The 72089-nt window shown below is 42.3% G+C and overlaps 1 protein-coding gene across 1 annotated transcript; it reads right to left on the bottom strand.

Moving 5' to 3' along the window:
- Window positions 1-11859: 11859 nt before the first annotated feature.
- On the bottom strand, window positions 11860-35692 carry Pou2af1 (POU class 2 associating factor 1). The gene is made up of 5 exons (XM_004626119.2): window positions 35585-35692; window positions 17556-17686; window positions 17012-17054; window positions 16662-16927; window positions 11860-13897 (listed from the first exon to the last, which is right to left on the bottom strand). The coding sequence occupies exons 1-5, from the start codon at window positions 35598-35600 to the stop codon at window positions 13583-13585; spliced, it is 771 nt and encodes a 256-aa protein (XP_004626176.1). The 5' UTR covers window positions 35601-35692; the 3' UTR covers window positions 11860-13582.
- Window positions 35693-72089: the final 36397 nt, after the last annotated feature.

Raw genomic sequence — 72089 nt, 5'->3', positions numbered from 1 at the left:
ATAGCTCAGCAGTCTAAGTGCCTGCTTGGTAAGAGCAAGCACTCAGACATACTGGTGCACACCTATAATTCCAGTGCTGGGAAGGCTGAGACAGGATGATCACTATGAGTCCAAGCTGCATAGCGAGAATCTGTGCCAAGTTAATTAATTAATTAATTAATTAATTTTTAAAAATAAAAGATCTAAAATTATGCAGGGGTATACCATATTTATGAGTTGGAAGGTGCAATGGTTTAAGATGACTGTTGTCTACAAATTGATATTTAGATTTATTTCAATCCTAATCACAATATTACCAGAATTTTTTATAGGAATTGACAAGGTAATTCTAAAACTTTCATAGCAATGCAAAAGATGAAAATAGTCAAAGTAATCATGAAAAGTAAATGAGAGGACTTACCTCCCATTTATTTTATATGAGCCTAAAACTTATAATAAGCCTATAGCTAGTAAGGCTGTATGCAACTGGCATATGTTATAGAAATATACCAACAGGTCAGAAGGGAGTACAAAAATAGAATCATGTTTATATAAATTAATTTTCAACAAAAGCATCAGAACAATCCAATAAACAAAGAAAAGTTTTTTCAACAAATAGGCTATAAAATTGTATATCTATAAAGGAAAAAAGACATGAACCTTGACTTTTCCTTTATAACACACATGCATGTACACACACACACACACACACACACACAGAGTGAATCATACATTTAAGTGTAAAAACCATCAATCCAGATAAAAGATGGACTTTTACAACTTGTGGGACAGGCAAATATTTCCTAGATAAAGGTAAACATTTTTAAAAAGTGACAAATCTTATTGCATCAAAATTTAAAACTTCCCAAAAGACAGAATTACAGATGGAGCTGAGGTGGCGATGCCTGCAGTTGAATGTGACTACTATAAATACAGTAGACCCTTGTCATTTTGCAGTTTGACTCTCACAGACTCAGCATTTCATGGGTTTTCAAATATATTAATCTCAATTATTTATCATGGATTTTTTGCTACATCATGGAATTTTGCAGTAGTGTACAATACTATACATGTATTTATATGTATAGTATTTATGGTTTTAATGATTTTTGCCTAAAAAGTTAAAAATATATTAAAAAATATTAGTTCTGATGTATTAAAAGAATATTAATGAGGAAAAGGACAAATGAAAGAAAGAAAAATATGTATATAGGTATATATGCAGAATAGTTTGGATAATCGTATTGTTGATTTCTGCTGGTCTTTTGAAAGGAACAGTTAACGATTAAAAATTTTTGTCTTACTCTTGTTTCCTCTTTTGAGTTTCCTATAACTTCTTTGCCATTCTTTTATTTTGTGTTTTTCTTTAAATGAATCTTGCACATTTATATCTGGTAATCTGAACAACTAGTTTGGAGGTAGCATGAAGCAATATGGAAACCACTGTTGAGTTTCTGTTACTTTGTTTGATGAAATTGTGTATCATTTCTAATATTTTTTTCTATCACTATTTCGTATTCTTTAAAAACAAAAAGAGAATATTAAACTGAAGTAAAATACACTATTTACAGTATGTATTTCTTTAGCAGATGGATACATACTGTACCATACAGTATATATATGTGCTTAAAATTATGTAGGTTTATGAGTTTAGAAAATGGTTGAGAAGCATTTTTAAAAATATGGGAAAGGTTTATAAGAATGTGGGAAGGGTTTATAAAGCCTCAAAATATGTATAAATACTAAAATAGATATAACATCATTACTTGGCTGATTTTCACTTATTGTGGGGGTGTCCTAACCTCTTCAATAAGTGAGGGGCCGCTGTATGGATTAACATTAGCAGAGAGGCTGGACCATGCAAAGCACATCATTAAGCGAGTACACGCAGACTCGTATCACAACCCTAGTCGTGAGTGGCAAGTGACGAGCTGCATCTGGTGGCAGGCTTTGTGGTAGCATGTGAGCTGACGTACAGCTGTATCCAGGGCAGGCTTTAAGTCTGACACTTACTTTAATTCTTGTGTGGCCCACTCATTATTTTATTTATACTCATTATTTTATTTATCATTTCCTGCTTCCCACGTTGAACAATTGTCTTGTCACAGTTTCAGTAAACCGCAAGCTAACTTTAGCCAAAATGTATAAAAATCCAACATCACTGGAGAGTTCCTCTCAAAGCAAGGAAAGATCTAATGATCAGACAGCAGAAGACTCTAAGACTGCCAGTAAAAATAAAGCTGCAGTAAAAAGAATTTACTAAGGATCCTGCTTACACTATGGTTCATTGCAAAGATAAGTCATATTCCCCATACCCACTTTGCATATGTGGCAAGTGACTATTTAATAAAGTCAAGAAACCTTCCAAACTGCCTTGCCACATGGAGACCAAGCGTCTCTCATTAGAAGACATGCCTCTGGAGCTTTTCAAAAGGAAAAAACACATGGACATGAAAGCAGAAGCAATTATTGAAGGCCACCACTTCATCAGATGCGTCTGCACTGAGGGCATAATTCTTAGTGGCTAGCCACTCTGAGAGAGCTGAAAAGCCCTTTTCTGTTGGCGAAGAGGTGATCTGTCTGCTGTTAAGGACATTTATCATGTACTTTTGGAAAAGGCTGCTGTTTGAAAGGTGCCCCATGTTCTCTCTTTTGCCTAGATAAATTGATGGGACAGCAGAGAATAAGAAGCCACAATTTTTGGCAAGTAGTTAACACTTAAAATGTTTTTATTATTTTTGTTTCCTTTTAATTTCTTACACCTTTTTTTTTCTTTCTTTCTTTCTTTCTTTCTTTCTTTCTTTCTTTCTTTCTTTCTTTCGGTAACCTAAACAACTAATTTGGTCCAGTCCAAGCCCAGGCCCTGTGTGTGAGTGAGACCATCTGCTCCATGGCGCCAGCCAGACCCCTCCAGATCCAGCTCAGGCCAAGCATGTGAGTGTGAGACCCTCCGCTCCACTGCGCCTGCTGGACCCCTCCAGCCCCAGGCCAGACCCCATGTGTGAGTAGGAGAACATCAACTCTGCTGCAACATTGGACCCCTCCAGAACCAGCCCAGACCCAGTGTGTGAGTGAGACCTTCCACCATGCTATCAGGACCCTTGAGACCCAGCCTAGGCCCAGCAGACAGGCCTGGTGGGAAACTCTCCAGCTGAAGTCCCTGCAGAGAGGCTAGGGACCAGAACCACTCAGCTAATCCAGGAGCAGAACATCTTGTCAGCGGGGCACAACGGGTTCACTTCCATAACTTGCAGGAGGAAGAAGCTGAGCACAGCAGCCAGACCCACGCCAGGAACATCAGGACAAGTTCAAACTTTATAGATCCAGATCCCGTAAGCTGAGACACTTTGCTAGACACAGATCTAAGAGACCATCCTCCCTCTTTCTCTCTTGAGTGAGAGATGGGGAAAAAGGTACCCGGGGTGAAATAGTCTGCCTGCAAGACTGCAGGTACATCAATTGGAGGTCATCAGACAGAACTTAGGGGAACTAACTTAGATACAAGTTCATAATTTAATATCTGCTTAGCTATACAGATATAATAATTGCTCTTACTGTCTAAAATACAAATCCATTAGTTACAAAAGTTTGTCAACTGTTAATATCACTACCCATTATTAGTATTACTAATTGTAATTCTGTAAATACAAAACTATAACCACCTTAACTATATAATCTCTCTTGGGTAAGAATTTCAGTAGGTGCTAAGTTTATAACAGCACCAAAGCTCTACACCAAAGGTCAGAGGACAGTGCTATACGAAGTGACAGTTAAGCAGCAAAATATAATCTCCGGCCCCGAGCCCACCCGGAATAAATGCAGGAAACACTAGCATAGAAGAAATTGGGAATCACATAGCTGAAAACTCTGCATTAATAGCATCTGAAGTAAAGAAACAATTGCAGAATGGTATAGAGGAAATCAGATCAGAAATAACCTCTGAAATAAAAAAGAAATCTCTGATTTAATAGCATCTGAAGTAAAAAAACAACTGCAGAAAAGTATAGAGAAAATTAGACCAAAAACAATCTCTGAGGTAAAAAAAGACAGGATAACTATAATGAAAGAATTAATAACTGCTTCTAAAGAAGACACTGATAAAAAAATTAGAGGAGAATAGAAAATGATGGAATCCTTGAATGAGAAATACAGGAAATAAATAGATCACATGAAACAAATTCAAAGAGTTGTAGAAGAACTTAAAATCTCAATCACAAGCTGGCAAAACCATTTGAATGAAAGTGTAGATACACTTTCACATCTTGAAGACACCATTGCAGTTAGTGAAAAGGTAAGAAAAGATGTCTTAAAAACAACTAGGATACAGGAAAAAATAATTCAACTACTGTAAGATGATGCAAAGATGAACAACATAAGAATAATAGGCATAAATGAGACATAAGAAGTCAATACAAATGATATGAAAAAAATATGGGCAAAAGTAATAGCAGAAAACTTCCCAAATTAGGGAAACAATCTGACATTCAGGTACCAAAAGGATATAGAACTATACATAACATCAACCCAATTACAAACACACCCAGACAAATAATAGTCAAGATACCAGAAATCCCGCACAAGACCAATATACTAAAAGCTGCTAGAGAAAAGAAACAGATTACATTTAAAAGAAAACCCATCAGAATAATGGCAGACTTCTCTTCACAAACCATGAAGGCAAGAAGAGCATGGAGCAGAGTACTTCAAGTCCTCTATGAAAAAAAATTTGAGCCCATACTACTATACCTTGCAAAATTATCTTTGAAGTTTGATGGAGAAGTGAAATATTTAAATGACAAAGAACAACTAAAGAATTTCATGATGTCAAAGCCAACTCTACACAGACTACTAAAAGATTCTAGAAAGGGACAAAAATGACCAAAACTCCATGAATGAGAATGGAAAGAACCCACCAAATAGGGCAAACAATTAAACACAGGAGAAAAGGGGGTAAACAACAGCAGGTAAATAACATGTCAATTGTAAGACAATACATCTCAATTCTAACCATCAATGTAAATGGACTCAATTCACCAATTAAAAGAAATAGACTGGCACAGTGGATTAGGAAACAAAATCCAACAATATGCTGTATACAAGAAGCACACTTAACTCCTAAAGAAATTCATAGGCTGAAAGTCAAAGATGGAAAACAATACTACATGCCCCAGCACCTCAGAAAAAAGCAGGGGTAGCAATTCTGTTCACAGACAGTCTCAAGTTCAAACCAAGAATGATCAAAAGAAATAAAGAAGGCCACTACATACTGGTTAGGGGAAAAATTCAAGAGGAAGAGGTAACACTCATAAATATGCATGCACCAAACACAGGAGAACCCAGCCATTTAAGACAAATGTTAATCAACATGAAAAATCTAATATCTAATACCACAGTCTTAACAAGAGACCTTAACACCCCCTTATTCCAAAAAGATAAGTCAAGCAGACAAAAAAAATAGCAAAGAAGTAGCAGAACTGAACCAGAACTTGGAATAAATGGACTTAGTGGACTTATACAGAGTGCTCCACCCAATCACATCTGAATAAACAATTTTTTTAGCTGCACAGGGGAAATTTTCTAAAATAGACCACATACAAGTCCATAGTTCATGCTTAAGTATATGCAAGAAAATATAAATTATCCCATGCATATTATCTGAACGTAGTTCAATGACACTGGAAACAAATGACAAAATGAACCGCAATAACCCCATAAACACATGGAAATTAAACACCGCCCTCCTCAGCACCAATGGGTTACAGATGAAATTAAACAAGAAAGAAATTGAAACAATATCTAAAATACAATGAAAATTCAAGCACAACTTATTGTGGGAATTTATGGGATGCAATGAAAGCAGTGCTTAGAGGGAAATTTATAGCTATGAACTCACACAATAGGAAAACAGAACAAGAACAAGTAAATACCCTAATGCTGCACCTCAAAAGTCTAGAAAAGGAAGAGCAAACCAAACCCAAAGTCCAAAGACAGGAGGAAATGATAAAGATTAGAGCAGAAATTAATTCAATAGAGATGAAGAAAACAGCACAAAGAATTAATGAATCAAAAATCTGATTATTTGAAAGATTAAATAAAACTGATAAGCTCCTAGCTAACCTCCTCAAAAAAGAGGGGGAAAAACCCTCAAATACAAGCAATAAGGAATGAGGAGGGTCAAGTTACTATAGACCCTGTGGAAATTCAGAAGATCATCAATACCTACTTTGAGAATATTTGCTCTCACAGAATTGAAGGCATAGAAGAAATGGACAAATTCCTAGAAAAGTACAAATTACCAAAACTGAAATAAGAAGATATTACAACTCTCAATAACCCAGTAATAGCCAATGAAATATAAAATGTAATTAAAAACCTACTGACAAAGAAAAGTCCAGGTCCTGATGGATTCAAAGCTGAATTCTACAAGAAATTTACAAAAGACATAAGCCAAATGCTCCTCAAATTCTTCAATGACATTGAATAGGAAACAATCCTCCCAAAATCATTCCTAGAGGTAAGTATTATACTGATACCAAAACCAGGGAAAGACGCAACTAAAAAACAGAACTATAGGCCAATCTCCCTCATGAACATAGATACAAAAAATCCTTAATAAAATCCTAGCAAATAGAATTCAACAAATCATCAAGAAGATCATACACCATGACCAGGTAGGATTCATCCCAGGTATGCAAGGATGGCTCAATATAGGCAAATCTATAAACATAATATACTATATCAATAGAGGCAAATCCAAAAACCACATGATCAACTCAATTGATTCTGAAAAGGCTTTTGACAAAGTCCAACATTCATTCATGTTCAAAGTCCTACAGAATATTCAAATAGTCTCTACTTCAATCTGATAAAAGCCATCTATGACAACTCAATGGCTAACATAATTCTAAAGGAGGAAAAACTGAAATCTTTTACTCTCAGATCTGGTACAAGACAAGGATGTGTTCTATCATCTTTCCTATTCAGTATACTTCTGGATTCATTAGCTAGAGCCATTAGACAAGAAAGAAAACTAAAAAGATTAAGGATACTTAAAGAAGAAGTTAAACTATCATTATTTGCAGATGACATGATACTCTACTTGGAAGACCCAAAAACCTCCACCAAGAAGCTACTAGAATTGATACACAAATTCAGTAGCATAACAGGATACCAAGTTAATACCCAAAAGGCAATAACATTCCTCTATACAGATAACAAACACACTGACTGGGAAATTAGAGAAACAATACCTTTTACAATAGCACAGCAGAAAATGAAATACTAAGAAATTAATCAAACTAAAGAAGTAAAAGAGTTCTTCAGTGAAAATTACAGTATTCTGAAAAAAAAGAGATCGTATAGGATTTCAGAAAATGGAAAGATATTCCATGCTCCTGGATAGAAAGAACCAACATTGTGAACACGGCCATACTCCCAAAATTGTTATACAGATTTAATGCAATCCCTATCAGACTACCACCCACATACCTCACAGAGGTAGAGAAATCATTCCTAAAATTTATCTGGAACCAGAAAAGACCTAGAATAGCAAAGGCAATCCTGGACAACAAAGACAAGGCAGGAGGCATTACAATTCCTGACTTGAAATTATACTACAAAGCTACTATGATAAAGCCAGCATGGTGTTGGCAAAAAAAAAATAGCCCTGAGGATCAGTGGAAAAGATTAGAAGATGCAGAAGCAACTACAAACACACTCAGCCACCTTATCTTCAACAAAGGGGCCAAACATGCTTGGCAGAAGAAAGATAGCCTATTTAAAAATGATGCTGGAAAAACTGACTCTCTACATGACAAAAACTAAAAGTTGACCAGCTCTATCACCATGCACTAAACTAAAGTCAAAATAAATTAAAGAACTAAAGATTCAAATAAGAACACTAAATCTCCTGAAAGTAGGAGGAACTCTTGAAGACAAACAGTTCATGAACAATAATTAAACTGCATGGAAAACACTTGAAAGAATTAAAAACTGGGACCTGCACTAATTGAAAATCTTTTGCACATCAAAAGAAATTACCAACAGAGTGAAAAGACAACCCACAAATTTGGAAAAAATCTTAACTAATAAGCACCTAGACAAAGTCTTCTCTCTAGAATTTACAAAGCACTAAAAACCATAAGGGCCACTAAATTTAAAGACCAAAGGAGAGATCTTGAACACCCTGTAGACCCCTCCCTAAAAACACAAAAAATAAAATAAGATAAATAAAGACCCAATCCAGAAATGTCTATCCAAGTTGAAAACACACTTCTCCAAGGAAGAAATTCTAGAAGCTAATGGATACTTTAAAAAATGCTCCACATCACTGGCCATCCATTAAATGCAAATTAAAACAACACTGAGATACCATCTCACCCCAAAAAGAATGGCTATCATAAAGAATCAACCAACAACAAATGTTGGAGAGGCTGTAGGGAAAAGGAACCCTTCTCCACTGCTGGTAGGAATGTAGACTTGTGCAACCATTATGGAAATCAGTGTGGAGATGCCTTAAAAAACTAGAACTGGAAATCTCATTCAATCCAACTATCTCCTTTCTGGGAATTTTCCCCAAAGAACTGAAAATATCATATCATAGTGATATATGTGCACCTATGTTTATAGCACCACAATTTGCGATAGCCAAATCTTGGAAACAAACAAAATGTCCATCACCTGAGGAATGGATGAGAAAGGTGTGGTGTTGTTATTCAATGGAGTATTACTCAGCTATAAAGAATGGTAAACTTGAAGCCTTCATATATAATTGGATGCAACTTGAAGATATTCTCATAAGTGAAAAAAAACATATACATATGTGTAAATATCATATAGTCTCCCTAGTTTAAGAACTCAAAAGAAAAAATAATAATTGAAAGGTGTAACACAACTAAATGGAAAGCGAGAACTTAAGGATGAAACAATGAAGAGAGGGCAAGGAGAAAAGCTAGGAAACATGGCTGGGGCAAAATCATATATTTATATACACAAGATGGTTAAGTCAATGATCCTGAGAATTCCACCAGTTTTTTGAAACTAGCAGTTAATTGATAGGATTCTCACCCTGACTAACCATATATGCTGATACCTGTGAACTAAGCAATGGCACTGAAGATAGCAATACTTCAGTGCCATTGAAGTGCAATACTAGGGCCATGCTTGGAATGCTTATCATTCTAGTCTTCTAAATACATACTGCTTCTAATGTCATATCAATTATTGATGTACTCTCTCTCAAGTAAATGTTTGGGTTTTTTTTAAAAAAGGTAATAAAAGAAAATAAGAGACCAAAATATAATGTCATAGAACTGTCCTGCTACAATGTTGTGTATGGTTAGATTTCTAAATTTCTGTGTAAAAATGTGTGTTTATTTTTTTTTTCAAAGTTTTATTGACAAAGAGATAGCAATGAGACAGTTTCAAATCAAATCGGAAGGACAGTTTCAACAAATAATACACTGCATATATTCTTCTTAGTGGTTAATTGCTGTACAAGATGCGGACTTGTGATCCTATTCACAAACACCATTAGAACAAATCATTCTATTCATTAAGAGAATGCAACTATATATCTATCCCAACCTCTTTGAATACACAGATACAAAATGGACATTCATCGGTATACCCCATTTTTTCTAAGTTACATTATTGAATATTATAGGTGTGTAAACTCAGCAAAATATTCTAAAAGAGTCCAGTAGCCTATAATAGCATTGGGTCTTATATTTAACTGGCAATGTCAGAAATTATTGACCTGAGTCCCCCACAGCTCAACTTAACAGCATGGCTTTATTTTTTATATTTCGACTTCATACTTTTCTACTGGATGGTTAAGACCAAGGTAAAGCAGGACCTATGCAAGAAGAGTTGTAGCATTTTGGTCTTAGAAGGTCAGTGAAATGCCCTCAGGATTTGTCCTGAGATCCTGTACCTCGTGTGTTTATTTTTATTTTATCATTTTATTTATTTATTTTTCACATTTTAAAAGGATTTAAAATTTAGCATATCAATGATTGTTGGAAAATACCTGTTCCATGGTGTGTCTAAGGTATTTGATAATCAGACAGATAGTGATGTTAAGCTCAACTGCTTATGTTATAGGGTAATAATATCATTAAGCTTCTCTTCTGAAAGGTTAACAACTTAAGTTTGCAGTCCAAAAAATCAGAGAAAAAGAAGGGCTATAAGAATAACCAACATTTTGGCCCTACCCCTTCAAGGTCAGTGAGGACTCAGGAAATAAGAGAACCTGTATTGTAACTTCCTGTAATTCAGTGGTGTCTCAAATTTTCTGATCAAGGAGATTGTAGGGCCACAGATGAAAGCATTCAATGATGTGTAGTGTGCCTAAGGAGAGTCACATGGAAGGAAAACATTCTCTCAGGCTTTCACAGAGAGCAAATAGGTCAAGTAATGGCCGTGACTCATCCAGATGGCTGACGCTGACAAAAGATCTACAAAGTGCTGTACAGGGTTTCCGGGTAAATCCTGAGGGGATTTGACTGACCTTGTCAGATACAAAAGTTACATTTTTTTTCTTATATAGGTCTTGCTTTATCTTGGTCTAACCATCCAGCAGAAAAGTATAAAAAGGTATAAAAAGTAAAGCCATATTAATATGCTGAGCTGTAAAAGGCTCAAGTCAACAACTTCTGACATTGCCAGTGCTACAGATAGCCCACTACTATTATGGTGTACTGGAATATATTGATTGTTTTGCTGAATTCACACACCTACAATATTTGAATGGGATAATGCCAGTTAGCTCAGTTGGTTAGACCATGGGTACAGTCCAATATTTAGAGAACCTGAACCATGTGCTGTGTGGTTTTACTACTTTTTACATGTCTACCTTCATCTTACCACATATTTATCTGCTCCTGGCTCCCCCAGTTCATGCTGGAAGTGTACAACTTGTGGATCACGATTGTCTAAAACACCAACCTTCCCTGACCCACAGCAGACTGTGCTGCTCACACTCCTACCTCAAAACAGAATAGGGTAGACAAAAGGTCTTTTTCGTGGATCTTTCTTTTCCTTTGATCTTCACTAGAACTAGAAGGAAAAATCCTAGTTCTTTCTTCCCAAGTCATTTTTCTAGACTCTGATCTACGTGGATATGAAGAAAGAATAATGATGCCCATCATCTCAAGTGAGCTAAATAAAAGATGTGCTATTGCCCCTCTAAATATGGAAATAAAACATCCAACTGAATACTGTGGATAATCTTAAAAGTCATTACCCCTGAAAGATTAATAATGAAAACAATGAGCTCAGAGGCCCTTTAGTAACTCAACAAATTACCAGGAAAAGGAGAATCCTCCCAAATTGTGACTTGCTCCAAAGATTGGTGTTGCAAGGGACTTACTGGCTTCTCATATTTCTGTTTCATTATGATGTTTGGCCCTAAGAGATGCCTTCCCTGGGGCACGACGTCACATGCTCCTGAGTCCTGACTGATGGCTTTGCAGATCCTGCTATGGAAATGTCCATGACAGGACTTAGTCCTGACATGCAGCATCATGAGCAGCTACTCATGTAACATGAATAACAGGAAGAGCAACACGGTTAGAAGATCTGTCTTCCAGTTCTCAGACCCATGTTCTCTGCAGGGCAAGCAGACTGGTGTCACATACAATCTCCTCAGAGAACAGGTCTAGACGGCAAGCAGAGTTGCACCAGGTTTGTCTCCTCCCGCAACACATCAACTTGCAAGATCAACAAGATTAGTGTAACGCCCTCCTCTCATGACACTGACAGGGGAGTGAAAACTACAGGAGATTAATTTGATTAGCAATAAAACACTTCGGCACAGAAAAGTCTCTATAAAACTTTATTGAAAACATTTCCATCTTTGCAGGATAATTCAAGAAGAAACTTAGATTGACTACTACTACCTAGACATTGGGCTTTAAGAAAGGGAAAAAATACTTTTTCAGTCTCAGCTAACACATAAAGTACTTTATTTCCTTGCTTTTTAACCAAGCTTAACAAATTGTGGAGATTATGTCTGTGTCTTTCCACATCATCAAGTAGTGGAAAACCTTGCATAGTGTTTTTTACAGAAACTAAGGCTTTCATCAAACAGACTGAGCTCCTCTCACTCTTTTGCTTGTTCACCCTCACTACTGAGATGTTCATCTAAAATGACGCATTAAGCTTTTAAATCTAAACATCACATTTGAATAAAAATATCTCAAGACATGTACTGGGATTTTAGGAAGATACTGAGAAATGGGGGCCAAAATCAACCCAAGGCAAAAAAAAAAAGTCCAAAAGTGGCATCTGTTTTTGGAGTTTTTATCCAAAATAGCAAAGAAAATATAACAAAGAAATTATCACCTCCCAGAAAAGTCATTACTCGTGTACAAAGTGTAACAGTGGTGTCATTAGCAGGCAAGGCAGCAGCACAAGGCACACACCCACCCCTAGGAGCTAAGCACTCTGGGAACAACGGTGCTTGACCCCCTAGCAACCTGATGCTTCTATGGGAAAAGGGGGGGAAAAAGATACAGTAAAATTTTAAGTGAAACCTAATGGTCCTTCTGGCTGAGACGCTATACACCCCCTGGAAGGATAATACTCAGATGGAAGAAGTCTTGGCTCCATCCAACTGTGGCTCTGGAGGACTTAAGATGTGTTTTAAAGGCTGCGGAGCAGCGCTGGGCCAAGGATCCCTCAGCACTGGACGCAGGGGTCATGGCAGACCATCCCATCCCGAGCAGGTCAGAAACAGTAAAACATCATTCACCCTGCTGCTCAATGCCCCTCAGCTTTCCTTGAAAGGATCCTCCACAGCCCCAAACCCAACTCTTAATCCAGTGTTTGCCTTAAGTTTATTGCTCTTCTTAGTATCCAAGAAAGCTGGTGCTAAAACATTCTTGCCTTTCCCCTCTTCCCATAAACCCTAACTCCACTCTCTTCCCCCCACCCACCCATCACAGACATGCACAGCTGTGTTCCCATCCCTACTCTGCTCCTTTCTGTCCCTGACTCACCATACCCACCCAGATGTTCCCTTCCCACCCCTCCCTGTCACTACACTGAGCCCTAGCCCTTGAGTCTTTTGCTGCCTAAATCGACCCTAATTCTGGACAAGGCTGAGAACAGCAAACAAAAGAGCAACTGTGGGAACTGACAGCTCGAGGTCTCTGGCATCAGCTCTCCCTTGGCAGCCTCACCTGGGAGGTGCTGGAAGGGCTGGGCTCCCCGCAGGCACCTCATATACCTCAAAATGACAGAATGCATAACTAGCCCTAGGACAGATGCACCGTGCTGCAGCTGCTGCTGCTAGAGGAGTAGGCATGAGAGAGGGGGAAAGAACACTGGACAGAAATGGGACTATGTATGGGGCTGTGTGGACCCCAGATCAGGTGACATGTGGCATAAAATCATATTCCAATATCCCTAAAGAGGAAAAAAGGCAGAGAGGGAGGGAGTGGAAGGAAAAAAAGAAGGGAAAGACACAGGGAGGGCTACAATAAATCTGGGATTAAAAAAAAAAAATGGCTACTCCAAACAGACATGAATCTAGGTTCAAATCCCAGGCTCCTTTTAAATCCCAGTTGCAGGGAGTAGGACCCTCTCATTGGAGCCAGCCCTAGAAGCCTTCCACAGAGAGGGTGTTGTTGAGCTCGTAGGTGTTGCTATCCTCCTCCTCCAGGAGCAGTTTGTCGATGGTCAGGGAACTGATGGCCCTCCTGGGGTCGTCCAGGTCCTGAAGGACTGGCTCCGGGAGAGAGATGGGGAGCTGGACAAACTGGGGTCCAGGCAGGGCTGGGGCCGGAGGCTGGTACTGCAGGGTGGAGGTGGGCAGCGTGGAAAGGGGTTGAGGCCACGGGAAGTAAGTGAGAGGTGCCTGGTGCTCCGGCCCCTCCAGCTGGGACCCCATGGAGGGCGTGGCAGCGCTTCTTGTCTGTGATGGGAAACACAGGGCCGGAGTTAGCAACCAGGCGTGCCCACCCACCCGGCCTTGCCTAAAGGAATCTCCAAATCCCCCTTCAACTCTGCCCCTCCCTGGTTTCCCGCTTCAGGAGGCTCCCCTTCCTCCTGCTCCTCCTCCTCCAAGTCTCCCTTGTAAGGGAGAGCCAGACAAATCTCAAACACATCCCTCGTATCCCTCCGCAGCATGTAGCCTTGCGCACGCTATCTTCTAATCCAGAAGCCTCATCTTTCACCTCGAAGCACTGGGATACAAATAGTAAAGAAGTCACAGGGCTGAGCACATTGGAGAGGATTTTCCGGGTTGCACTGATTTTAAAATGCAACCTGATTTCGGAGATCTTAAAGCGTAAAACATCCATGTCTTAAAATGTATGGAAACACATGTTAAACAATGAGCCTGTCACAGAGCCTAGGTAGCTGTATCTAGACGGTGCCTGCCCTCCTGCCCAGACACACTAGCAGTTCTGGCTCCACACGGCAACGCCGGCCTCCTGTGTCCCCTGCGGGCCAATGCCATTCCATCATCTCCTCCCCATCTGCTGGCACCAATGCGGAGAGGGCCAGCCATCCTTATAGCCTGGGAAGCACTGTCTGCCAGCTAACGTGGCCCTTCTGCCTGCTGCTACCTGGTGACTTCCATGTCCTGTATGCCTCCGTCTCTGAGCTGTCCCCCACGGCCACCTCACCAGGAACCCCCAAGGTTGCCCCAGAGCTCAAAGCCATGATCCCATGTGCTTTAAAAACTACATGGCGGGCCAGCACAGAGACTACCCCAATGAATCTAGGTCCAGCCTGCTAGAGAGGCAGCACCCTGATGCTTACTGGCCTTTCCCAGGGGAGGAAAGCAAGTGGAAGAGGAAGCTCCCTCCACAGACCCATAGGAGGCCACCCTCTCCCCTCCCCACCCTTTACCCCCTTGTCATTCTCTGGTTGTCACTGTGCCTTGAAAGCAAATACTGGAGTCAGCCTCTCCAGGCAGAGCTCTCCTTCAGCTTGCAGGGCATCTTGCTTTAACAGACTCTGGTCTAGGAAGCGGGCTGGGGCTGGAGGGGGGTCTGGGATTCTGCACTTCTTAACAGCTCTCAGGACATGCCAGTGTGACTGACCCAGGGACTGCAGTGTGGGTAACGCGGCTTTGGGGTGTTCATCCATGGGATAATGAAGCAGAAGCTTGCGACACCCAGGCTGCTGGGCACATCTGATTATGCACAGCTACTTCTTTGACACGAACCTGTGGCAAAACCAAGGCTGACCTCCTGAAACCAGGCAGAATCTGGGAAAACCCATGTTACTCCCATATTTCAAAACTCCAAATGAAGTCCTAGGCCATTGCAGGTAATTCTCTGGAATAGAATTACCCCAACCCAACACTCTGCTGATCCTGAAAGCTGACTGGTAGCTCAAACCACCTCTGAAGAGTTCATTTACAAAATCCCAAAGCAAATAATTTATTTCTTAATAAATATAGTTTGATACACAGAGCCATTCAAAGCAAATAATGGGGATAATGAAGGGGTATAAAGAATGAAAAGAATCTTCCACAGTGAAATGGCTACAAACCACTACATCCTCCACCCACCCCCTCACCTCCACCTCAGGCTCAGTGATATGGAAATGAGTCACCTGGGGAACACACTGCATCAACTCCTTCCTACCCACGCTCATTAAGACCCCACAGTTGGTTTGCCAAGTATCCAGGTAGGCTTGTGGGTTGGTTAGCCTCCCACGGGCCTTGGCTAGAAGGTGCTTGGAAGCAGTGAGCAGGTGCATTAGGAAGACCCTGGACTCCGGCGGAAATGGAAGGGACATGGGGAACCAAAGCAATTCCCACCTGCAAGGGTAGGTCTGTAACCACTCCTGAGGCCCTAGCTGCACTTCCCACTCGTGCCTGCAGTGGAGCGGATGTCACTGAAACCACAGCCTTTATAGATTCCCACACTTTGGGTCACATAAAGCTGTATCTCTTTCTTCCTTCGTTCCAAGAGGAGCAGACCCGGCCCTTCCGATCTGGCACCTGAAGATGGTCCTTGGTGAATGCCACTGGCAGATTGGGATGCGAGGATAACCAGCATTTGCTGAGGCTTTCTGAGGGTCAGGAACTGTGTCAAGCTATGCATTAGCTCATGTGATCCTGACAACATCCATCTTGCTAGCATTTCCATTTTATAAGCAAGGACACTAAAAGTCAGAGTGGCCAAATTACTAAGCCCACTAACTAGTAAGTAAAGGGCTAAGGATTTGAACACAACCAACCTGACACTACAGGTGGAACTCCAAAATTACCCTTCAGGTGGGTCCAAGTCAAAAGTACAGTTTCTGGAAAGTTGCTTCAGCTTTCACCCAGCCTAGAAATCTTCTGGCAAATTCCTTTGCTAAGTGAACAATCAAATCACTCTCTAAGTTATTTGAATTGGAAGAAAAGGCTGGCACTGGCACAAGACCCCATGCAGATGCCTTTCACAAAAACTTTGCCTCATAACCAAGACTCACTGCTTGCAAGGTGGCTGGGGAGATTCAGTGCAGAGAAGCAGGGGACCTTTGTAGCCCCAAGGAGCAGAGGCATGACAAGACAGGCACAAGGTCTCTGTAGGGTACTTGGGGTCTATGGGAATAGCATCAGGCTCCCTACATGACCCTGTGGACTGATAACCCTGGAAATCTATAACAAGGAAGATCAGGGATCAAAAGTCGGCCCTATATTTAAAGGGTGCCCCTGGCCTATTTGTATGACATACCGTGACATTAGTGATGAGTGGTGGGGAGGCGTAGGTGAGCATGGACGAGGGCCCCACCACCGTGTAGCTGGGGCACACAGGCTGCACATACATGTCGGCTGAGTAGGGGCAGTTGACGGCTTCATGGGACACATACTCAGTGTAGGGTGTCCAAGGGGTCAAGGGCTGGAGGGTGGCCGGGGCAGGTTGGGAGAGCCAGCTGGCACACAGAGCCCCCTCCTCTGCCACTGTGGAAGCAGAGACTTCCATGTCAAGGCAGGAAGGACCTGTGGGGAAAAGAAAATTGCAGAACTGCAGATGCCAACCAGAGGAGGCACCTGGAGAGGCCCAGGGCTGCAGGGAGCTCTTACCCACTGTGGTGTAGGTCGCCAGGGGCTGGTGGGGCAGCACCACCTACAGGGGAGAAGAAAAGACAAGGACCAGCATTCAGTCATCTCCATCCAGTCCAACCGGGGAACTCGCCAGGGGCTCCCAGGGTAGAGCAGAGAAGAATCTCCACTGTCCAAACAAATCACCCCCATCCCAGGCATCACCACCTACATTTCTGAGGGCTCTGTCCTTCCATTATCCAGGAAGTCTGTGCATGGAAGGAGCTGGCAGCTACCTCTACCTTGAGGAACACCCACTTACAGCGGCAGATGTGCTTCTCAATGGGCCAAGCAAGCCAGTCCCCCACCCCTCACCCACCTCAAGGAACCGCCGACTGTGCCCTGGGCCCATCTCCTACAGTACCACCAGGTAACTTGCTGCCTTCAGGCCCCCATGGACAAGGAAGGGCATTTCTGCCTGACCCCTTCACTCCAACGCATGCGTGCACATGTGCACACACACGCACGTGCACACACACACATGTACGCACATGCACGCATGCAATGGCCACAACTGTCCCCTCACCGCAGTTGGTGCAACAGCTGCCCCGCTGCTGGCGTGGCCGCGCTTCCTCCTCAGCAACTCCTTCACTGGCTCCTTCACGCGGACACCCTGGTACGGCCGAGGTGGGGCCGGGGCTTGCTCTGGAGGAGTGGCTGTGGAAAGCAATGTCGCTGGAGCCCATAGCTCTCCTCAGACAAACCCCAGTCCCCAGTGCCCATATCCCTGAGATCTGCCTGCTTCCAGGTTGTGTTCGGTCACCAACGAAGACGGAAAACTTGCTAGAGTATTCCTCTGGGCATTATCCCTCCTCCTGCCCCCAAACCTTCTGTGACTCCTCCACACCCACAATTAGGGCCCAGCCTCTTGCTCTAGAATTGAAATCCTTCCACTGTGGGATCTGAAGCCACTTTTCTAACCACTTTTCACATTTCCCTCTAGCTCTTGCCAGAAGGTGTGGCCGTACTTCCCCATGCGGTCCATTGTATCTAACCTTCAACTTTTCACTTGAGATTTTCCATGTCCTGATTTCTCTCCTGATTCTTTTGACCTCTGCAGTCCATGGAATCTCTGTATTGTTAATTCTCAAATACATGCCGATCTGATTAGTACTCAGAGGTAGCAGTAGAGAGTGGCAGTAAGAGCAGGGATTCTGACTCAGGTGGCACAAGCCTTAAATCCTGCCCCTGCCACAATCCAGCTGTGTGGTCCCAGGCAAGTTACTAAATCTTCCTGAGCCTCTTAATCTGCAATTTCTTATCAAGGGAATATCTCAAGGAGTCAACGATATACTAAATAAGAAATAAGTCATGGGTTTCATATAAAATCGAATATAGACTAAGCACTCCATAAATTTTTTTTTAATTTTTTTTATTTTGTGTGTGTGTGTGTGTGTGTGTGTGGCCAGCTCAGCCCACCAGGGGGGGCACTGGCTGACATGTGGTGCTGGGGGATTGAACCGTGGTCCCTGTGCTTTGCTAAGCTTGTTCTAAGTAGTTGCTTTAGACCACTGAGCCATCTCACCAGCCCCAACTCCATAAATTTTTATCCTGCTATATATTAGAAATTTATTCTGCTATTATAGAATTAGAAATGGAAAACATTTCTAATGCTCCCAACTGGAAAATTATAAATTTATCAAGGTAAAATAATGCACTTTATTTCTCATAATCTTCCCAAATGATGTGTCCACAGTGAACTCTGTGATTACTTTTGATTAATCGGTTGGGTGATTCTTTAACATGTGCTGTCATTTATCTTCTCTTTAGAATGAAGGGCCTGGAGCAAGTGGTTCCCAGGTTCTTCATGACTAACAGGACTTGGAACCACATCCACCGGTGATCTGTTTGCCCTGGGGTCAGAGAATATCCACTTTGCTGCTCAGAGCTTTCCCTTCCTTTTGTTATCAAAGGCAAGACGCCAAAGCACCAGCCCAAGCAGAAGCCAGAGCAGAGGGTCCTTCCTGGCCAGGAAGAACAGGAAAAGCAAAGCACCCGCGGCTCTACATGACAGCCGGCTCAGACGGCCTGCATGGATGGAAGCTCGAGCCCTCAGAGCTCACCTGGGAGCCCATTATCACTGGATGATAAGGGGCCCCCATGCCCAGGCTCAGAATCAAAGGCCCGGAAGCCTGAGTATCTGTTAAACCCGGATCCACAGTGCTGCTTTGATTGAACTTTGCTCAGTAAATATCCAGCTGATAAGAGCCCATGCCTGACCGGGCACCAGACCTCCCTCCAGGTTCTAGGCAACAGCATGGCCTGGCTTCCAAAGCCCATTAAGCCCAGAAGTGTGGGCACAGGTGGGAAGTTGAGCCCCAGGATGGATGATGGCATCAGAACCACATTTCAAACTGGGCTTCAGACCCATCTGCTGGGATCCCTTGCCTGTGAAATTCAGGCACCCAGGTCCCTGCTCCTAGAGAGTCAGCTTCTCGGGGTTTGGTTAGGCCTGAGAGATCCCTATGAACGTAAATTCCTCTTGTAACCCTGCAGGTGCACTGAGAGCCAAACCACTGATCATTCATCCCTGATTTAAAAAAAGAAGCTCCCAATAAGAGATGAATTACCCTTTTGTGAACTTCTCTGTCACAAATATGAACACTTTCCATTATTCGTGTGTGTTAGGAGTACAGTGCTGAATGAGACAGATATGATCCCTGTCCATGTTGGACTTTGTAGTCTAGTGAGGCAGAGAAACAACACAATGACCCATGGGATAGATATCACAACTTGTAAAACTCAGGCAGATAGAAGAGTGCATAGCAGGCAAGAGCCACACTAAGACCTGTGTCCCTGGAACACCTCGAAAGTTTGGAACACCTGTATTCAAATCTGGCTTCTCACTTATAGCTAGGAAATTCTCAGACTCTGGCCCTCAATTTCTTCAACTATAAAACAGTAATAATAACTCCTCTCTCCCAGAGCAAGGTTAAGAGGAACTGAAATATTGACCAAGGAGCTCCAAGGTCAGGTCCAGCATATGGTAGATGTCTAACATATGTTATTTTTCTTCCCTCTCCTCTGCTTACATCTGTCTCCTTTGGAAAACTATAATTTATGAAACGTTCTTCCTCCTACTGAACCTGCCTCATGGCAACAAGTACTGCATTTCCTTGTGTTATCTTCTAATGGGACAATTCATCTATTTATAGCTTTCTATAAAATAATCAAAGGGGTATGTATATTGGAGGTAAGTCAAGAATGAAATGTAAGGTGCTTAGAACAGAGCTCGGCAGAGGGATCCTCTTAAGCATGTGAGCTAATGTTATTAGAAATGGTAGCAATACTTCTTGCCTAAATGAACTTCTCATTCCCTCAGCCATTTCTCAATGACTTTTTAAACCTTGACCTGCCCTCTGGGTAGATAGACATCTACCATATGCTGGACCTTCCTCCACAAGTTCAACTTGTCATGTCCTGTCTGCTTGGTGATGCCCAGTGCTGCCTCAGACCTCAGGTGTGGCCTGACTTGGCAGAAAGCAGAGCTACCTACGCCTCCCACGTTCTGCTCAGGGTCATTCATGGCCACGTCAGCTTTATTCACAGGCATATCATGCAGTACCTCCAGGTAGGTTGCCTGCTGTTTCTTAGGCTCAAAGTGAAGCCTGAAACAATGTGTACTCAGGAAAAAAAATGGGGCATGGAGTTATTTGGAGGTCCTACTACTGTGGTCACCTATCCTAATTCATCTTGGAAACAAGCTCAATCCCATAAACACACATCTCAACCTAGATCAAAGACAGGCACATGGCTTACTCACTGGGCCCCCTCTAATTTGCATGTGAATTTCTGGGGAAGGGCCCAGAGGCCTGATTAGACTCCCTCCCAGGAAGGCAACACACTGCACACTCGGCTGGAAAGGGACCAGCTGGAAACTTCCAGGATCTTGTCAAGTAAGGGCTTCCTGCCTCCTGTTGTTCTTAAATCAATGAACAAAGAGGGCTTTGGGGAGCTGCTGTGAGCAGATGGCACCACCCTTTAGGGTCTGGGCTTCCTTGGAACCCACAGTATCAACAGATGTTCCCTGGTACCACGGAGCATATGCACAGCAATTTCTAGCCTCCTACGGCAGCTGCAAGGCTTCTACAACCTCCCAGATGCCCTGACCACGCATATGCCAAGGAATCCTACAGTTGGCTCCACCTGATCGAGCAGGAGTGTGGCGCCTTCCAATAGCTTCTTTGCCAAGTGCCTGTGAGGTATCAGAATCCAAAGCCTCAGAACAATTCCCAAGCAATCCCAACAGTCAAGCGTATTTGCAAGTTGAAAACTTGTGGTCTATGCCTATCACCCCAGTCTATATGGAGCATCAATCAACATTTAGAATTCCACAGTAAATACACAAAATTAGAAGAGGAAAAGAAGTTTGCCTGAAATCAAGGATGTGTCACTTTGGGGCTGCTGGGTTCATGAATTGAACTAAATTTAAAACTGAAGTGAAATATTAAAAATGAAATTTTGAAAGATTTTAATTTTAAAAATAAGTAAAAAAGAGTATCCAAAGAAAATAAGAGATTGAAATAATAATATGTCAGCAAAGAACACAAAAGCCCAATTTCCCAAAGTAGCATTAACCAGAGATGTCAATCACCTCCCGGTGGAACTGCAGCTCCAGGCAGCACACCCTTGGAAGTCTGGTTTAGTTGAGTCTTCCATGGGCAGCCAAGTGTTCCTCACTGAGAGTGGTGTGCCCACCTAAACATGAACCTCTTGGCTCTCTTTGGGTATCTCCTTTTGGGAGCTAAGTGCATTCGACTGCCTTTCCATACCGCTGGAAGTCAGTCACCAATGGAGTTGGGGTCAGGGGCTCATTTACAGCAAAACCCACAATTTGTTCAAAGTGAAGGTTTCCATTTTCCAAAACCAGCAATGAACAATCTGAAGACATAAAAATTCAGCAGAAGATATTTCAGTTCCTCCTGTGACACACAAGAGATGCTCCACATGACAAAAATAAGAGTCCTGCAGCTGCTGTGCCCCTGAAGAGTACACAGCATGACAAAGTCTGGCCAACAGGTCACTTCACAGAGCACCCCAGCTGCATGCAGGCATCGGTGCCCACTCTGCACCAAGTGACGGGAACATACGATTCTACTGATTTAAACAAAAACGATGCTCTAGTTCCTTGGTGAAGGTATAATGAAATATCACTGAGAATACATGCAAAATTATAGGTACTTGTTTATTTAATGACTCCCCCCCCCATACTGAATGCAAACCACACTCAAGCCATAGTGCAGAAGCTACTCAGGAGCTAAGGAGACAGGTCACCAGGCACTGGTCCCTTCTAGGGCATTATTAGAGAACTTAGGTCAGGCAGGCATTCATTTCCTAGAACAGCCGCCACCTTTATGAGAAGACTCTTCATCCGTCACTCTCTCATACCACCTGGCCAGGCAGCAGGATCAGCACAGAGGGCTACATGGGGTCCAGGATAAGATATATTTCCATCACATGGGACTCAGAGGCCAGGAATGCTTCCAAACCATTTCGACAATTTTGCCCACTGGGAACTCTCTCCATTCACTGATACCTGCACCTCAAGGATGCAGTCACACAAGGCCATCTTGAAAGAGAAACACTTCCCAGCCCAGAAATTTATACGCCCCACTACCGATTATGACACTCCATGGACCATCCAAGTACGCACTATAAACGTTTTTTTTTTCCCCTGCTAATCTTCAGTATTATTAAAAAGAAAAAAGACTTATTAAGGAAAAACAAATAGTTTTCTCTTTACTTGTAGCAAAACCAAATAACTGAACAATAGGAATTCAAGCCTAGGGATAACAAACTTGCTTCAGCTTCTAACTAAAAACAAAATCTGAAAAGTTGCTGACACTTTTTACTTCAAGATAAAGAACCTTGTTTGTATTTGTGGTCTAAGATAGCTGAGGTCTTCTGGGAAATATTAGTTCTGGTAAGCTAAAGGATTATTCACTGCTTTATTGAAACACTAGTGCAGGTGCTCTTCTTAGGGTAAATGTCTGAGTCAAAGTTTTCAAATTTGTTCTTTCCATTTATAGACAATGGCTGATTTTTCTCCAAACAGGAAGAAAGAGCTTGGGCTTTAGCCAAAAGTTGGACTTGACAAGCTACAGAAAGGCTTTCCCACCCAATTTACACTAGATTGTAATTTCTTTCTTCCCTTTTTAATGTAAGCCAACAAAGAGATCCCAGATACATGTAAATATGAGCTTTCCATTCATTGATGTTTGAACTGAGGGACCTCACAGCCAGGAAATGTAAACATATCACTCACATATTCTAGAACTCTAGATAACACTCAAGACAGAGGAGAAAAAGATGCATGGTGGGAGCAGGGCAGATGGGGGAGGGTCATGGCTCTGAAGAAGGTACAGAAAATGGAAACTGGACCAAACTCAGACTTGATGTTGATTGTCAGGCTGCTAAGACAGCCAAGGATTAAATGGCAATGCTGTGCTCAGTACACTGGGTTGTCTCTGTCAGATGTTAAAATTCGTAGCTACTTCTGGTCTAATCAGAGAAGGGAAGAGTCAGTGACCTTTCCCCACTCCAAGTCCCCAATCTAAGAAACACATTCCTTCCTATGAGCCCCCCAGGGTTTATTCATCAACTATAGATAGGACCACTGGGGGAATCTAAAGGATGCCACAGTCACTTGGAGAAGACAGGAAGCACTTAGAGAGGACCTTGTAAGGGCCTCCTCGCAAAGAGAAGCAGGAAGACTCCTCAAGTACGATGGAGTGGTGTCAAGGGGGTTTTCAGCCTCAGAACCAGAGAGCCCCAGTCAAAGAGGTCTAAGTGCTGAGTGATCATTGTTTAAAGGAAGCAGCAGCCAGCAGAGAATTGACACCCAGGGCAACCCCACCCCCCAGGGATTGCTCTCAAGTTTATGAGGTGAAAGTAGAGAGCTCAAGGACCCACAGCTCACCCTGCCCCACCACGTTCTTGCCTGAACTGCTCCTACTCCAACACCTTGGGACTGCCTAGAGTGTGCCTAACATTCTGATGCCCATCCCCTGGGTTCTGGCAGGGCCAGCCAAAGGCCTCAGGTGCAAGAGCCTTCTGCGTGGAAGTGGTCCTCTGACTCTGTTGACCACCATTCAGGCACCCTTTCCTGAGGCACTCTCCATACCTTACATACTACCTTCCCACTCTCCCTCCAAGCCTCATGTAGCACAAGCAGGAAAGTTGTTGGATCCACCTTTTCTCTACATAGACCCAGGTATGTTGCATGAATGTATGCCAGAGGTCCATATATTTCTTGATCAGTCTTAACTCCCAGTATCTCTGAAATACCCACTTACATTTGCATGCTTCTCTGTGGCTCACCGAGCCTTTGACACAAATGATTTCACATGAAGCCCCACCACACCCCCTTAAATAGGGGAGGTATTCTGCTCTCCCTCCGTTGATTTACTACTAAGGAAAGTGATGCTCAGAGGTGTTTGGTGGCTTGCCCAAGAACTAGACATATGTAACAGTGTCATCAGCCAAACTCAGGACCTGACCCATTTCTCCCTCCTCCCTGCCTAGGCAAGTCCCATTTATTTCCCTGTGTGACCCTGGAGGTCATTCCTGACACTGATTCCTGTAGCTGGAGTCTTGGTTTGGCTCACTCTTGTCATGTCTCCCTTGATGGAGAATTCCCTCAAGAAATGTTACTTCCCAGCTGAGAGTGGTAGAGCAGTTCACAAGAAACTTGCCAGCAGTCTGCTCACACGAGGAGTGATGAGAAGTGAGAGACTCAAACAATTCCCCACAAGGTTTTATTTTTGGTATTTTTTTTTTACTGAAATGACAGCAAATAGGCCCACCTGAGAAACCAGCTGCATCGGCTTGCCTTTTGCAGAAACTAGGGTCAGCAGAGCAGAAAGAGTTCCCATCTCGGATATACCACGTCCCAAGGTAGGGTCCAAGACCAAGAGACTCTGGCAGAGCACTCGTTGAGCAAGTACTTGCTGAACAGAGCAGAGCAGACCTTGGCCCTCGGGGAGCTCACAGTTTGCTCTTGTGGGATATACACATTTTAATCAATAATCACACAAGCAAATCTAGAATTATGCACTGTGATAGAGCTGCATCTGCTTCAGAACTGAAGTAGTTCTGGCTTATTTGGCTGGTTTCCACCTCCCCCTAATTCAGTAGGGCTTAAATGAACAGTGAGCCAAGGTCCCCTGTCATATAGAGACTGTATAAAAGGGCAAGGGCAAGAGGCATGACTGCTCTCTCTCCAACGCAGAGAGACCGGGGTCAGAAGTTCAGGCCATACTAGGAACAAGCCTTACCCAAACACTGGAAGTGGCAGACCCTTGATTAAACCCTCAGGATGTTTCATGAGCTGGCCTCACCGTGTCTTGGCTGATGAGCCCACCAGAAGATCAGCCCAGGAACTCAGATTCTAAGATGGAAATCACCTGCCTTCAGAGGTGCTCTCCTGAGCCTCAAGAGTTACTGTCTGGGATTCAAATTTTCAGTGGCTTTGAGCCAGAGTGGAGCTACCTTTGATAAAGTCATACACTTCACTCTCCTAAGACGTCTATTTCAACTGCAAGGGGAAGCAGGACCCAAGATCCTTGCACTGAACAGTAGTGTAGTATAGTGTGGGACCTACCCAGACCTAATCTGGAAACACTGCTGCTTTATTTATCACTTGTAGGACCCTTAGCAAACCACTCAAGCTATATATGCTTCAGTTTTTCCACCTATAAAGTGAGAATAATATCTACTTCAAGGGGTTATTAGGATTTATGAGATTGATACAGTTAAAGATTAAACACATGAATAAGTGCTCAACAAATGGCTACTTATCTATTAATCTCAGCCAGTAATCCATGGCCTATCTCTCAACAGAGAATTATCCTTAATATAGTGGCAGTAAATTGTCCCCATCTCACAGCATCCTGTTAGTGAATGTCTATCTATCATGCTTCTGGAAGTCATCCCTCAGTAACTGGGTCCAATGACCCCAAGAACAACCCACCCTAAGAGACAAGGAGGCCAATGATGCTGCAGAGGTACTAGCCAGAGATACCACTTATAGACAGAAGTCCTAAATAGGAGACACCAAAACCCTAGCACTGGTCTTTTGTAAAAATGTTAAGAACTAACAGACTTCTTTCTTTGGAAACCACCGGAGAAGTAGGCTTGTGGCCAGTTCAGAATTTTTAAAAGCTTTCCTCCTAGAATAAACATCTAGGATATTTTTGAACAGCAGCAATTAGGTGGCAGAGTAAGATGGCTCACCATGTCCTGACTTGAGGTATGACTCCTTAAAGACACTGTGTGTATGATACAAAGGCCATGCCTGAAGTTTTATTGTAGATTTCATTCAAATGAGCTAGAAATTCAAAGCACATGTTGTTATACCTCCACTAGAAACATGACCATATGTAGGGCATGGCTAGAACACTTAAATATAGTGCTCTGAGAGGGGAGTTTTATCTCTTGTTACTGCTAGGAAGATTCTGGCTGATATTGGACATTACCTCAGCTTTATTGGCAGCAGCAGGCATCAAATGTGGAGAGAAAGGCCCTGACTGGAGAACTGAAGACTTGTTCAGACAGTGAACAAGAAAGCCCGCCCACCTGCATTTGACAAGGCAGCACCATAAGGAAGGATGGAGCAGAAGAGATGGAGGTCTTTCCTTATTGGCATTTTGGAGGTCACAGCTGATTGGAGATGCAAACAAATGCTTCCTACATATTGTTAAGTGTTAACACCTGACCTGCAGCCTCTGCAGGGCTGAGTACTGTAAAAGCCTGAATCTTGAATTATAAGTCTGATCAAGGACAGGAAAAATCTATGGTTAGGCGGATGGACGGGGTCATCGGAAGTATAGCTGTTTGTTCTTTGACTTCAGCAATACCTAATTTTGGGTTTTTAAGACCAAAGAGAGTCTTACAAAAGAAATCATCTTTTCATAAGACCCCCCCAAGTAAGAATGACTCCCTTTCCAGACTCCTTAAATCCAGTAAAAATTGCACACTTAAGGTCAAATCCAAATTCCCAAAGTCCTAAGACTCATGGCGGCCTGGGCTCTGGTCTCCATGCGTGAAAGTAGTCCTGAGCACAAACTCATGATTTGAGCATAACTGCCAGTCACGGTGAGCTTTTTAGGGCAATTTTCAGACTTACTAACCAATATCCCTCGTGATATAAGGGGATTCCCTTATAAAAAGCAATAGACAAGAAGAATGGTTATTACAATATTAAGTTTGGGGGCCGGGGATATAGCTCAGCAGCATAGTGCTTGCCTGGCAAGCACAAGGTCGAGTTTGAGTCTTGGTACCAAACAAAAGAAAATGGAGCATAGCAAGTTTGAAAGATGTAATGAGATTAATTTGTGGGGGATTTACCCCCTCTTTATCTACAAGAACCCCACAAAGCCTAAAAACATGACATGCATGGTTTTAAATTTTCAGGAAGATCAATGCAGCATGCTTCACAGTGACTCATTCTGCAAACCAAGGATCTGTGACCAGCTATCAGGACTTCAATGAAAAAGAATGAAGGGCAGACCAGGTCAGGATATCAACTACCATCTGAAGAACTCTAGATGCAGTTATGGTGCCCACAGGAAACAACAAGGGGAAAGAGGCTGAAAAATCTCAAAGTTGCTCTGTGACCTGGCTTCCGAATATCTCTCTGCAATTGCTCCATTTTTATTTTTCTATTGGCATTCTGCAGTATATTTGGTTTGAATACAGAGGACTGTAATAAAATTTGTATATATGAGCCTAGATATACTGAGATTTTCTTCCCAATGCTAAGAAGCATCTGGATATCCAATATCTAAGCAGCGCCCTTGATTATCACCCATGCTTTCAGGGCCTATATTCAAATCCCTATGTTCCATGGCATCTTCCCTGACTCCATCTTTTCCTACCTTCTGTTTAAGGTAATTTCATTAGTTGATTTCTCTAGCTAGAAATAACTATTACTAGATGGATACATATGGCTACAGGCATGATGAGTAGATGATTGATTTTCCTTCTATAAATTAATGTGACTTTCATCTAACATTAAAATTTGCTTCTATTTTCAACTCTTTTGCCTTTCTTCTTCCCTTTTTTTCCATCTCAACATTTCTCAGTCTAAGAAGATTTTCACAATCTTTATTTCCCCCTCTTCCCATTAAATTGATGGCTCTTTCCAGTGGATTAAATGTAACAGTTTTTATTAAGGATGTTCGTATTCTTTTTGGTCCCAACATCTGGCCTGAGAATGAGCCTCATTTATGATTCTTTGTCTACCAGCTCTTCCCAGAAAGTGCTATTAATGAAACCATTACTAAGAAAAGGAGGCAGCACATTGTTGTTTCGATTTTCGGTATCATTAGTTCTATTTTTGCATATTTCAAGTGTTATTCTCCTCATAACTAGTTTATAAACACACACCAAACCTGTGAATTAAAAAGCAAATACAAGTTTGCCAGTCACTACAAGCTTGCTGCACCCTACTTTCAAGGATTTTAGGAAAATCATGGCCAACATTGTCAAAGAATTATCAGCATTACGCTGCTTACAATCCCCATTACCAATTACAACAATAAAAATATGTGCCATGACATTTCAGGAGAAACGCAAACCCTGAAGCCTTGCAAAATGTAATATATAATTAGCCTGCATGACCTTTGTTCTCGGAAGTACAGTGAGAGACAATGAGAAGCAATAATAGTAACTACTATTTACTGAGTGTTTGCTTAATGGCAAGCACAGTAGTAAACACCTACTACAGCCTATGAAGGAAGAAGTCTACCCTTTGTGCAGGTATAAGGAGATTGCAACTGAAAGAGGCAAAAGGTCTTGCCAGGCTCATACAACCAGCAAGGCACAAATCTAGGACTCAACTTCGAATCTGTGTGCCCCAGAAGGCTAAATGCTCAACTGCTAAAGGCAAAGAACAGAGATGTCCCTAATTCAAAACTCTACTCCCTAAGGTTTGTTCTGTGTGCATCTGCAAGTATGCGTACACACACACACACACACACACACACACACACACACACAGGTGGGGGGAGGCACCCTTCTGTTAGTGCTGCCCAGAAAATACACATACTAGATTATTTGGGGCAAACTCTAGGTCCTTCTTCAAGCCTTCCTTTGGCCAAGATGTTTGCAAAGGGCCCAGTGGAGGAGGTAAATGAGTAAGCAAAAATCTTACTTTCTTCAATGAAATATAAGTTCAACACATCAAAGTGAATGCTGAGGTCTGAACAGCCCTTTGTGGGCTACATTTGGCCACTGGCCATTATCCAGCATTAAAGGCCAGGCTTTCACCGAGAACACCACCGAAGACCTGCGAAGGAAACAGCCTGTGCTACAGGAAAACAGGACAACTTAGCAAGTCAACATTTGAGGTCTGGGTCAGATGAATTCCACTATATGAGTGAGTAACTAACTTAATCTTTAAGGTGCAGTTTCCTCATTTATGAAAAGGACCTTACAACTGAACCTATGCCGTTGATTTTTATGAGAATTAAATGAGATAATGCATTCAAAACATGGCAAAGACTGGTGGTTGTCACACCCAACATCTGCCTTCCTCTTCTTAACAAACCCATGTTATAGAGGGTGGCAGTGTGCCCAGTTAAGCAATTATGTTGGTCTCCTGAGTAGAAGGGAGTGGCCCTTAGATGTCAGAAGAAGTTGTATGTTGGAGAGAAGAGGCATATTTTTCTTTCCCTTTCATCTTCCTTGCCTGAAAATAGATATAACAGAAGTGATAGCTAGAGTGAACAGTGACAACTATGAAGACAAGTCCTGGGACACTGCTGGTAGGATATAGACTTTACACAATCCTGAACAGCCTACTGTGAACTTCTTTCATGTGACAGAATGTACATCACTGCCTTATTTCAATTTCTATTATTTCAGGTCTCTGATATCAACCAAATGGAATCTGAATTGATTCAATAGAAGCTTTGGTATAGTACATGATACTAGGCAAGTACTCAATCCTGTGCAGCTGCTATTTATCACTAAGAAAAGGACTGAACATGTTCCACTTATAGTAAAGTCCAAGGGTAGAAGAGAAGTCATTGATTTCAGCCTCCATGTCAGCACTGCTAAGTCTTGATTATGCATTAGAATCACTCAGGGAAGCATCTGAAAATCCCAATCCCAAAGAAACTAACCAGAAACTCTGGCTTAAGACCCACACAACAGAGTGGTTCTTGTATCTCTTCAGAGCATTCCAGTGTGCCGCCAAGATTGAAATGTGTCACTCCAAGCAGATGCAAGAATCCCTCCTATTAAACTAAGAACACTTAGATTGAAATGTATATTATTAATAATCACATAGAAAAAAAGAATTAGAGCTGGAAGAGAACTTTAATCAAATTTAATCTCCTTGTTCTTGGTTAAGAAAGCACATCTTTTTTTTTAAAGATTTAAAATTTCTGAATTTAGTTCAACTTATAATACCACATTTCCAAGAAAAATGAACCTTTTGCAAAGACATTTAAATAAAATCAAGATGAACAAAAATGAAATTGTCCAAAACCTCTTGTAAAGAAAAAAGTCATTAAAGCATATACATAAAAGTATTAGCTATGGAAGAACAAAATTAAATAGCATCTTATTCCACATTAGAAAGAAAAAAAAAAAGGACCAAGGGTGTAAGAAACTAGATTAATTAAAGGACTGAAAGAAAAGATCTGTTCTCTTTGAATTTTATACTTAGCAAACATACCTTTGAAAACTAAAAGTAAGATTTTCTAGTTATAAAAACTTAAAATATTTTAATGCCTCCAGACGTAGCATATAGGAAATAACAAAGAGCATAATTCAAAAGGCAAGAGAAGTTGTAGCTCCTGGATGAACAATAAAGAGCTCTCAATATGATAGTTATGCAGGACTATATAAAAGATATATTAGATGAACCCTTATTTAAAGGCCATTGCAGATTTCTATAAGAAAGCACATCTTTAATTTCCTATAAGTCTCAAAATGGCTAGGTGTTTTACTGAAGGACCCAAATTTGATTATCTATGAATTTGAAAGTAGACTCCTTATCTCCTGCCTGAAAGAATAATTCTTGAATACAGTATCACTCAGTCAGGATCAGAGGATTTAAGAGACATATCCAGCCAATACAGCCCCATTGTTTTTAAAAATTGAGAAATAGAGTGTGTTAAGTATTCAAAAAGTATTTATAAGAATTCATAAAAGTAAAATTGTGCCGATGGTCATAATCAGCCAACTTTGATTTGCTTGTCTTAGAATGAGTAGACATTCTTGGCTTAGATTCAGTGAACATTTCATTTAGTCAGAAAATAAACTACTCTAGGAAGAAGGGGAAAATACCTGATATACTTATTTTGCAATGGGAAAGTTAAAAGCAAACATTTACAGGACTTCTTAATGAATCAGATGTACACACAAATGTGAAGAAATACAGACAACCTTGATCCTTCTTTATTCCCCACAAAAGAATACGTTTACAGGTGCAAGTAGGAGGAAAACCTTGAAGCCCTCTGACTCAGTAACATCTCAGGAGCAGAGGGGGACAAATTTGTCATTTTTCTTTAGTAAATATAAGATAAAGGAACTAAAATATTCAATATGAAATCATCTGCATTTCCTGTATCTTATAATCTGAGCAACTGCTCTGAAGATAACAATATGCACCAGGCTAACTATTGTTAATTTCCTATCATCTTGTTTTGAAATTCTGTATTATTTTTGTTGTCATTTTTCTTTTCTTCTCCCTTTACAATAAAAAAATCTGCATTTTTACCAATTAAATTTGTGTGCCTGGTAAGTGTGTATCCCATACTTCAACTGCAGCAGGGGCCTGTGGATGTCTCTCTCCTCTGGTGTCTACTTCTCAACAGCAAGAGCCACTGAATCAACAGATAAACTTGGTAAGAAGTAAAGGAGTTTGTTGGACTCATTAAATAAGCAAAAGCTGTAACAAAGAATGGAAATATTAGCAGTTGTCCACCAATTTTAATTTACTTTCTGTTCTAAGTATGTCTGAACTTACGCAGGAAATTTCAAGATTCCAAAAATTATATGTACAGTATACATTTTCTTTCTCTGTAGTGGAATCCTATGGTAAAACCTAAGGACAGAGTTGTTAATAAGAAATTTGAGGCCCTAATTCATGTGTTCACTCAACCTCTGTTGTATTCAAGTTGGCTGAAAGCAAAGGCACACATGCCATCCAACTTGACAGTAACTACATCCTGTTCCTAAGGGGCCTCCTTGGGCCCCATACACAGTGAAGACTATGGGACATGAGATAACCAGCCAGATTCAAGAAAATCAGTCAGCCTGCTCCTCCTTATCATGAAGATCTTTCCCTAACACAAACAACAATAAAATGAAGTTGCCTGACACATTCTCTTTCTGACAAGTGGTGATGAATGTATTACACATACTTTCATTACTTTTCAAGAAGAAGTTTGATCACATCAATTTTTGGCATCGGAAAAATTCTTTAACAACTTGACTGCTATCTCTGTTTTCCACTGCTGATGACACTGTGCAAGCCCAGGGTACTGCATACGCTGAACATGTCTACACACCAACCAGATAACCTAAGACCAGAGTATGGCAAACTTTCTACAACCAGCTAGCTAACAATTATTTTAGGTTTTGTTACCATGTTCTATACAGTCTCTTTCAGAGTTGGCTACTCAACTCTGCCATTGTACTACAAAACACATTCCAAGCACAAGGGCCTAAGTTCAATCCCTGGTTCCGAAAAATAAAATAAATAAAAATAAAAATAAAAAATCCTGTACTACCAAACACAGTCTTACACAATATGCAAATGAACAGACATGGCTCTGTTTCAATAAAACTTTATTTACAAAAACAGGTCATATTTTCAGACCCCTGTTTTAAACAACTGGAAAATCTTGTTAGATCCTCTCCCAAGAATATTTTGATTGGAGATTTTACATTATCCTAATCAAAGTAGAGAAAACACACAGGAGACAATTTGAAATAATCATGATTGCTCAAGGTGGACTTAGGGGAATGTCTAGGAAAGAAGGTAATAACTGACTACTGTAACTACTAATCAGAGAACTTGATATCACTCTACCTACATTCTTCACTTCCCTTTACACAAAAGTTTGTGAGGCTGGCATCAGAATTCCCATTTTTCAGGTTTTTAAAACCATGAGGAGGTTCATTAACTCAGTGGCAAAGCCTACTGTACAACTGAGCCCTGTCTCACTGCAATACTCTTGCTGTTTATACTACACTGGTAACTCACTGGAGTGGATGTTCTCATCTGCACAGGGCAGAAAGGACAGTGCAGAACCAGGGAAGAGAACTTGCAGGTAGAGAAACTTCTGTACTCGCTCAAGAAGATCTCAAATCCATGGTTGGGGCTTGAAGCTTTCTACTTCTCTGTGTGAGCAGTCCTGAGCTTTACCAAGCTATCTTGACCTTAACTAAAGCTCATGTGCACAGTTAGTCCACAAACAAGGGTCATGGGCAAGGTACAAAGGAGGCAAAATTTTAATGTAAATGTTTTCTTAACCCTTTCCAGAACCCCAGGTACAGTCATTTCAGCTCATGCCTTGAGGGTGTTTTCTGAAAAAAGAAAGTGCCTTCTCAGCACTCTTGGTATCTGATTTCAAACCCTTCCCTTCCAGTAGGTGATTCTAAGTGGGCAGAGATGCCACCCTGTTTTTACTGATTTTCCCACAGGGTTGAGTCACCCACACAGTTGGGCCTACAGTGACAGCACAGGTACATGAGGCCTTTCTTAATTTTCATCAAGGTTCCAAAATGGACAGTTAAAGTTTGATTTGAATTCATATGAACACAAAAACATTCACCCCAATTATCCCATTGATGAGCATACACGTAACCTTCTTTACACTACAGTTTTGACCCAATTTAAATAGGAAGCAGGCTCTCTAACATCCTTTTTTAAAAAAACCATAAACTGTCTCTTAGGAAGCAGTAGAGAGGAAAGATACAGTGGTAGTAGAACAAAGAACAAAGAATATGGTATGCAAGTGTATACCACTCAGATTTGGACCCTGAACTAGAGCAGTTAGCATCATTTTGGTAGCACCATAGCTTAGGAGAGGCAGCTCTTCAAAAAAGTTATTATTTTTGCTCCAATTTTAAATTTGAAAAAAAATTTAAAAAGTGAGAAATGAAGGCTCACACAAAACTCAAATGCTTCAGCTCTAAGAGAGATAGTGTATGGATGCTTAGAAGGCCCTAAATGTCTTGGGGAGGCAAAGGCTTCCCCGCCTTCATGTACATAAAGTTTTGGCTGCCATTGCTTCTAGAACCACAGGATCTTTCACCATCCTTCCTCTAACAGTAGTTGCACACAAGCCAACCTAGAATATTCCTAGTTATCTTGGAAGGAATCCATAAGTCTCAAAATAAAAGTCCATGTCTTTTATTGAAAACTATATCTTGCTGCTATCCATGATGGGACTTCACAATCTCAGAAACTTTGAAGTCATTCCGATGTCTCACACATTAACAAGCTCAATTCCAGAAAATTTACACAAGGGACAAGGAAGCAGTGACACTGTGCTTGCAAGTCACATTTTAATTAATGAAGTTATGTTATCAAAACTTTAAAAGATCCAATAGAATCTTGGGAAATAAATATCCCCTAACTTTCGTGTTGCTCTAAATCTGGAGTTCCTTAAGTTTGCTTGAGGTAGGGTATATCTGAATTAATTAAAAGACTTTTAAAGAATTAAGCAAGTTTAATAGGAAGGTAGAACTGCTTTTAGTAATATTTATTGCTTGAGGAAGTATAGTTCAAGCCTCAATTAAGTTTCAACTCTTACGAGACTATTGAGTTAACTTCATTTACTCCATGCAAGGAATGTTGTAGATAATCTCTGTGTGACTTCAGTTATAAATAGCACGAGTTTCTTTGAAGTCTGAATAATGGAAAATAAAGTTCACAGTTGTTCCATCAAACTCCAGGGATAAAAATCAAGGTCAGAGATAAACCTGTTGCCCCTTTGCAGCAGAACATACCAGCCTTGCCACAGAATGAGAAAAAACAACAGGCAAGAGAGTGAAACAGCTAAAAGCAGCCTTCATAGAACCCCGGTTCCATCTCATTTCAAAGCACTCATAGAAACAAATCACCTTTAACAGAAAGCTGAGGAAGCCACTGGAAACGGGCCTGTGGAACTGAACAACAGGCTAAGGAACAGCTAGTCATAAAAATAAAGCCCCTTCAATACAGAGCTGCTCTGCCTTTCCCTCTCAGCCCCAAGCCTGTACCACATCTGGCTTTTGTTTGATGAATCATAAACTACCCTTTCTTCACCACAGTGATTCATGCATAGAAGTTGAGATCCGATGAGCTGTCCCTCCTTGGGACATCAATTCGTTTCTCTCCAGCCTGGAAAATCAGCATCACTTCTGACAGGTTGGTTTCTCCACTAGGCCGTATCTCACCCACTCCACTCCTCCTCACTCCCCAGCATTGGAGCCCAGGCCCTGTGGCCTCACCACCACCACCAGCTACCCAGTTCCAAGCCACCCTGTGACCGACCTCCCAGCCCTTGTCTGTGCTTATTTAGCTCTGACAGTGACAGTCAAAGCACTTACGTTTTTGCCAGAGCATGGCCTGTGACAGGATGTTGCCTTTTCTCTTTGAAGCAGACAGTTTGGCTTCTTTAATGTGAGACCTGGGTGTGCTTTCCTCCAGTGGAACCACTGCTTGCTCTGAGGCCGTTTCCTCAGCTTTTTAAAGGCCTGAGTTCAGCGCTGCGTAGGGGTGCGTCATCACATCCTCCCACCTCAGGCACGGGTGCACTTTTTCTACAGCAGTGCGGCCTGCCACCCCACTGTGTGCATCTTCTGAGGGCCACCGGCTGCAGAGGGCTTCACACACAGAGCCAGCCATCTGAGACTGACAGCCACACAGCGCAGAAAGTCATGGCCATTTGCACACAGCCATAGAGTGTGATGTGGGGTGTGTGTGCACACGCATGTACATGGATGGGTGCGAACAGCATGAATACTTAGTTAAGCCTTGGACCTCCTCACACAATGAGGGGCCAGAAAGGCCCTCTGGAAAATGCTAGGTTGTGTCTGGCACTCATTTGGGCTTCTATACCAGTGGGACGCTCGCAGCACTCAGCCTGCCTTGAGCGCCTGCTCAGCGGAAGTGCGATTCCCAGGGGTCACTGATTCTCAACATAGGAGGAAACACCTGTCCTCCTTTCAAGCTTCACTAAACAACCTCCTCATTCTTTTAATATTGCTTTTCTGTTTATTCCACTTTGAAAGTCAGTGGCCCCGCCCTTTGCCCCAGTGGAGGTCTCCACCAAAAATGGCAAGGCTTCATTTTGTTTCAGAACCCATGGAGGACGCTGGTCTTGATGATTGATAGGCTCATAGAAAGAGAGGCCAACTCACTCAGGGGAGAAAGGAGAAGATGCCCAGCCTTCTCACATGAAGCTGCCTTTTCAAAAGGGACTTATTAGTACCTCAGGGACAGAGACTTTCTCATAGTACTCCCTCCTGATTAGCAGGAAGCTCTCAAAAAGTAAGGGGTTCACCACCAACAGTGTGAGGGGGCAAGGCTAAGGCTGCCTTCTCACCACGTGTGAAGCACACACACTCAGGTTCCAGTGGCCCAATCAGTCTGAGGCCAAGACACCCCTTGGGCAGGTCTGGGCCTTGCTGCTCTGTCCCCCACAAGGCTGTGGCGTGATTGAGCACATCCTACATCTCATCTTATGTTTTCTCTTCTTCTTTTTCGCAGGCCACTAGCTAAAAGTCAAAAGAGGTCCTCACAGTTGAGCCTTTGACAACCTCTCCAGCACATCTCCTACTGTCTTCCTACTACCACCTGACAGGATCTTCTAGGCACTACTGAACAACCTGGCAATTCCCTGCTTTTACCTTGATGTCTTCTTGTGCTGGGCTATCTCCCCATTTTTCTGTCTAAAAATCACCTCCATTTTTCAAGAGCTGGCTCACATCTTACTTTTTATGTGAAAAATGTTCTGACTCATCAAACTTCCTATGCCAGAAAATATCCAATTGTGTTTCCTCTACCATTCAGAATAAACATTAAATGATGGCAGACTGTTGCCTGACACTATAGGTTCCCAAATGAGGTTTCCTCTTCATCTCTGTAGTGCTTCTCACACAGGACCTGGAACATACTGAGAGCCCAGTAAAAGTTCGCCTAATGAAATTATGAATTAAAATCTCTCATGGTTTGTTGGTTTGAGGGCAGGTCTTAAAAAGTAATATTGCTCAAATAAATAGCTCACTCAGAAAACATAGAAAGCTCTCTCTTGCCTGACTTAAAATCCCTCACCCAACAGCCTGTGAACTTCAGGACAATGGAGTAGCTGTGCCTTGGAGACTACACACCATGGCAGGGCCTGAGGACAGCCATGTCATAAGGCCTTGCGCCTGACTGAGAAGATCCCATTGGAAACAGCAGCACATTTATCCAGCCTGGCTCAACCCCAGGGGACATAGGACCCTGTCTAGCCTCTGCCATTAACTCATTTGATCCCCTTAAACAAGTCATATAACTCTTCTAGTCTTAGTTCCCATGTTTATAAAACAAACAAGTGGTCTTCTGGCTGCTTCACAGATTCTTAGGCCATGAACCCCATTGGTTTTCTCTCATGTCACTCAGATTTTTATTATCTTATTCTCTCCAAGTCTATGAAATTCTTTTTATTCACCTCTGTTTCTCTTCATAGGCTTAGCATGATGATTCCATGAAGTAATACTATTAACTACTTACAACGTACCATGCTCCATATTCAGCCTTAAATACATTCTCTCTAATCTAGTTTACACAACAATTTCATGAGGAAACTTTTATCTGTATTATTCCAAGAAACACGTTCTTAGGAAATTTAATTTGCCTTATTTCACAGATATCTTAGGTCATGGTGTAGGGATCAGATTCAAGTTCATATGATGAGATCTAGATTTCTATTTATTAATGTAATTATAATACACATGGATATTCATTAAGTTGGAATGAGTGAAAGCCAGCATGTTTATTCTGCTAATACAGGGTCACTATGATTAAAACCTGGAGCAGATTCACAGAAGTTTATTAAATCCCTGTCCTCTGGAAAAATAGAGAAAAGAAGAGATCCAGAGGAATGCTGATGGATCAGATTTTGTCCATTAGCAGAAGCAGTCAAATGATAGAGGTGAGGAAAAGCTAACACGTGGGCCCTTAATGATGAAATTTTAAAACAACTCACACAATGAGGAAATTCTAAAATCTTACTAATAAAAAGAGATTATTAACAACTGAAGATCAAGAACCATAATGGCAGTTTAGTTCTACACAGCAAAACTAGATGCAAATGACAATCAAGAAATATTGTTAAGGTACAAAGGAAAAAAAAACATTCAACCTATCATTTTAAATCCAGCCAAACTGTCATTCAAATACTGTACCATGACAAAAATATCCTCAGACCTTAAGGGCCTCACATCAAAATTGCTCTTAGAGGAAGTAATCAAATGAAAAGGGCTACCTGTAGGATGTGGCAAAAAAAAAAAATCTAAACTAAAGGTCATCAAATACCTAGGTCAAATTAATTATAAGAATTATAACAAAAAAACTAGAAACAAAAAGACAAAATTCATTCATAACCCAGAATAAAATATCTAAGCATATCAACACACTTACACAAATGTAAGGGACATCATTTATATTACATTTAATTTTGTAACATGTAATTCCAGATAAAATCAAAGGGAAACTTAATTGTGCAAATTTAATTGTACAAACTATAATTAGATTTTGTCACATAAAAAGGAAAACACAAGTTGACACCCCTTATCTGAAATGTTTAAGACCAGAAGTATTTTCAATTTCAGATTTTTTGGAATATTTGTATATACATAAGATATCTTAGGGGTGAGACCCAAGTTCAAAGAGTAAAGTTGTTAATGTTTCATCAACACTTTATGTACATGGACAGAAAGTGATTTGGTACAACATTTTCTTTTTGTTCAATTTTTGTAATTTTATATTGAATAATAAAAACAAAAGCAAAAACAAATAGCAGAAAGAAGGACAGAGACAGGGCAATACACAATAATACATATGTTATAGATTTCCAAAACAAGAATAGCTAACGAACAATGGTTGTTCTATTATCTATTTTTATCATCAAATTTGTTGCTCAGATCAGCAAATGTAGTGTTTTGACTGCAACCTGTCACATGAGATAAAGTCATAATTTCCTACTTGTAGTATCATGTCAAGACTCAAAAACATTTACCATTTTGAAGAATTTTGGATCTTGGCTTTTTAGATTAGTGGTGCCCATCCTGTACAATGATAGATAAATTTAACAAATCTATAACAAAAAAAAGAGGGCCAGCCAAATAGCTCAGCAGACTAAAGTGCCAGCTTAGGCAGATGCAGTGGTCAGGGTTCAATCCCTGGCATGCCGTGCTGGCTGCCCCCAGGATGTGCTGAAAGGGTGACTGAGACTGGGCATGGTGGTGCCCACCTGTAATCCCAGTGCTTGGGAGGCAGATAACTATAAGTCCGATCTACACAGTGAGACCCTGTAGACCCTGTACTAAAATACAAAATAATAATAATAATAATAATAATAATAGTAATTGGAAGTATAAACTTGAAGTAAGGGCCACCACTTTTGTCCAACTATCTAAACAGAAATAGAATGCTTTATTTTTTTAACCAGCTAAATAAAACTAGACCTTCCTATGGAAAACAAGAAAGGAGTACATGAAAAATAAAATGAACCAAAAACAGAAATAGGTGACAAGCTTGAATAGTACAATGATCATAATGAATAGAAAGATCATAATGAGTATAAGCTTGCCAGTAAAAAGACACAGATTTCTGAACTGAATTTAAATACTCTGAAAGAACCAACAATGTGATGTCATAGTTGAAAGGAATCTAGAATGTTTGCAAGGAAAAGGTCAATGTAACTTTGGTTCTAAGGCTAGTTAAGTCAGTATGAGAAAATTATAGGTCATTTAATATAGAAACATAAATTCAAAAATCCTGAAAATTAGTTTGCAGAATTCAATAGCATACTAAGAAATAATATAATCATAAATAACACTATTAAAACACTATAATACATAAGATTCTTGGGTTGAATCTTGAATATTATAGTGTTATAATATGATTATTTATTATTATTTCTTAGTATGCTATTGAATTCTGGAAACTGATTTTCAAGATTTTTGATTTAATAATTTTTTTTTACTCATAGTTCGACAATATGCTGGATTATATTGATGGGTTTTCTTTCTTTCTTTCTAAGATTAGACTAGAAAAATCTATCAATAGGGGCCGGGGAGATGGCTCAGTGGAATAAGCGCTTCCCTGGCAAGTGCAAGGGCCTGAGTTCAATCCCTGGCTCCACCAAAAAAAAAAAAAAAAAGAAGGAAAGAAAACCCATCAATATAATCCAGCATATTGTTGAATTGTGAGTAAAAAAAATTATTAAATTACCTTAATTAATGCCTAAACATTTGATGAGGCCCAAAATCTATTTATAATTTCAGATAAATAACTCCTTAAAAATAGGACTAGAAGGAAACTTCATTAGCTTGACAAAGTATATACCAAAAATCTACACTGGTATTATATAGAATGGAGAAATTATAAAGATTCCCTTAAAGAGCATTATGTGATTAATTTCTGAACATTTTTATCTTCAGAATCATGTGTATTAAACAGACACCAAAAAAAGTATCACTTAGGTCATGTAATTATGCCAAACACTATTTTAGGGCTTAGGGAGATAGCACTAAACAAAACATAAATTATTTGCATCACATAGTCTGATAATTGGCATTGGGCAGACAGGAATTCCATATAACCTTTGGATGAATGATTTGTCATCCTTGCAGAAGAAAGGTTGGAGCAGTGGTGGCCAACCTATGGCACATTTGCAAAGGGGGCACGCGGAAGCCGCTCTGCCGGCTTGTGAGGCAACTGCCCCAGCAGCTGAGCATCACATAACAGTTGCTTGTTTTTAAACTAAAAGCCCAGTATTCAGGTTTAATTTCAGGACTGGAACTTTGTGATAAATAAATAGATTTGGAGTTGCAGTTGGGGCACCAGGTCTCTAAAATTTCACCATCACTGGACTGGAGCACAGAAAACCAGGTAGACTACAGGCTTAACAATAAGGTCAGAAATTACAGCCAGTTTTAAAGTGAGATCCATAAAGAAGGCATTCTTGACCTTGAAGCTGGGAGCAGATGGGAGGACCAGCAGGACTTTAGGGTGGCCGTGAATACAGCATGCCACACATGTAAACGTTTTCTGTGGGAGTCAGTCCATAGCGTTTGTGAGAGTCCCAAAGTTAAGGATCACTATTTGTTCTAGAGAAATACTATGATTTCAAATTTTAAATATATGAAAGAAAAATTGCTTAATTCCACCTAGAACAATAATGGATTCCAAAGTGAAATGGGTCATCCACAGGTAAAACATATCGAACTATGTTGCTGCCTATGAGAAATACAACATTCTTTTACAGACTAAGTTAAATCCATTTCTCATTTCTCTATCAAGTCTATATCATTTTACCCCTTTGCCACAATTTTCCTCTATGGGCAGCAACAGTATAATAAATTATTTAGAGTCAGAGAGTCCAATTTGGAATCTAGTAGCACTGCAAGCCCTGGAGTCTTGTGTAAGTTGTTTAGACTCTCCTTCCAGTTCTATCTCCCTCCTCCAAATTGAAATTAGCAGTCATAATTATTGCAATGATTAAATAACCTAAGGCTTTCTGATCAGCACGGGAGTTTTGATCAGAAACTCTGTTTCCAACCTGGGCCGATTCACCCCTCCTTAGGAAACCTGATGGTCCCCTGCTTCCCGGAGGTCACCATATTGATGCCGAACTTAGTGCAGACACCTGATAGGCATAGTGCACTGCAGCCTAGAACTCCGGGCTCAGGCTCCCGAGTAGCCAGGACTACAGGCATGTGCTGCCATACCTGGCAACCTAGGGTTTTCTATACACACTCATTTTATTATTTGATTCAGCTCAAAAAGCCCTATATCTGAATTTCCTTTGATATTTTTGTTCTCAAAATTCACATGTACTAGAGAGCCCTTCGGATCTTGCAAATTACTACTTTTCCAAAAGGAGCAGTGTCCACCATCCCTACTGAAGGAGTAGCTGGATTCAAACCTTGTCTCGGCTTCTCAAGTTCCCAACCACTATCTGCAAATATAGCTGACAGCTGCATCACAGCTCCTTAGCTAAAAATGACCCCAAGGATTGGGATTTTCAGGTTTATAGCACCTTAAAAAGACTCCATCAAGTGGAGTTTGGACCAAGCTGAGCAGTCTGGCTGGAGGCCAGTGCTCCAAAGCAAAGGCTTCATGGCATGCAATAGCTCATCCTGTGGCCAGCTGGAAAGTGCCCAGCCCTCATCATGGCCATTCTTGAATATCCTGTGGCATGAGAGAGATGGCCTCTAGTCACACTGACTAACTCACATCAACATAGGTGTCTGTTGTGTTTTGTAGGTGAGAAAACCAAGAACTAGTCCAAGACTGCCATGAATTACCTTGAAAGATAGTTTAAAAAGCCTGGTGGCTTTTATGTTTGATGCTACTATCGCCAACAAACTTTGGAAAGTAGCTTTTGTAAAAGAAAAGTTCTCCTAGTCTACCCACCTCATGGTCCTTCCAAGGCAGAATGGCTTCTTTTTGCATTATCATTGTTTATCATCACATGCAGCTGAATAATGGGCTTTGTTGATTGGCTGTTTTTGTTGTATCACCAACAGTGCCTTCCCCTCACTCCTTGCACAATTTTTGGAAACCTTAAGAAATATCTTCCATGATATTTCTACAAATACTTATTAAGCACAAACCCCATGCTGAGAATTGTGCTGGATATAAGGACAAATAAAGTAAGGAAGTCCCTGTGTTTAAGCAAGTTATTACTGAACAAACTAAAGTTCCACAACAATATCTAGAAAATGGTTCCCACTCAAATTACAAGAGATGTTTATTATGGACAGAGATTTATCCTCCAGAGAACCTGATTCAGCAGATCTAAAGTGGTCCATAAGGCTGATGACTGGCTGGGGGGAGGAGGTGTTAAACAAGCATTTCAGGCAACAGCACTTGGATATTTAGGAAGCACTAACCTAGACAACCAAGAACTAGCCCTCCTTTCTTATCCAGAGCCCCTCTTCTATCTATCCTCTTTCAAGTCTTCTTCATTGGAATGCCTCTAGGATGCTTGAATTAAAAGAAAAACAAAAACTTCCAGTTTAAGTGTACCATGGAACACTCCTTTGTCTAGCTGAGCACATAATCATTTCTGCAGGAGGGAGCCTGGCACCATGAATGCTTTGCTCTGAAAATCTTCTGTTCTTCTTCTACCCCATGGACTACTGATCTGGTGACCCACTCAGCCTCTCAGGCCTCTCATCCTCACTGCTTTTCTGGATAGCATTCAAAAGCCAGTAGTCACCGAGATAAGAGACTGGGCGTGATGGCGCACGCTTATAATCTCACTGCTGGGGAGGCTGAAAACAGGAGGATCAGTATGAGTCTGAGCTGCATAGTGAGACCCTGTACCAAATACATAAAATGGGGCTGGCCAGATAGCTCAGCGAACTAATGTACCTACTTAGGCAGAACACAACAGCCAGGGTTAGATCCTGGCATGCCCTGCCAGCCCCACCCCCAAGGTAGGCTGAGGCAGGCAGGGATTGAGACTAGGCATGGTGGCACATACCTGTAATCCCAGCACTTGGGAGGCTGAAAACAGGAGACTCACTATGAGTCTGATCTACGATCTATGTAGTGAGACTTTGTAGACCCTGTAGACCCTTTCTAAATACATTTAAAAAAAAAATCAGTAGTGACAGAATTTCCCCAAGATGCTTTGGGCCTGATTAGCTACAAACCAATGCCCTATTCCCCCTTGAGATATAGCCCCAAAAGGGTGAAGTAAAGTAATCTTGTCCAATGATGGAATATGCTTGTCAGTCACCTTTTCTTCTGAAGATGCAACAAAGGAGCTGCCTCTTCCTCATCCTGAAACACCAGGACCCCAGTGACTCAGGTTTTTACCAGCTGTATTTCATGATTTCTGCCCAGGCACTATGGAAATAGGAATAGCAATAAAGCCGAAGTCCATTTCCTTGTGAATCAAGGGGTGTTTATTACAAAAAGGCAAAGGCTCCAACGTGTGAGCACAAGTCTATTTGCATGCGTGCCGTGCTCCTGGGCGACTTTCGGTCATGGGTGGAGCTGCCCAGCCAACAGCTGCACTGCTGTTTTGTAAACTGCACCTTCTTTAACTTGATGGATGAATAATTGAATGAATGAATGAATGAATGAATGAATGAATCAATCAATCAATCAATCAATCAATGAACTGAGAAGACAGACATGCTATAGAAATAAAAAATACTGGAGGAAGACTAAAACAGAAAGAAAAATGGGTAGAAAAGAGAGGAAGGGTAGAAAATGTGTAGAAAAGAGAGGAAGGCAACTTTTGGACCTTGAAAGTCCAAAAGAAAAAAAAAAAGTCTCCAAATACAGAGCAGTTAATTTAATTGAGGGTCTCTAAATAAGGTATTTGTTGGTCATGCTAATACCAGGCTGACACTAGCAAATAAAGTAAGCTAATCCTAGTCTGTGTAAACACAGAGACAAAGATAGATGCTGATATCTAATCAATACTTGGATGTCTATAGTCCCCTGATCCAGGCAACTCTATGGCCACCAAAGCGTACTATGCCCAGCACATGGTAAAAACTCTAAATGGCAGTCATGATTATTATTACTATTGTTTTTATTAATAATGAATATTATTTTGAGCCCAGTGTCTACCAGTGTATGTGAGCAAAATACCAAAAAAAAAAAAAAAGTAGTAAGTATAACAAGCACAACTAACCATAAAGGTAAGTTGACTGGAAGGAGTAATGTTTTCTAAAAAAAATAAATAAAACACCCTTAATATGACTCACAAATATGCTCATTCACATGACAGGATGGGGCAGTAAAGGGTAGAAGATAAAATAATTCCAGAAATTCTTCATGTGTCTTCCACCTCCAAAGCCAATAGAGATAAGGGTTCTGGAGCACTTCCAAAGTTTTAGATATTTTGCATATATTAGTTCATTTAATCTTAATCAAAATGCATTCAAACATTAGCCTCATTTTACATAAAGAAACTGTATGAGATTAAACTTCTAACAGGCAATCTGACTCCCTGGCACCCAATCAACACATCATACTATCTCTGCCTAAGAGAGCTGGGTCCCAAATAGTCACTTGTTCTCCCATCCATTCATGTATCGTTCATTCTTCATTCATTCTGCAATTGCTTTCTAAATGTCATCTTATTATTATCCAGACTCTCCTGGGAATTGAGGCCATAGCAGTGAACAAAAAGTAAGGTCCCCAATTTCATAGACTTTGCATCCTAGTGGAAGTGGGTAAAAGGTAGAAAATATACTAGTCTCCCACCAGAACAAAGAAAGCAGTAAGTCAGAAGGTATTTCTCAAAAATAACACCTTTAAACACATTCATAAAAGCATTCCGAAAATTCCAGCTGAGAGATACAGGTAAAAAGCAGCAACAGCACTAAGCCCAGATACTCTACATTCAGCAAATTTAACAAATATCTACCAAATGCCACCCACTGCCTTTGTAATGACAAAGTAGAAATTGAACCCAGGGAGACCCAGGTTTAACCAGTTAGATAACCAGAAGGAGGGGCTCAGCTTAAGTTTGGATTCCCAATTCTATTTCATTATGCCAAGCCCTCGATTGCACAAATTTGGTAGTATGCATCTTCTGGTATAAGAAGTATGAGAACATCTTGGGGTTCCATTTTACCCAGAAATTTTGATTTGAATATAATAGTGAATGTGCTCAATAAAGTCTTGATTCATTGATCACCAAAGGATTACTCTTTTCCAAGAAGTGAGACAGCTGCTTACACAGCTCTGACATCAGTGGCTGCACCCGAAGTTGAGGAGTGAATTCCCCAGCCAGTGAAAGTCACAGCAGTGGAGAAACCTATTCAGGATACTGACTGATAAGCCATGGCTCATTGGTGAGAACCATGATGGGTACCACCGTCGCAGCAGGCTTGTTGTCACAACCCATGCTGTTAAGAATCTTGAGTGTTGAGTCAACCTACCTATTTTTCATTATTCCTGTTTTTCATAGGTTTTGAAATATAAGTGGGAACTTTAACCAGGTTTGTCTGATGGGAATGTCCTATGAGTCCCAAAGTAAAAATGGTTTCACCAAATGTTGCAAAGGATTCTACCTTTTCTTCTTCCATGCATTGGATGCAGGTTCTGTGGAATGTAGCACTTCTGCTGGGTAGGCTCTCTCTTTTTCATCATCCTCCCAGCCTGTGTGTCCTGTGCAGAATTATGTCTGAGGTCTACAACACTTCTAAGCACTTAGCCCTTCACTGTGCTCCATGTGGAAAGCACAGGGAAAAGGGAGCCATTGAAGGCTTTTAACTGAGGAGCAATGGGGTCAGAATCACACTTCTTTTAAAAGTAACTTGGTAACAGTGTAAAAATATATAGGAATTGGAAGAAAGGAACGAAAGAAATAGAACTTTTTGAGCAATTGACGTAGCAAGAACTAACTAGAGTTAAGCCTAGACTAACAGCCAAGGGTGATCCCAAGCCATCTTATGTGCATGGTTTTCTATCTTTGTATTCTCAAAATCTGTCACACAGCTGACACTCAATGCATGTTGAAAAATGAATGACTCCTTAATTTTTAAGATGAGGAAACCAGAATCACAGAAAAAAAAAAAATTACGTGTCCATGGTCACTTAGCAGGGCGAGGGCATAAATGGGCCCAGAACCTACACTTTTGATGCTGTTTATCAGTGATTTCCAAACTTTATCTTGTATCAGAATCACCACTCAGAGTTCCTGACTTGGTAAGGTGGGATGGATCAGAGTCTTTGCATTACTAACCAGTTCTTAGGTGATACTGGTACTCCCGGTCCTAGGATGACACTTGAGAACCACTGCCTAGCCAGGTCTTCTTTTATAATATTTGGCTATCTTTTCCAGAAAGCAAGGTCCAGCCTGGCTCTTTCACCCCTTCCTGCTTGGAGGAGATATTTTGAGAACAGGTATTTCATCCTGTGCAATGGTAGCTTAGCTTGATAGTTGAGAGTTCAGCTCCACAAACCAAAAGTCAGGTGCCATCCTGCCTCCACCAACCTTTATCTCTTTTGGGCAGGTATGTTATAAAATTGTGAAAAGATTAAACCACTTAATATATGAAAACAATAGATCGGTGCCTAGCAAATAGCAATAATATAAAGGGATAATTATTATTATCACATTCCCACGGATAGGCATGAGCCTGGCTCCCAAGGGCTATCCTACCTGGACCACAGAGACATGAAAATATGCAAAAGAGTGATGATCCATTATACCATCCAGTCATCTATATTCATAAACATGCATACCAAAACTTCATTCAAATAATGCTAGAAGAGACATTGCTGTGGGCTGGTGCTTTCTGAATGTCCCCTGCTTCCTCCACACTCACTGTTATCACAGAACTCTCACTACTTGGGTTCAAGAAGTCAAGTTACTAAATCACAGCATGTAAATTCCAATGAATCATATAATCTAATCTAGGCAGCCACATGCTCTCATCTGTGCAAGGCTTTGATATCAGCTTAAGCTGAGTATCCAGATCAGAGTGAACAGAGCAGGCCTAAGAACATCTGCCGCTACTCAGCCCACCAACACCCTGACATGGCAGCATTGTCCAGCTGTGAAGCACAGCATGCCTGATGAACATTGGAGTGTGGTAGGTAACTGTGGGTCCTGGGGTACAGGCGATTGAAAGAACTGTATACAGTTGGGCCCCTACTCCCATTTTCACATACTGTATCTGTGGATTTAACAAACCACAGATTGAAAATATTTGGAAAAAAAAAATGTTTGTAAGAAGTCTGAACAGACTTTTTCTTGTTTTTATTTCATAAATAACATAGTATGTAGTAACTATTTACATAACACTTACAAGTAACTTGGGGATGATTTAAAGTACATGGGAAAATGTGTATAGGTTATATAGAAATATTACCCCAATTTTGTATAAGGGACACAAGTGCTCACTGGATCTTGGTGCCCTGGAAGGTGCTAGAACCAATCTCCCATGGATACTGAAAGACAACTTTATTTTGATATTTTCCACTTTAGTACTGTATGTAGGATGCACTATCAGACACCTGAAAGAATTTCCTCATGAGTCCCTCGAAGCTTTGGAGATGGTGGAAAAGAGGCTGCAGGGAGAAACCATAAAGGAAGTCTTTGCAGTTACTAAGTCAAAACCAGTGTCCAAGAAAGGAGATGTGCTAGGAGGAAAGCAACGTTGGCTGACGGTGGCACAAGACCTGGCCTCAAGCACCGCCCGTGCTGCAACTCTGGGAGCTCCACCAGCCTTCGTAAACTGCATTACATTTGAACTCAGCCCTTTCCTAGGAGCACTCAGAATAACACTAAAAGACTCTGTAATCAAATTAACATCCCAGCACCAGAACCTTGAGCAAAGTACTTAATATTTTGTCTCTCAATTTGCCCATCTATAAACTACAGAAACAATAATTCTTCACCCAACTGCTGTGAGGGTCAAATTACATACAGCATGAAAAGACTACCCCACTGGCTTTGGCTATTGTCTTACTAAATACTGAGCCAGACAGCCAAACCAGGAACAGGTCCAGAGAATGCTAAGAATGGGGAAGAAGATAAGGAAACGAAGTTCAGCTCATTCCTGTGATCTGTGAGGCCTGCCTCTCCCACGCATAGCATTAAATTTAATACCAGAAGTCTGGTACACTTCAAGGGCATCCCCATTTCTATTCTACATGGGCCCACTTTAGGCTCTTGGACATTTTTGCTCAGCTCCACATCTGAGCCAAGAGTGATGCCTTCTACCCACATGACTAATGCCAGCAATGGTGTCATCTGGTGATAAAACTACTCCCACTCATCTAGGTATGGGCCTGTCTTTGTGGCCCAACAGTGTTAACATGGTAGAAGAGCCCCAGCCCCCACACAGAGGTGGACATAGATGTGGCATTCTGCCCAATAGATCCCTTTCCCTCAGCACTGCTTCATTACAACTTCTAGTCTTTCATTCAGAAGAACTGGCTACTAGACTGTGAGTCCATGAGGCGAGCAATAAGTCTAAGTGGTCTGAACATAGTGGAGAATTCTTCCTGGAATGCAGAGGGAAGTCCTCAGCCACAGCCAGGAAGTAAAGGAGGAATTGAAGAAGCCAGGTGGGCTGGGACAGCAGCGTCTAGCCACAGCTCCTGCCTTCCTGGAGGTGCCCAGAGGCTCTGCTGAAGGTACTGTCAGGAGAAGTGCCAGGGGAGGCTGGCTCAGGGTCCCAGGTGGCTTCCTGCCTGGACAAACACACCTCCGCAGCCTGCGTGGACTGTCAGCCCCACCGCAGGCCCCCAGGCAGCACTCATACTAGCCTATTGTTCTTCCTCCTATTGGCAGCTCTTTGGCTCTTGTACCCCAACACTATGCCCAGGAACCCCAGCAGAGCCTTGCCTCACTTGCACATTCTGAGCAGGTCCAAGGACTCGGTGCTGTCACCATAGAGTTACCACAGTCTTAACCTCCTCTATTTCAGGGACCTACCTCCAAGCTGGCAGGAGGCACCCAAAGAGCATGTTGTAGAAAGGCAATTCAAATAGCCAAGGTTTTCCACTGATTTCTATCATCAGAATCCTAGTTGTTTAAATGAAAGAAGATCACCAAGTATAAAAACCAGAGAGAAAGAAGAAATCTACCTCCAGTGAAAGCGAACTGTACTGGGCCTTTGGGCTGTCTTCCAGGGATCTCACTACTTTGGCTTTCTTGGCCCTGTCCAGGCAGCCCCACAGGCAACTCCAGAGAGGGTTCAGCCTATACCATATCCTTTTAAATTCAACTTTCAAGCTAATGTTTTCTAGACTGACAGAAAGACATCCTGCATTACTTCCACCTTCTCAGCAAGGTCAACTTGATGGTATGGTATCTCCCAGAAGCCTCCCCAGAGAGATGCCTGTCTTCTCTAGGCCTGCCTGGTCCAGATCTGATGCTGATGTTGAAAACCACAGTTTCAGTGCTTTGGGTCCTTCAGCCTCCTCCCCAGCTCCTATCCAGAATGGTGGCAGAGGACATTAAGTAGCAATTTAAACCTGAGACTTGAAGGCAATTGCATTAACTCCTCACAGAAGGACAAACTACTTCTGTGCTAAGAAGTAGTAAATTGGGGGTTCTTGGAATGGGAATGGATTCTTAGACTGGCCCCTTTCTATTACATGGAATTTCTAAACTGCCTTTGGACTAGGTAATGCTCTAAAGTGTATATCACCATAATTATGAGGTGACCAGTTAATTAAGGAAGGCCCACTGCACTCCCCCAGAGCAGGGCCACAGCTCACTCTGCCCTTCTCAGGATTCTTCCAGGTCAGACCCCCATGCCAAGTCCACCCATTCACCCTATTCTGCTGCAGTGCCAGCTAGTACAGCAGAAAAGTGACCACGTATTAAGATGGAAACATCCTGGGTCTGGAAGATAGCTCAGCAGTCTAAGCACCTGCCTGGCAAGCACAAGGATCTGGGTTCAGTCCCCAGTACCATACACATGCCATGCATTGTGGTGCAGACCTGTAATCCCAGTGCTGGGGAGGCTGACACAGCAAGATCACTATAAGTCCCAGTTGCGTAGCGAGACCCTGTACCAAATAAATAAATAGAAAAAAAAATTAAAGATATAAACATTCATTATTCTGTGATTCTTTATCAAAATCTAATATGATTTCTATATGTCTGAGGTTCCACTGAACTTCTCTGAAAAGCAAGACAAATTAAAACCACAGAGACGCAACCACAATACTCCTGCTCCTGACTGGCCTGGCCTGCAATAAACTCCTATGCACTGGTCTCCTTACTTCACAGCATACTCCAAAGCCTACCCTAAGACACGTACCTTTCAAAACATTATTTCCAATCCTTTTAATGAGCTTATGATTCCATTCTTACTTTTAGATAACTGATCATAATGCTATTTAATCTTCAATGGACACTTAAGTATTTTTGTTCATTTCCATTACTTAATTGGTATCTTGTGGGCATGGCCCATACCTTCTTCAAATCTCTCATTGTGTCCATCACTGTATTTTATATTGTTATTTTCACACTGTTCGTGTTCCATTAGTATTGGTTGACACGTGCAATTGGCTAGGTCTCCATAGCTGTCATAGGTCTACTTCATTCAAAGAAACAAAGCTAGGGCTGAAAAAAGAACATAATAGTTAATACACATTTTAATCTCTTAATTTCTTAGTTCATTTCATATTTTCCCTATGCAAACATTCATAAATTTAATTTGATGACAGAAATCTCTTGTCTCCCAATACCCACAATTCTTTCTCCAACTTACTTCCAAACTGCAGCCAAAAGTCTTATTTTTCATGCAAATCTATCCTCTTCTTCCCCTGCTTTAAACCCGTCAGTGGCTTCCAACTGCCCTTAGGCCCTAGTCCAAATCCATCTAACTTCCTAGGCCCTCCAGGTCTGGACTTGCTGCCTTTTAAACTCCATCTCCTATCACATTCCACCATGCTTTCTAGGATCAGGTATATTCAGCTTGCAGTTCGGAAACTTTCCACACCAGTGTCTCTCTAACTCCAAGTCTTTACACATACCCCACCTTCCCCTACCTTCCTTTCCTGGCTTTCAACTTTTAGTTTTCAGATTTTAAACATTCCTTACTTGGAAAACACTTCCCAGAGCCGCAGACATAAGATCTACCCACTTCTAGATGTCTGCATGGCCTACTGTGTCTCCTCTCCACTGGGAGGCCTCTTGCTTGTTTTCCCTCCTAGATCCTTTGGTCACAGATATCGTCTGTCTAATTCATTTTGGTATCTCCAGTACTAAGAATAATGCTAATTGAACAGAATTGAAATATTACCACATTTCAGCCAAATGTTCAAAAAGTCTTTCCTTTTCATAATGTTTTCAGGCCATAAAGATACTGTATTTCAAGTGAATGCTTTGGATTTATTGTTTCTGAGATAAAATGTAGACTTAATAGTGTCAGAATTCCATGGTCCCTAGTTCAGTATAATTTAGCTTAGCGAAGAACATATTTACTTCCACTACCACAACCTTACTCTCTCCCCTGTCTACAACCTCATTTGTGGTCTGAAGCTTGTGGCGCACAAGAAGGAAGGACAGCAGTCATGACCACAGACATAACCACCTCCAATCATTGCTACAACCCAGTATATTCTTGCCATTTCAGGTAAATCATTCCTACCTTTACTACTGCAAGAAATGTGATTATTGACAAATCTGTGGTGCCTTCAACAAACCCACAGCCACCAAAGATAACCTTATGTGTACACAGTTGGCCAACCAGAGGTAGGACGCGGCCCCAGAGGACAGCGCTGACATCTACCCGCACGACTTCATTCTGAACTAACATGTCTCAAATACACCTTCGCCCTTCAGTTTAAGGCAACGGCTCTCAAATTAGCAGCAGCAGCAAACATCAGGATCATGTGGCGGATTTAAGAAAATGCGAATGGGTTTGTCCCATCTCCAGAATTTCTATTTTGGGATATCTAATGCAGGCCTGGAATGCTGAATTTCTACATGCCCAGAGGAGGCTGAGGCCAGGGGCCCAGGAATTATGGTGAAAACCTCACACTTAAACAGGGAATGGTTTTCAGACCTGGTTATGAATGTGATTCACTTGTGCAGTTTTTTCAACTGTATAGTGTGAGTGGAGCCTGGAGTTGTGTATTTCATAAATGTATCACAAGTGATGCAGACCCATGACAAAGACTGAGAACTTATATAATAAATGTTTATCCCTACTTAAAGGTAATGTTCCCTGTTAGGGGCTGATGCTTTAAATAGTTAAGACAGAGAAACTAAACAGGGAAGTAGGTCTGAGACGCAGGAGGTCTCGGATTCCTCTTACTGGGTGAGTGAACAAGACATAAGATTTGTATGTCATTACATCAAAATTGAATGCCGACAAAAAAAACACTGTATTGCTATGTCTGTTTTCACATTTCCTGAATTAGATTACATTCTCTAAGCGAATGCCCATTGCAGTGTCTTCACTTAACTCAGGACAAGCACTTAGAAGGTATGTACTGAGTGAATGAATGAATGATGCTACTGTGGGTGTTGTACAAGGATAATTGGAAAAACTCAACCTGTGCTTCATTGAAACATAAAATCTAAAATGATATAATCATATATTTTCACTACTATCATACTTATTTATATTTTATTAATTATATACATTTCTTGGATTTATTTATATAATGTAAGAAATTTAAGATTTATCTATGACTCTAAGAAAATAGATTTGTATTTGTATACAGTATACACACACCTAAAGTCAGAATGTATAATAATAATATTAAGCCAAATGAAGAGAAAGGAAATTCTGTGTCAGTAAGAATCGTTGCCCTTTTTTTTTCGGCGCTATATAATCAACACCTACAATAGGTTTGGCACTGGTAGAAATTCTACAAATATTTGCTCAATAGGTGAGTGGATTATGCCTCTTACAGCAGCCAAAGATGAGCTTCCAGATCCTTCCAGGGCTGGTGTGCAGGAAGAGCAGGCTGCCGCAGAGCCTTCCCAGCCTTCCCAGCCCTGGAGCGAGTTGGCCTGTGCTGTGTTTGCACTGAACGTTCCTCTGAGAAGCCTTCAGAACTCTCATTGGCCCCCAGTGGCCTTTCAGAGTCTATGATGTGCACAAGAGGCTGCATTTTAGCCAAAGTAAAAAGAAAAAAAAAAGCAAAGGAAAGAAGTGGATACCACATCACACTCATTGTGCTGTGACGGATACCACCACATGCTCATTTCCACATTACAAATTGTGTTGACGTGATAAAGAAATGCAGTGGAAATGAATACTTCTTTGCAGAGTGGAGCTTGAATTTAATTTAATTTAATTTAATTTAATTTAATTTAATTTAATTTAATAATTTCAGAGTGGAGCTTTAAATGAGAGCCCCCAAGCAAAAATTTCAGGATGAGTTCCTTTACCCTTCTGAATTTTCAAACCAATATCTCTTCAGAGAAAGGCTTCTCTTATGGGGCCCAGGGTACTCATATCACGTTTATCTTCCTCTTCCTATGAGCTCTTATTTAGAACCTGACTCCGGACAGAGCACTGAGAATCTCTCTACTTCAGAAACCCCAGTGTATAGCTGCAGGTTACAGAGACGAACCACTGCTATGTACATAGAAATGCACTGAAGATGTCCAAAGGCCTTCTTATACTTCAGCATACCACCCTAAAACTTTTCTGTTCCCTTCCAGGCACTCCCATTACGCACTACTCACACTGAAATGAAGACTCTCTTCATCTTCACCCTATAATTAATGTGGAAAGACAACTGACTTCGCCAGATAAATGCCTCCTTTACCTGCATCGAGAGAACTCTGCCACATTTTGTCTGAGGGGCAGACCTATGAGTCACAGAGGAAGGGATCTGAGAAGCATCCCAAAGTCCATCCCACCAAAACTAACTTCCTCCCCCAACACAGAGCCCACAACTGTCAGTATTAATTTTCAGCAACCTCTCCCTTGCCTCCTGAATAAAAATATTACCTGAGTGCTGTGACAAACTAAACCACTGTCGCACAGGGGCAATCTCTTATTTGACTAATCAAGTCATATTTAAGTATCCTAAGGAAATGGCCATGGACTGTACTAACTAGATAATGATGATGGTATTAATGATGCTAAAAGTGATACAGGTGATGTTGATTATAATGATAGTGATGGTGATTCAAGAATATTGGTGGGTCTAAATAAGAGAGAAGTATTTTAGGTGTTACTATCAGGGATGCTATGGCCAGTTACTATGGCCATCGCATTATGAAATATTGCTACTTGCCCTCACATTCACTTTTATATATCAGTTTTGGAGACTGGAAAAACTAAAACTCATGGATGTCAAACAACTTGTCCAAAGTCACCCATCAAGGAGAGAAAGGGCTAAAACAAAGATGTAAGATGGTACACTAGACAACACACCTAAAGCATCCAAGATTACAGAGCAGTTTGGGGGCCCTAGGAAAAGTAAGAGCGTAACACAAAAAGAGTAGGCAGGGAATCTTCTGACGTAAGACCTGGCCCCAAGTGGCCCACCTGACTATCTCAGTTATTACTCAAGGAGCAGCAGACCTCAAATGAACTTCTCTACCACCTTTGATGAAGAAATACATAAGAAAGAACAAAGTTGTCTTGGTGAATGAGGCAGAAGCTTCCAAGTAAAGAATGAATTTTTTTCACTTAAAACTGACTCACTTAGAAGAAAGGACAGGTCATTCATTGGGTACAATGTTCCCAAGAAAACAGAACTTTGAGAAAAAGACCAGGAAATGAATGGGAGATGATCAGCTACATGTTCCCCTCATTTCACATTATCATTGTCAACATGGAAGAGTTTCATGTGTCATCACACTATGACTTAATGTGATCATCTTGTCATATTAATCAATTATTTCACCCATCAGATCTTTCCAATTAGTTTGCTAACTCATTGTAGGCTGAGACTACAATTCTGCTTCTGTTCTATATCATCCTCCTCTGCTATGCTGGGCAGATAGTGCTTAATGAATGTGGCAGGGGCTTAATGAGTATTTGTGGCCTGATTTCTTCAGCCATTGCTACTGCAATCAGGGTCAGCTCCTGGGGACAATAGTGGGCACTGAGATATCTCGAGAAATGATAGAGGTAGCTTTCAGGAAATAGGTTCTGAGTGCATAGTGTGGGGTTGCGTTCACTGGAACCCTGTTGCCCCAAATAAGCTGTTTCTTAGTACAGTCTTAGTGACCCTCTGTCTTTATCAGCTGACCATTTGATGGCTCTCTGCCTGTACCCAAGCCACTAGCTCTGCTTCTTCCTCAACAGCAATGCCTCACTGCAAAAAACAGACTCTACTCTTATTCTATATAGCTTCTTAACTATTGTCCCACTGAAGTATGCCTTGTACACTATAGACGCTTTTCTCCAATCTCCTATTGGCAGCCTAAGTAGGATGCTCAGATATAGCTTACTTAATTGATCCAGAAATGAGCATGAAGGCTGGGAAGAGAGCTCAGTGGAATAAGTGCTTGCCTGGCAAGCACAAGGTGCTGAGTTTGATTCCTGGTACCACAAAAGAAAGAAAGAAAGAAAGAAAGAAAGAAAGAAAGAAAGAAAGAAAGAAAGAAAGAAAGAAAGAAAGAATTGGGGGCCAGAGAGATGGCTCAGTAGAATAAGCACTTGCCTGGCAAGCACAAGGGCCTGAGTTCATTTCCCGGTTCAACCAAAAGGGAAAAAAAAAAAAAAAACCAGAAATGAGCACAAGGAAAGAAGAGCTTCGGGAACAGGGCAATAGGCAGCAGGTACCTAGGTGTTGAAAACCAGCATCTCCTTGGTGGAGTTGGCCTAGACATTTGTTTAAGGCATCTCCTTTTTCTAGATGTTCCACAAACAATCACAAACCCAGATCCAGGCACCAGGGAGGTGACAAGGATGAAGCAGATATAGGCAGTACATTTGCAGGACTCATAGCTCAGGGAAGCTGACAAAGCCCACATGCACAAGCTCTAATACTGCAGGCAGCCCATTTCATCTCAAACCATACTCCTGCTCTTACTGAACAGCCACTGGCATGTCACTTAACTTCTCTGTACCTAGTTTGTCTCCTACAAAATTTAGACGACAATCACACATATGTATTATGTGAAGTAACATATATAACAATGTATGTATAGCATATGATAAATATTTAGTAATATTATCACACATCATCATTATATGCTATTAAATAACATGGACTACAAATACTACAGAATATATATCACATATATCATATTGGCATATAGTATATGTATATGTAGTATTAGTGTAAATGGCAAATAGCATATTATCACATATACTATTATTAAAATATTTGTATTTCATTATGACAAAATTCTGTAGTAACACACACCAAAGAAAGGGATTCTTTTCAAGAAGGTAGGTGAAGATGCAGTTCACTATTTAGTCACAGCATAGTCACTACTGGTTGGGGGACATCTGAGGGAGGACATGGTGCACAGGTGAGGCATAGTAGTCAAAATGGAGTAGCTCTGCTTTCGTTCATCTCTGCCTGAGGACAGGAGGTGTCAAGAGGGAGCCTGGGCAGCTTGAGGATGGTTTCTTTGCCAAGAAATTCAGAATCAGGTGAGATTATAACCCAAAAGCTAATGAAATGATTAATGCAATTAAGAATCATGCATTAATTCATGGATACAAAAGTCCTTTACTGTGAACACGTGTTCCAGGTACAAGGTAGGTATAGACGTAAGGAGAATCACTACTTCCTAATGACAGAGGCTTTAAGTAAGCAAATATCACAAGACAGTGCGACTCCTGCTACTATACTAGGGCCACGAGGTGTTACAGGAGGACTGAAGAGGGGTGCACACCCGGCTAACAGAGGTGGCTGAAGGCAGGACGCAGGAACCACCAAGGTACGCTGTGAAGAATTGGGAGGCGGAGCTGACCAAGGAAAGGAGGAGGACACCATCCTTTCAGAAGGAAATGGGTGTTTATGCAGATGTGTGTGGTTGTGAAAAATTGATAGCACACTCATCTTTCTATATTATCTCTGAGAGGGATGGGAGAAGTCCCATCTAAAGAAAGAGTCCTAAAAGCTGCCTCTTTATGTTGGCCTTGACAGAGCGGTTCCGAGTGTCGGGAGCAGGATTTGGGCGCATGGCTTGGTGAGACCCCAGTGACCTGTCAAAGCATTTTTCTTAGTGGAAAGTGCTGCTTGCTCTGTTCTACTGCAGCTGGCACCTGCTCTGAAGTCCAGAAGCAGAGCCCACATCAGAGGGGTCCACAGCAAATAACGGAAGGTGATTCTGGGAGCAGCTTCCAATGAAGCAGGAGACAGTCACGAGCAGGCCTGAGAGACGTCTTACAGGAAGCCAAAACCAGAGCCTTCCAAAGGCATGATCAAGGAGGCTGTGAATCTGCTCAGGAAAGCATGTCCTTCTGCACTTCAACTGCAGACAGATAGATGACGCTCCAGATGCTCCAAGAGCGCTGGGACCCCCTTCCCACCCCGCTTCAACCTGCTGCAGTGGTGTGGTGCCCTTCCATCCACTCCATCCGTTCAGCAGAATGTCAGTGTAGGAGCAACCGGAGAGTAAACATGCATTTCGTTTGCCAGTTAGTCATGTATCTCTTGCAACTGCTCGTGTTTGATTTATGTGTATTACTTGGGTGTGGGTGGGTGTACATGTGTGTGATTTAACTTTTCCTTTTTTCACAGCTGGTGTCCCCACTCAATTTTCAGTAAGTTCCACATGGGCCAGGACTGTCCTGTATTTAACTGGATTCCCTAGAGCACAAGGCAGACCTGCTGCACATGTTCATTAAGCTCTTGTTGCTAGGTTACCTCTTCTGGAGTGTGAAGGCCAAACTCTCTAGTGCCCCTCCAGGGAAGCCATTTTGGACAGTGGGGACAAATCCTGAGAGCTGAGAGTGCCCCTGGCCCATGGAGTGGCCTGAGTGAGTTCAGCTTGGCCTGCTGAACTCTCCCACCTGGGGCTCAGGGAATCCCTGCAGGGCTCCTCCTCTTTCACCTTTATGGGAACTGGCAGTTTTGCCACACATACGTGGGTGTGGGGCGTGAGTGGTGTCAAGTCACTAGGTGGTGTTCTCCGCCTGAGCAGCTGTTTTGCTGTGCTGTTTTCCTGCCTCTTCCTGAGAAGACAAGATCTGAACAGGCCTGTGGTTCTCTCCCACCGACCCTCAAAGGCACCAAGCAAGTCAAGGCTGTCTAGTCAAGGCTGTGTTCATTTCTCAGGTGCCTCCTCAGAATCAAATTCCACTTCAGTATATCTGTAATGAGACCCAGGTTATTGGAAAGCAATGGCAGGAAAACATAGCCTCCCAGGACACAGGGTTAGGTCAGTGCCTCTGATCTTCCCTTGTTTAAGATCTCCAGGCAAAACTGATTCACATGTGCTAAAAGCTACCAGGTTTGGCGGGGCTCTTCCCAGCTGGAGAGGCTGCAGACAGGTGAGTACCTAATGGAGAACTTGGGCCAGTGAGATAGCTCAGTGGACGAAGTGTTCGGTTAGGCAAGCACAGGGGCCAGGGTTTGATCCCTGGCACCACATGCCATGCTGGCCCCATCCCCAGGGCACTCTGAGCCAGCGATGGAGTCCAAGTGCGGTGGCTCACGCCTGTAATCCCAGCACTATGGAGGCTGAAAATAGGAGGCTTACTCTGAGTCCAAGCTGCATAGTGGTATCCTGTGCACACACACACACACACACACACACACACACACCAAACAAACAAACAAACAAACAAACAAAAAACCCTAAAAAAAATTCTAATGGAGAACTCACCATGCAGTCCTGGTGGGACATGGAGAAGGGGGGAGCAGACATCCCAGGAGAGTAAGAGATCTTATGTTCCCTGAAAGAAGGAAACAACTAAAATGAATTAATGGCTGTAGCCAAAACTCTGTTATCTTGCAGTCGCAAGATGCCCTAAGAAATGAAACAACTCTGGAGCCCTAGTTGAAGCCAAGGTGGCAATTGTGCCCATTCTGCCAAGGGCAGGATGCAGAATGAGATGTGTGAGTGGCCAGCTAGTGACAGGTGAGCGCCTCCCCCAAGGGGACGAGGGAAAGCCAGTTTTCACCACTCCTCCTTCCAAAGTTTCTCTTCCATTCTCCTTCAGAAACATTTACTGTAAATGGGAACTACAACTATTCACTTTAAAACCATATTTACTCAGAAGTCAGAGTAGAAAACAAAGCACCATACATAGGGCTCACGAAAATGTACTATAAGAATCAATTTGGAGGAAGTGTAAAAAAAAATTGGACATTTCTCCTTTTCTTTAGAAGTATGATAGCCAGCTGATCTTAGTTCCTAGGGGATCAGGCAGAGAAGAGAGAAGACAGAGAGAGAAACAGAGACAGAGATAGAGACACAGAGAGAGAGACAGAGACAGAGAGACAGAGACAGAGAGAGACAGAGAGACAGAGACAGAGACGGAAAGAGAACAGAGAGAGACAGAGATAGAGACAGAGACAGAGAGAGAGACAGAGAGACAGAGAGACAGAGAGACAGAGACAGAGAGAGATTCCCAACATATCTCCATGCGAAAAATGGCGGGCAGAGGCAGCACGGCTGGGGCACTAGGACCAGCCTTTCCCAGTGGTGGGCCAGCAGCTTCCCAGACAATGTTTACAGACATTTTACAGAGTGGGAGGTTCAGCAGGCAGAAGGGAAAGTCCTCCTGGTCATAGAGCCAGAAGGGGAGGCAGCGCCATCCCTAGGGGCTGGAGATGGGGATATGGGGGCGCTGGATACCCAGAGTTTAGAAACACAGTGGGATGGTAGAACCTTCATTTTTACATTTCAGGATATTTTTCATACTAGATAGCCTAAGATGTCTTTAGATGACAGGGAGAAGAGTTTGTAGGGTATGAAAAGGTAGGGCTGGACTATTACTGATGGGTGGGTGACGGGGTTGTACAGATTGGATTGAAGGGCCTTCATTAGCTTCTTTCTTGGTCCCTGGATAAAAAGAATCAGTTCTGCCTCTGTGTCTGTCTGTCTTTCTGCCTGTCTGTCAGTCTCTCCCTCTTTTTCTCCTCTCTCTCTTTCCCTTCCTCACCACCCCCAGTCTCCTTTCACCCTCCTCAGGCCTTTAGTGATATTGTTCTACTTTATCCCAAGTAGGGGTGCCTCTCACTTAGGGTCCCCAAACACAGAGAGAGAGAGAGAGAGAGAGAGAGAGAGAGAGAGAGAGAGAGAGAGAGAGAGACAGCTCCCAGTCTCAGGGGAATCTGGCTTCCTCAAGTCAGGTCTGAAAAAGACCAGATCTGAAAAGCTCCTGGCCACACGACAGGATGCAGTGAAGTGAGGTACTTCACACAGATTGAGAGCACTCCTTGGCTCTGAATTCCGTGGTTCAGCCTCCGTGACTCCTCCCAACAGAGCACACACCCCTAGAAGCTATAGAAAGTGTCTTTCCAGAACAGAGTAGTATGATCATCAAGGTACAGGCTCTGCATTAGGACACCTAAATTTGCCTTTTGGCTCCATCACGTACTCTATGACCTTGAGAGTGTCAGGCTAATTTCTCCAGTCCTTACTTTCTCCTATATAGAAAACAAATGGCAATGGACGTTAATAGAACTCAATGAACTACACTGTATGCCTAGCCCTGCACCTGAGCAGACTAAAACTCAATCGATAATAGTCTTTCGTATTTATTACCACTCTTACCATCATTATCATCCAAATCAGAAGCCATCCTAGGCCTACAGTGAAGACTATGAGAGTAGATTTTTCAGAAGAATTTTTTTTTTTTTGGGGGGGGGTGCTGACTCAGGCTGCCTTAAGGGCAAGTCATGTGGGACTGGGGATCCAACCACGGTCCCCTGTACCTGATTGGGTTTGCAGGAGCAGGTGCTTAAAAACTAAGCTAACCTGCAAGACTCCCATGAGAGTAGATTTTTGAGGACATGGCCCTCCAGCGCTTCTCAGGGTCTCAAGAAGCTACTGAGGACATCTGAGCAAACCCAGAGGTTCAGAGAAGCCACATCCCGATGTTTACTGGATTTAGCTTAACTGGGAGAGAATTCAACTCCCAGGGCAGCATAGGAATGGGCCTAATATTCTGAAGAGAGTCTGAGGATCCCAAAACTCTTCTTTCTTATGTCCCTGGGTCTGAACCTATTTTTTTATGATGTTCAAGACATTTTATTGACTCTGGCTGAAGAACTGAAAATGATGCTTAGCAGCGGTTCTGACTAGGCTTCTGCCAGTCACTGTTTCACATGGTTGCACTCGCTTCTCTTCCTCTTCCTCTTTCTCTCCTCTCTTTGCTAATCTGGACACAGCTTAGTATTCTTGTCACAAGGTCATCATCCAGGTGAACTCAGCTCAGCGTGAAACAAAATAGCTCATGTGAAGGCGCCACACACTCTGTACATGAAGAGGGACTGCCTCAGCAGTCCTCAGCCTCTCGTCTTCTCTAACGTGGGCTTTTTCACTTCCATCTTACAAAAGCCCAGCAAAATGGATCATGAGCTGCCCCTAGTATCTTGGCCGCTATGTGGGTCTGACTGTGGGGACTTTAACAGATGGCTGGGCTTGAACAGTCTATGTTCAAAACGCTTCCATGTTCATTATTTTCCGAACTTCAGTTTGAGATCAGTTTGGATGTTCTCTGGCACATAGCCACATTCACTCCGCATTTCGCATGCTGTCGCTATGGTCCTGTTCCTCTCTGCCCCAAGCATTCAGAATCCCTCTGTACCAGCTACAGCTTTGTGTATATGGGGCCACAGGGCGAGTGATATAAACACACTGTTTACCCTGCCTGGGAACTTAGGGGCTTTCCTCTGTGCGGGAAACAGCTGTGGGGAGCTCTGTGCAGAGGAAGACATCACCTCTGGTCCTCTGCGTGGGGCAGCTGCACTTCTGGGTTGCTGTCACTATGCCTGGGGACCCTCCCAGAAATCTGAGCTAAGGACAGTGTGGTGTGCTCTCCTCCTTTGTTTCCAGCCTGATGGCTAACAAAGGACGTTGCATAATATGCCTGGCCTGCTCACGTTCGTTTGTGCCACCTGCCAGCAGCGCCTTCCACCAGCTGCCTGTTTTGGGCCTCTGAGATCACAGAACTGTGGCGTTGTAGCCTGGAAGACGACTTGGGGTCTTGCACTCCACATACCAGATGACCACGACTACGTGCAAAGCGATGCGCTAGGTTCCCTGGGCAAAGGGAGAGGAACGGGGCACAGCCCTAGCCCTCAAGGAACCGACTGGCCCCAGCTCCGCCATCATCCCCACGATGGCTTCTTTGGTGACCTCCTCATACAGGTGCAGGCTGCCCTCCTTTCATTCCCCTATGTCTCTGCTGATCACTCTCATACTATTTACCACACTGCAGTGAAGAGATCACGTCTCTTCTGCCTTTACAATGTAAACTGCCACACTGGAGACCCTGAGGGTTTACAGGTGCTATCAGAATGTTTTCATAAAAGGGAACTAAGACAAGAGTAGAAATGTAACATTTATTAACTGCTTTGGCTAAACAGCAAAATTAGAAGAGGCTGGTGGCTGCCTGAAGCAGGAAAAAAATTAGAAGATCCAAAGGGACACTATCAATTTCGTGAGCCTAAAACAAATCTGGTCATCATAGAAATATCTTCTCCATTGACCTCTTGGCCCCTCTGCAAACTCTCTGCCTGAGGCAGGTGCATTAGCTTCTAGGGCTGCCAAGACAGACTGCCACAGACAGAGTACCTAACCAACAGGAATTCACTTCCTCACAGTTGAGAAGGCTACAATTCCAAGGTCAAAGTGTCAGGAGAGTTGACTTTTTCTTAATGCCTCCTTCCCTGGCTTGAAGATAGCCACATTTTCCTCTTTGCCTTCACTTGGTTTTTCCTCTGTACCTGTCTTAGTCACTACTTAAAATGATACTAGTCATATTGGAAGGGACCCATGGGACCCATCCACGTGACTTTTTAAGCTTGATTAGCTCTAATACATTCACAATAGGGCTGTAAGTCATATGTCTCCCTGCCAGGCAGCTCTGATTTGAAATTTTTTTATTCCTACTGGCCTCGACCACCAGTGGTACATACATGACTGTCCCACTGAGCAGCATGGGACAGTCCCATCAGGTGGGAAGAGCTGCCCAATGCATGTACAGTGATGCATGTACCACTGGTGACTCAAGACACTGGAAATGTGTTAAATAAAGATTCTATATCTTAATATGGTATATATAGGCAAATTCAGAGGTACTAGGAACTGCAAAATTTCAATATATGAATATGGGGAGTAAAGCAAACAATTCAACCCATAACAGAATTCAACACTGGTGTTCACAGAAGCACCAGACAGTTCTTATTAAGATCCTATCTGAGGGCTAGGGGAGTAGCTCAGCAGCATAAACGCCTGCCTGGCAAGCACAAGGTACTGAGTTTGATCTCCGGTATTGCAAAAATAAGGAAAAGAAAAGAAAGAAAAAAACACCGTAAGATCCTATCTGGTCAGTCCCAGAACAAAGAAATAGGCCTGAAATTTCATTCACACTGATGACCAAACCTAACTGCATTTGGTCACCACCACCTTTTCTATGTACCCCTGTCCTCCCCACAGCAGTGTTACTACTTTTTGTTTCTGTATTTGAGACAAGGGTAAGAAAAAGTGTTGACATGGACAAAATAAAGAAACATGTCTTCCTTGGAACTAGAATGGGAAATGTCACTGATGGAGGAAGTTTCTAAGGAGAACCATTGGCCTTTTTCCCAACCTCATAAACAGTACATGGGGGGAGGAGAACCCGCAAAAGCCTGGCCTAGATGGAGAAGTTTCAAGTCACCAGCAAGGACCAGCAATGGATCTCTGATTGCCAGCCAGAGGCAACACCAATAGACAGGAACCAACATGGCACAGAAAGGCCTGCCAGCAGGATGGCCTCCCCAACCATAGGGCTCTTTCTGTCTGCTTACTGGGTTCACAAGTCCTCCACTGCCTGGGTTTCCAGGGCTGCTCTTCACTACTGATTGCCAGCTGGCTTAGTGTCATGTTGGAAAAGAGTACAGCATATAAGCTTCCAGATGAACTGACTCATTGTAACCAGGTTTGGCTTGGCTTGGCTACACAATGCCCATGCAGGTGGGTGAGGTGGGGGTTTAACTGACTCTGTTGAAGGGGCAGATTCAGGCAGGCAAGGAGTGGCTGCGGACAGACAATGCCCAGAGTCAATGACTAGAATGGCTGGAGATGCTCAGTGCCCTGACACCCAGATATAGCCCAAGATATTTCTTTTTCTTTATGGAAAGAAAAATTTACAGGCAATCTTTTAGGCTGCCCCTGAGCAGGTTTTAAAGGGGAAAATCCTAGATGACTCGTAGAAGTCAGTTGTTGGCATCTCCAGAATTTATCAAATATTGCTCCAAAACTATCCCCAGGAGGCCAGGTAGTAGACTTGTCAATCTCAACCTGAATTTGCATCTCTGGCCCATTGACCAAGCTGAGAAGCCTCGTGTTGGAGCTGTCACTCAGAAGATCACAGGCTACAACTTTCCCTGTGCCAGGTAACAGACAGGATTTTCATACAGAAAGCCACATTTGTGAGTAGAATGTCTCATCAGAGACTCTCTGGAGGAGATGAAACAGGAGATAGGAATGATCACCTCCCAAGAGCTAAGCCTAAAACTGCTCAGAACTACTTAGCCACCTGGCCATCTAGCTTTCCATCAGTAACAACAGAAGCACATCTACACTGTCTGAAGACTTTGCCTAGCAACGGCCACCTGGTGGCCCACTTATCCAGTATCATTTTTGATGAGCACCTAATTTGTGCCAAGCACCATACTGAGTGAAGAAAAAGATAAATTCACAGTCTCTACCATCATGACACTTACATTCTAGCAGAGGATAGATAAAATAACCACTTAAACCATTGAAAATACAGTAAAACCTTGTTCATGAGTATAATTGGTTCCAGAAACACACTTATAAGGCAAAGCAAATTTCCCCACAGGAAATAATGAGAACTCGGATGATTCATTCCACAACTCAAAAATATTCACATAAAGAGATCACAATACTGTAATATCATACAAAATGATAAAATACAAAATATAAAGAAAAATAAATTAAGCTGAATTTACCCCAGAAAATCTTTGTGAGGGAGACAAGAGGATAGTTATTGTGTAGAATTACTTCCACTGTCACTAATGTCGCTGCTGTCTATTGGCTCAATGAAAACTTTCTTTTTGTGCAACTTTAACAAAGAAGCTACCCAACAATACCTGCTTTTGCCTCCTTTTGAGGATTTCATAGAAAGGTGACATCACATTGTCATTTAACAGATTCATTGCTTAGATGGCTACAGCCTCATTCAAGTGATACTTTTCTACAAATTTGCTCTTTTCCCCACATTTTACATATCAATCTCATCACAGACTACTTGTATCACAAGATGTCACTTGTTTATCAAGTTAAAATTTATTAGAAATGTCTGCTCATCTTGCAGAACACTTGTAGAAAAAGTTACTCACACCCTAAGACTTTACTGGCATTTTAATTAGGAAAAGTGCTACCAGGGGAGCTGAGAGTCTACAGTGTGTTGTGGTTGAGATCCATAATGCTCCCCAAAGGCCTCATGTGTTCACAGTAACAATTTCAGAAGGTGACTGGATGGTGGGAGAACTACACTGAATGTGCTAAATGCGCTGTTAGGAGATGAGGCTGACTGGGGGCACGCACTGGGACCAGGACCTGAGGGTGTCTCCCTCCTTGGTTCCTCTCTTCCTCCTGCTCCCTGGCTGCCATGAAGTGGACATCTTTGCTCCATCAGACCCTTCCACCTACTGTTTCTGTCTTGGTTCAGCCAACTATGAACTAGGAAAGGAAGCCCAAATACACCTCCTCCCTTAGGCTGCAGATGTTGGGTACTGTGTCTCAGCAACAACCACCACCAAAAAGTGATTAAGACATGACAGGATCTAATCCCAGATATCCAGAAAGGCTTCCTTGGGGAATTGACACCTAGGCTTGAAGGATGTGTGGAAACTATTTAGGAAAAAGCATGATGTTATAGTTTGTGCCTTGTTGTCTCCTCAAAGCCTCATGCAGTCATGGAGCAGGGACTTCTAGAGTTTGAGATTAACTCATGATCCACTGGGATTATGGGTCATAGTACTGATGGGATTATGGGTGTAAGTGTTTCCTCTAGCCTGGAGCAGATAGCCTGAATGCAACTTAAGAGAGACAGACTTCCGCTCTGTTGCCACTGTTGCTGCTACTACTCCATTTTGCTCTTTTGCTCTTTGCTGCCACCATGGAAGGTTGCTCTCTGCCATGTGCCACTCTGCCTTGGAGCCAGCCGAGTGCGCACTAAAACCTCCAGTAACTGTGAGCTAAATAAATCTTTCCTTCCTTCATTTTGGGTGTCAGGTATTTAACCCAGCAATGAGAGAAGAGTAACTAAGAAAGATGGGATGAGAAAGAATGTTCCAGAGAAAAAGGTACATAAGCAAAGGCCTTGAGTTTGAAAAGAGCATAAATGAATCAAGGACTCAAAGTCCAAAGGAGCTGAAATTCAGAGACTTTAGTGAAAGCTGGGTCTGAAGAGCTTATGTTTCATGGAGGGTACTGTACACGAGGCCTTGTAAATGCGCTCAATTTTTCCTAACATTCATGTAAGTGTTGTGGTTGCTATGGAAGACCTTGGGGAGGAAGTGATGGCACAATGTGACATGCTGACTTGAGCACTCCCTCACCCTTACCTATTGTTGGCTAGGTACAGAGGTGGAGTCCCAGCCCTGTGTCTGAGATCATCATGATCTGTACTCTAAACACAATAATTCAAGAAGGTTATTTTGCATCCAAAAGCATAGGCGACCAACTAATTTGCAGCAATAAAGTTTAGGTTTGTACTTGAGTTTACAGAAGGGCAGAACATCTCATCCAAGCCACACACTAAATTGTGTCTGCACCATGGCAGATACAAACCACCACGCTTGCAAGAAAAAGAAAACACAACTCATTTCTGTAGCAATATTATAAACAAAGGCCTACAGCAGATGGGAGGCATGACAAGTAAAGAATCTTACATAATACCATTGAGACCAAACAGAACTCAAAGAACACAGAAACTCCTAAGGAGAGGAGTTTCCTCTCTATACCACTGCAACTCAATGTTTCACTGTAAATTCCATCATCAACAGGAAAATAATCTCCACCTACTCACCTGAAAGGACTCTTAATTTTTTAGGCTAGAAGAATTCTCCTGAACTGCTCCAAACCAGTTTCTTCTTTCACCCCGTAGTCCCTGCAGTAGACTCCTGGTCTGCCCTCTTCAGCAAACATCTGAGAGGTGTTCCTCCTGCAAAAAGAGAGCTCAAGTTGGCCACTGGAAAGGCCCTCTTCAGGCCCTAGCAAGACCCTCTACTCAGATTCATCAGCGAGGGCCAGGCTAGGTATGGAGCTCCCCCTACTGACAGCTCCCATGGTAGAATATATGTCAAGGGCCCTAGTGGGATGACCTCTCCCTATCACTGCTCTGTGAAATTAGTTTCTAAGAACATTTAACAACTCACCCTCAATCTACCACTCCCAAATATGGGCAGCTTGGTACAGAAGGCCTTAGGAATCAAAGCTCTTAATATCAATGCAGAACTTAAAATGATACCCAAGACAGGCCCTTAATCAGCCCTGAACTAGACTGATGACGTACATTCTAGGGTCATCCCTAAACCGAGTTCAAAGAACTGTGTGCAACAGATGATTCCATTAAGGGTACACAGTGACTGCCTCCCAGGGATCTTGCTTCCCTCACACAAAAGAAAGTCTGAGATACTCTGCCTACCTTTTATTCTGCAGGCAGTAAACCACAAACTGACAACTTCAAGGGACCAGTGGATAACAACTATAATGCTCATAAGTAATAAGAATAACAGGGCCACCAAGATAGCTCAGCAGTCTAAGTGCCTGCCTAGGCAAGCACAAGGACCCAAGTTCGATCCCCAGTACCTTATTCTGTGCCAGCCCCACCCCAGGCACCCAGAGCTGGCCACAGAGACCAGGCACAGTGGCACACACCTGTAATCCTAGCACTGGAGAGGCTGAAACAGGAGGATCACTATGAGTCTGAGCTGCATAGTGAGACCCTGTACCAAATACATTAACAATTAATAATAATAATAATAATAATAATAATAAAGCATGCGTGATTCTGAAAGTACTCTGATATTAATCTAACTCTTATAAGCAATGTTGTTAATACCGGAAAGCAGTTATCATCAACTAGGAAACCAAGGTGTAGAGCAACGGCATGCCAGGATGAGCTCAGCTCCTTTGTAAATGCCACTTTTGTGACAGATCTGAGCTGAAAACAGTAAGAAGAATCATGGAATCAGGAAGCGTCAGAGGACTGACCTCCTCTCAGGGAGGAAGAGGAAGAATAACAGGAGTCCCAGAGAGTCAGGCTTCTCCTGCACTAGGTACTGAGCCTCCGTATCGCCCCTGAACAGATTACCAGAATGTGCATCACCAGTGGAGGCAAGAGGGGAAATCATATAGGTTCAGAAGCATAATCACCCTCTTCTATCCTGACCAGCATCATGAAGCACAGACTTCAGAAGAGTCCCAAGGAGCACTTAGCCTGGGGAAAGCTGGGTGCTCTTGTGAGTTCATCCTTATGGCATCTCCCACCTGCAGCCTGTGCTTGCAACCCAGCATCCCAGGGACGTGGGACTCAAGGAGACTGGACAGTAGAACCCCCTCCTACATTACCTGTGGTTGCACTTTCACTTATGTATGGTTTCACTTATGTATGGTTCACTGCAGCTTGAAAGCATCAAATGCAGAGATCCACAGAGTCCGAAGTTCTGAATTGTGCGCCGTTCTGAGTAGCATGCTCCAACTGCACAGCACCCTGCCCCGTGCTTCCCAGGATAGGAACCACTGATGCATGCTGCATACATTCCCTAATCATCGACCACTTACAAGCTGCACCCAGCCAATGGTTTCACTGCTGCAGTATCGCTTGTGTTCAAGTAACCCTTATGTAGCAGACTAACGCTATGCCACAATACCTGCTCCATCGCTCAACTTAAGCCATCTCAGCACAAAGGTACCATATCATCTCACATCATAAGGAGAAGGTAAACAGTATACAATGGCATGTTTTGACAGAGAAGCCACATTTACATACCTTTTATTACAATATACTGTTATAGTTATTCTATTATTAGTTATTGTTGTTAATCTCCTACTATACCTAAAATTGAATGTTATGGTTTGGTACTACCTATGGTTTCAGGCACATAGTGGGGTCTTAGAATGTATCTCCTGTGGTTAAGAGAAGCTACTGTACTCAGTTTGGAAGCTAGTTGTATACAGAGGACAGGATAAAGAAAGCATTGACAGTGACCTGGGCTCTAGCTTGGGTGACTTCTAGAAGGGTGGTGCCATTATCCAAACTTTAGGGAGTCTAGAGGACCACAAAGGGATAAGAGAGGAGCTGATGAGTTAGAGAGGGCATGGCATGCCCAGTGTCTGGCCCACTAAGGAGGTAGTCTGGTACATCCAGAGAGAGAGATGAGGCTAGCCAATAAAGGGACCATGGGAAGGAAGGCAAATGAAAACAATGGAAAGGAGGTTTGTGGTTTGTGAGCATCATACCTCCACAAGGTCCTAGCACCTATTGTTTTCACTGTCTCCCTCCCAAAAGCCACAGTTTCTCCCCAAGAATCCAAAGGAAGAAAGCACACTGTATAAGTGTGCATGGCCATTGTGGTGCAGGTGTACAGGGGGATTGGATTCCAGTGGAGGTAGGCAGACAAGGAGTTTCAACTGCCAATGTCTCTTGTAGTGCTAATATTTCACCTTGGCTTGGCTTGTGACAATGATTTCCACTCTGTGCTCTAAAGATCCAGACTCCTTGTCCAAAGTTCTGAATTTCTTACTTTGCCCATTGCCCCCAGAGCTCAGCCTGGTTTGGACTTCAGGTGATGACCTTCACTGGCCCAGCAGTCACCCCTGTAGCCAGCACCCAGGGCTTCTTCCTTCCCCCCAGATCACACTGCATCAGAGACAGGCAGGCCTGGGCATGTCTGGCACAGCCAGCTCCCAGGGTGGGATTGGAAAGTTGACAGCTCCCTAGGGTTTACCCAAAGTGCACATGCCCTGACAGACTATGTCCTCTGGACCTCACTGGGGCCTGGGACTGTCAGAATATTTCTCAGGCTTGCGAACCCCTTCAACACACGATTCCACCTCGTTGAAGCAGGGAAGCCTCCAAAATAGAACAAAAAGGCAAAGAAGTTGATTTCTTTGGAGACCTAGAATTACTTCAGTGGCACTAGTCCTTCATGAATGGGCTCTTGGAACATCTCTTTTCTCTCACTTACCCCCCAGCAAAAGGGAGTCACTGAATTGAAATAATTGCCAAATGAATGTTCAGTTTTCTCATCATCTCTGGCCCTTAGTACTATAAGAAAAATCAGCTCAAATCACAAAATGGTGCTCCTCTTTGTAGAGAAAGCTGGCCATGTTATGGACCTTTCTGAACTAAAAAAAAAAAAAAAAAAAAAAAAACTGGTCAAGGCCAGGCCCTAAAGAGAACCCCAGTGGGCAGCAAGAATCATGAGCACTCACTGGCACTGCCAGTGACCAAAGTATAGGACCTCTGCCCACGTTTCTGAGGGCCGCTCTTCTTGCCTCCAGCTACTATGTGACTAACTCTATATAAAACAACAGAAGAATAGAAGAGGACTTTTTTTCCCTAATAGTCTTCTGCAGCTAATCCACCCTTTGTAACTGTCAGACTTCATGGGGCTGGCAGCAAGCCCATCGGATACCATTGCAGCTGTGACACAGAAATGTGAGAAAAGCAGCTTAGCACAGATGAAAAACATGTTTGGTGACTGTGTCTAAAGGGAGATCCAAGGAGAATCCTCGGAAGGACCCCAAAACTAGTGCCACCCAGGAACTGTGGCTGCTCCATAGGGACAAGGGCCGGTCAGATGCATGGACCCTAGAGGCGGGAAGGTTTTCTCTATACCTCTTTGCACAGTCATTTTCACCTTGGAACTTCCTGAGTTGGCTTAATGGAAAATGGCAAGACAGTGACAGTGGCGTCACATATTAAGGTACAGTATTAGGCTGAGGACACACACAGCCCCACAGGAAGGCGGCCCACGGCAGGCAACCTCCGCCCCCTTCCTGCTCTCTGACTGGCCCCAGCAAACAGTCCTGACAAAACAAAGATGTCACAGGACAGAGATTCACTCATGGTCATATTTTTAAAACCAGAAGCTAAGACAAGTGTTTCAACAAGTGCATAGGTATACATGGAGATTCAAGGACAGAAAATGACTGAATTAGGTCTGCCCTGTCATAGCTAGGTTTTGATAAAATATAAAATACAAATGCTGGTCTTTGTGGGCCAAGTAGTATGACAAAGACTATGAAAAACACAGAAAGAATGAAGGAAC

The sequence above is a fragment of the Octodon degus genome, unplaced genomic scaffold, assembly GCF_000260255.1.
Source record: "Octodon degus isolate 3935 unplaced genomic scaffold, OctDeg1.0 scaffold00012, whole genome shotgun sequence".
Classification (NCBI taxonomy): domain Eukaryota; kingdom Metazoa; phylum Chordata; class Mammalia; order Rodentia; family Octodontidae; genus Octodon; species Octodon degus.
This window is presented reverse-complemented; position numbering and strand designations above follow the sequence as displayed.

What these genes read in the sequence shown, in the direction of transcription:
- Pou2af1 (XM_004626119.2), bottom strand. An exon ending in GGCGACCTACACCACAGTGG is followed by an intron (nt 16,928 to 17,011) that starts GTAAGAGCTCCC and finishes TTTTCCCCACAG; the next exon opens with GTCCTTCCTGCCTTGACATG. An exon ending in CACTCATCACTAATGTCACG is followed by an intron (nt 13,898 to 16,661) that starts GTATGTCATACA and finishes TTCCCATCACAG; the next exon opens with ACAAGAAGCGCTGCCACGCC.